General features: G+C 44.7%; 2 protein-coding genes across 13 annotated transcripts; one reads left to right on the top strand and one right to left on the bottom strand.

The window, feature by feature from the left end:
• Positions 1-2,070: 2,070 nt before the first annotated feature.
• ckmb (creatine kinase, muscle b) lies at positions 2,071-5,416 on the top strand. The gene is made up of 8 exons (XM_010873709.4): positions 2,071-2,156; positions 3,238-3,447; positions 3,677-3,831; positions 3,970-4,102; positions 4,201-4,372; positions 4,480-4,603; positions 4,776-4,965; positions 5,125-5,416. Exons 2-8 carry the CDS (start codon positions 3,258-3,260, stop codon positions 5,301-5,303), a joined length of 1,143 nt encoding a protein of 380 aa, XP_010872011.1. The 5' UTR covers positions 2,071-2,156; positions 3,238-3,257; the 3' UTR covers positions 5,304-5,416.
• Positions 5,417-5,948: 532 nt separating this feature from the next.
• On the bottom strand, positions 5,949-55,480 carry mark4 (microtubule affinity regulating kinase 4). 12 transcript variants are annotated; one of them, XM_034291545.1, is made up of 18 exons: positions 55,315-55,480; positions 36,070-36,267; positions 34,774-34,827; positions 24,411-24,459; positions 23,509-23,574; positions 20,296-20,366; positions 20,035-20,091; positions 19,474-19,710; positions 18,827-18,946; positions 18,608-18,707; positions 17,301-17,410; positions 16,740-16,923; positions 16,286-16,512; positions 14,750-14,856; positions 12,977-13,246; positions 11,603-11,685; positions 10,205-10,241; positions 5,949-8,452 (listed from the first exon to the last, which is right to left on the bottom strand). In XM_034291545.1, exons 1-18 carry the CDS (start codon positions 55,399-55,401, stop codon positions 8,119-8,121), a joined length of 2,391 nt encoding a protein of 796 aa, XP_034147436.1. In that variant the 5' UTR covers positions 55,402-55,480; the 3' UTR covers positions 5,949-8,118. The 12 variants fall into 12 exon arrangements, with proteins under 12 accessions (XP_034147436.1, XP_028975259.2, XP_034147439.1 ...); XM_029119426.2 differs by lacking the exon at positions 55,315-55,480 and adding an exon at positions 53,375-54,321; XM_034291555.1 differs by having other exon boundaries at positions 8,288-8,452; positions 11,607-11,685; positions 55,315-55,479.
• Between the last annotated feature and the right edge of the window lie 2,566 nt (positions 55,481-58,046).

Consider the following 58,046-nt stretch of genomic DNA (forward strand, 5'->3'; position numbering starts at 1 on the left):
GAATGCGATGATCAGAATCAACATTATTCCCAAATGAGATATATACAATCAATCAGCAACACCTTTATTCCCGAATGAGATATACACAATTAATCAGAATCACATTTATTCCTGAATAAGATGTACACAATTAATCAGAATCACATTTATTCCTGAATAAGATGTACACAATTAATCAGAATCACATTTATTCCTGAATAAGATATACACAATTAATCAGAATCACATTTATTCCCTAATGACCTTTACACTGGCACCAAAGAACCATAGAATGGACGTATTGCACATGTGGGTGGTGAGTTTGTAAGGTTTACGGATATGTTGATTTACTTTCACATATCAGTACATCAAGACGCTGTATAGTGTTGGAGGCAATGTGGTCAGTCTCCATTGACAAACGGCCGATTACTTAGGGTCACAGCAAATTGGAGAAAGAAATGGGGGGGGGGGATTTCTTTTAGCTCCTGACCTGTCCTGACCACTCGCCTGCTGTAGGAGAGTCTTTAGAACGGAGGCGGCCAGGTTCGGAGGGGTCTCTGATCTTCCTCGTCATGTAGGAACTTTGCAGGGTGGTCTGGAGGAAGCGGAGCACGGTCGCACTGCAGCAGCCAGTCCCTGGGAGCATCGATAAGCACTGAGCTCGGCTCCTTTCAGCTGCCCCCTACTTTGCATAAAGGGAGGGATGTGTAGACGTCATCATACACAGACAATCCATTTGTCTCGGAAGTCCTGCAAGGCCTTGTGGGTAAGCACAAGGGGCATGCAATGACACGACTGTGCCCATTTCCTGGGCCTAAACCACGTTGCCATGTGGGCCTCCCGCTTGAAACGAGACCATCTGCTAAAACGGCCTCTATTCATACAGTAAATTATGTTAAAGGGCTTTCATTTTAGCCATGTTGGCTGTGTCTAACAGTACAACTGATATGTAACAGATCTCAGACACAAGCAACCGGATGTCTCTTATATCCACGCTGAACGTCATCTAACGTAAACATTGACTGGTACCCTTTGACAATTCCCCTTTACATAATGTGTCATGTATTACATTTATATATAAGGCCAAAATGTTAATGACCAGCACAATACCAGTGTTGATATATCATATGGAAGGAGGCTTGTACGAAGGGATTGGACAATCTATTACGGTTACTAATACTCTAATACACGAATGAGGGAAGAAGGGCTATTTGGAAAATGTAAGACTACAAAAAAATATCTGCAAATAATCGTAAAATACTTGCAAAATAATTGATGTTTTAGATTTACGCCTGAAATTTCTGCACATATTTTGTGAATTTTACGCTTTATTGACAGTGAAGAGAATATGAGAAAGATGGAACAGAGTGTGCAGAAGTATTAGTACTGTGTAAAATGTACCCAAAATAGGCCTGTTCATTTCATTGTGCCAGCTTTATGCCGTTGTTGTTGAGCTGGGAGATTCACTGGCATTGCGCGGAACACTGGTTTTCAGCAACATCGTGAAAATTGTGAAATCTTGTGTGAAATCGCATTTAGGCTTGATGAAAAACAACAAAACTCTCTGTAAAAGTGCAAGTGCTCTCCGATCAAGCGGCATTTGATGATCCAAACTTTTAACGCGAATGCTCTATCAAGTAATGACCTCTAACAATGGCTCACCATGTCTTTTGAGGGACAATTAATATTCCTATGACCGATTTAAACTAGAATCAAGGTGGTGGGAAGTCATATTAAAAGTAGTCACAATCAGAGAGTAGTACCGTGATGATGTAGTTATTTTTTCACCTAAGTCTGTCCGTGTGAACACTTATGAAACTGTCCACGGTGTCGATGTCTTTTCTTACGCCCATGTCACTTTACTTCAGTTCCCGGTCCCCCCTCCCACCTCAATGGGCTAATCAGAGGAATGAGGGGGACGGGGCTGTTCGGAGGGGTGGGCACAGCTGTTCAGTCGTCTCGGGTGTTGTGATGCTAGTTCTTGCCTTTTAGAATCTAAACTGGGCATCAGGGGTTGTGGCTGTCCAATCCAATGAGAGAATTCAGAGACAAAACAGCCAATGGGGGTAAAGGTCTGAGTATATAAGCTAGGATCTGACACCTGGCAAAGTTGGGCAACCCTATATTGACTTCTGTGGACTGATCCCGGGAACGTTACCTCTTTTTCTCCTGTGCAGGTAAAACTACTAGCCAGGGAGCCTCTGGAACAGGTTGGGGTGCAACTGAAATCATTATCAAAGCACTCTGTTGCAGCTTCTTTTTGGAATTCTGAAAATATTTCTTAAAGGTTTTTCATTGGACTCGTCGTTAGTTTCTTCCAGTGTTTACTAAAACAGAGGATAAAACTTGTTTTTTTTCCTTCAGAATTTTCTTTTATCAGATCATTCTCGTGTGCATGAACAGATGGGGTTTCGTGTGATTGAAGAACTTTAGCCAGTGTGTATGGAGTTTTCCATACACACTGAGGAGCACTGGTTTGTGAACACCAGTGAACCTTTCAGGTGGTGTAGAGGACTGATAGTCACAGGATAGCTGATGTTGAGATAATGTTTGATTTGTTACCATTGTTGGTAAATTACAGATTTTATTGGGGGAAAAAAACAAAAAAAATGTCTGCAACTGTTTCTCAGGATTTATGTATTTTGAATGTTTTTAATTTGATATTCCTACTAACTGTTGCATCAGGGTCAGCCATAAGCTGAGGTGCACTGAGTGAATCGTGATGATCTGGAACTTTCTGGTACCACAGATTGAAGGACTGGAAGAGGGTGTAGGGTAGATGGGCTGATCTAAAAATACCTTCTGCTGCCAAATGCAAAAAAGCGCAGAGATCACCCCCCCCTGTCACTCTATGTTGAAACATGAGGCAATGGCAGGCTGTGGCCAGGAAACTGTTAGATAATACACTGGGTGCTGGGGTCATGGACACCCATTAGGTCTTGGCTTAGTCTTTTTCTGCTAAATCCTAGGATCCTTAGTCCGACAAACCACGAACTATGGCTTCAGTCGTATGTGTTGTACTATTAGGAAATGGCGAACAAAAGGTGATTTATTTTCATTAAAAAAATATATATATATATATCACATTTATCTTTTACAAACTGTGGTGAAATTATGTTACTTGGTTCGCAATTAGATCTCTAATTATCCTTAAATATTTTTCTTGGGAGGGCTTTCTGATGCGTTTACGTATTTGCCTGATGAGCCTTCACCTGTTCACGCTCACGCCTACTGTTCTTTCTTCCTGTCTTCCTGCAGAACAAAAGAGAGCCGCAATCATGGCGAAGAATGTACACAATGACTACAAGATGAAGTTCTCTGTTGATGAAGAGTACCCAGACCTCTCCCTGCACAACAACCACATGGCCAAGGTTCTGACCAAGGAGATGTACAGCAAGCTGAGGAGCAAGTCTACCCCCTCCGGCTTCACCCTGGACGACTGCATCCAGACCGGTGTGGACAACCCTGGTGAGACCTGGATGCACCACGCGCAGTGTGACCTGTCCGGGCCCTATATGCATGCCCTGAGCAGCCACGTTTTAGGGCCGCACAGTGCAGCTGAAAGCGAGAATATTCAAAGTGAAGTCACCTGAAATCGGCCGTCTCACAAACCACCCGTGTGAGTTGTGAGGCCGTTGCCGGGATGTTTTCTTCGCTGCGGGCAGTGGTCACCACCCATTTCCTTTTGGTTTTGCAGGACATCCCTTCATCATGACTGTCGGATGCGTTGCTGGTGACGAGGAGTCCTACGAAGTCTTTAAGGATCTGTTTGACCCCATCATCTCGGACCGTCATGGAGGCTACAAGCCCACCGACAAACACAAAACCGACCTGAACTTCGAGAATCTGAAGGTAAGTGACCATCCCGCTTCTCCAACTCGCTCCCTTGGTCAGCGTGATCTTCAGGCTGGAGGGGGAGTGTGCTGACAAAGCGTTTGATTGTGCTAAGTGCGCAGTGACGGTATCTTTCCCATTTCCCCGTTCACGCAGGGAGGTGATGATCTTGACCCCGCCTACGTCCTGTCCAGCCGCGTGCGTACCGGCCGCAGCATCAAGGGATACACCCTGCCCCCCCACAACAGCCGCGCCGAGCGCAGGATGGTTGAGAAGCTGTCCATTGAGGGTGAGCATCTGACTACTCAGTGACGTCAGCACCGTAAATAAAGTCCGGGTGTGTCGTCTTGAATAACGACTGTGTCGATTGTGCGTCTCTGCCCTTAGCCTTGGCAACCCTGGACGGTGAGTTCAAGGGAAAGTACTATCCCCTGAACGGCATGACCGATGCCGAGCAGGATCAGCTGATCAACGACCACTTCCTGTTTGACAAGCCCGTCTCCCCCCTGCTGCTGGCCGCCGGCATGGCCCGTGACTGGCCCGACGCGAGAGGAATCTGGTGAGTGGACATGATGCAGCCTGTGGCGAAAGGGTGACGTGTGGACGCGCTGCAGTGCAGCGTCGTAGCGATTGCTCATTCTGAAACCTGCTCCCATCGGTCCGAAGGCACAACGAATCCAAGAGCTTCTTGGTCTGGGTGAACGAGGAGGATCACCTGCGTGTCATCTCCATGGAGAAGGGCGGCAACATGAAGGAGGTCTTCAGGCGCTTCTGCGTCGGTCTGAACAAGGTACCGTACCCGGAGCCGACAGGGCTGACTTGTCCATACCTTGGCGGTTGCTCATCCTATTATTAGTGACTCCATCCGGCTGTTTTACACACCGAAAGGCACACGAGTTGGCCGTCCTCGCCTGAAAACCCCCTCACCCCGAAAGATTCTTGTCCCTTTCTTCCACGTGCAGATTGAGGAGATCTTCAAGAAGCACAACCACGGCTTCATGTGGAACGAGCATCTCGGCTTCGTGCTGACCTGCCCCTCCAACCTGGGAACTGGCCTGCGCGGTGGTGTGCACGTCAAGCTGCCCAAGCTGAGCACACACCCCAAGTTCGAGGAGATCCTGACCAGGCTTCGCCTGCAGAAACGCGGCACAGGTATGCATGAAGTCCTAGATAGCAATAGTCCAAATTATGTTTCACAATAACTCGAGACGACCGGGAAGCCTGAAAGACCACATCATCACCCGACATGTACCTCCTGCAAAAGCCCGCTATTGTGGATGATGAAGTCACCTTTGACCCCTTTGCCTGCAGGTGGTGTGGACACCGCTTCCGTGGGTGGAATCTTCGACATTTCCAACGCCGATCGTCTGGGCTCCTCAGAGGTGCAGCAGGTGCAGCTGGTGGTGGATGGTGTCAAGCTCATGGTGGAGATGGAGAAGAAGCTGGAGAAGGGAGAGTCCATCGACGGCATGATCCCTGCCCAGAAGTAAAGTGGCGCGTGCTTTAGATTTTTTTGTACTATAAAAATGACTAGCTTTGTCGTCATCTGGGCAAGACACTGCCTCCCCGGACCTTTCCTAAAGACACTCAACGGTGCTCCAACTCCAACTTTTTCACAGCTTAATCCTTTATCTTTATCGGCAATGTCATTTTCCTACCATCACTATCTTTCCCATTCTTTCTAACATCCTGGGATCAAACAAGTGCATTTCAGTCTGGTGCCATGGGCCATAGCTGTGTATGCAACTGATCTTAAAACAGTTTTTTGGTTGTAAAAAATTAACTGAGCAAATAAAACAAGCCCCACTTAACAATCAACCTCACTGTCTGTATGGTCTCTACACATCCATCTGTCCACCCACCTATCAGCACCCTCGTATTAATGGATGAAATGAATGGAATGGTTTTAAACACCAACACACGGTCTTCATACATGATTCCAGTCCTTGTACTCCGTTTCATCCATTATGAACCATCCTTCCTTCACCCAGCTTCTAGTAATCCAACACATAAAATCAGCCCTGTAAAGGAAGGCCCTGAAAATACAGTACATTTAAAAAAAAAAAAACTTCATGAAGACAAAAGGTCACATTTGACAACACATCAACAGCCAAAAGCAACATGATAAAGAATGGTTGAGTTTGAAAGGATAGTTTATTTTTGCTTCACACAATTTTCCTCAGAGACATGCAGGAATGCAGGTCAGTCATTTCCATAGTTGCACTCCATTTACTTTATAACAGTAACTGCTTCAAACACACTACTACTTCCTACTCTTTGAGCATGGTCCTAAACCTTAAGCAATATCTATGGGAACTGTTGGGCAAGAGAATTACTATTTTGGGCAAAGTTGCAGAAAAAGCCCTAAATCACAGCTTTCACATTTTAAGACATTTGTGGCCACCTGTTGCAATTTAAATCTTCCATGATTCCTTGCAACAGGTATACTGACATCATAGTAGTGTTAGGGATTACTATGTACTGTTGCTATACACATGTGCAATATATCCTTTAGCTAAAAGGAACCAGGTGGAAAACTGTAGTCTAAAACAACTTGTGGGATTTGTGAGAATTTTGGGCAAACAGTCCAGTTTGGGCAGGCTGGCAGAGATGGCCCGAGGCGTTACAGGTTACGGCATATAACTGAGATGTTACATACTGTCCAAAGTACCTCATATTGGAACAGTGACAGAGGAGCAAACTCTGATGAGCTCATTATTCGCTGTTCATGAATCTCTGAGCCATTTAAAAAAAAGGCCAGACAGACCTTCAGCAAACAAGAAAGGTCAAGGAACACTCTGTGACACCAGCAACACAGTTTGAGCTGAGAAAATTCTAAACTAGAAAAGCACACTGTCCTAACTGGAAATAAGGTTCTGCCAGATCTGCTGCTGTGACCCACAAACATTTGACAAGGCGCATTACTGTAGATTGGTGCAAACCCAAGCAAGTGAGAAACAGTCAAAGCCTAAGTGAATGACCTTCCATCGCCCATCTTAGATCTATCGTGAGCAGCTCAGGTTCAGATATAAAACTGTGTCAGGGTTGATTTCAACAAGGTCACCAAGTGTCACATTCTAAACGACAGCACCCCCGTTCTCACTCTCGTATGTTCATACTGCACACCACGCAACAATACAGAAGTCTGATTGGCTATTAGCTTGGAAGCAGCTACATCACACAAGTTTTGCTGACCGATTGCTTGGTGTTTGAGTTTAGAGATGAGGAGCAGTCTGGACCTCCCAGTGAATCACAGACACAGGGATTACTGGACAGAACTGAATGCAATTCAAAAAGCCACAACTTTGTTGTGTGTGATCAATGATACCTGTTCACGTTTTGGGAAGAAAATTAGTTAATCCAATTCTCATTTTGTAAGCATTACTGGGTGATGTAAAAAAAACAAAAAAAAAAACATCTTCAAATTGTGATTGTGGAACTGTGATCAATATTCACCAACATTATACTAAAAAGCTGACATCAAATCAAGTTTGAAATCCCGGCCCTGTGCATTTACTGTACCATTTAAGAGGAAATACAACTGAAGGTGATATTGCCAAACCAAAAGTGCTACCAGAAGACTGTGTCGGACGCCTGTTTATGACCCGCTGAGATAGGGAAAAATAAAGGGTAAGAGGTTAATATGAGCACTCATTGCGTACTCCACTTTGGACATCGACGTTTGACCGTTCTTTTGTATAACAGAAGTGTATACAAAAAAAAAAGGAAATGTATATTGAAGAGAGTAGCAGAGGTCTCCTGTAAGAAGGGTCTGGCCTTTGTTTTACAGATCCGTTATTTTGTCCATCTCTGCATTTCAGCATGTCTCCTCTATAGGCTGGAATTCTGACTAGCAAGAAGCTGGCCCTTGTTTCTTAAATATGCATTGTCACAAACAACAGTAACAGAGGTAAATCTCCTGCCCATTAAAGTGAAATAAAAATAAAAATCAATATTAAAAACATTTTAAATAGCAGCTGTTAAAAAGTAATGACAACAAATATAGAATAACCATAATGACGCTGATGACAAATACCATCATCTGCAAATATGGTATTAACAGATAACTGCTCCACTCCATAGATTCACATAATATTGAGGTGCTTAAGCAGGGCTCATAGGTCATAGGTCAGCGAGTGGCGGGACTGGGCCGTCCATGTTGGTGTGTCAGCGTGTCCGTGTGGCATTAGAAGCGGGTCTTTGGCGGGGGTGAGGCGAGGTTGGCAGTGGGGGTGGCGGGATCTGCCCTTCTCCTCCCGCCAGTCCGTCCAGTGTAGAACCCCTCGGCCCCACCCCCTGTCGCCCTCAGAGCTCCAGCTCCTTGGACACTTTGGTGGCGATGTCCCGGAAGGCGAGCGGCGCCCCCCACAGGCGCTTGAAGCGCACGCCGCTGGTCTCGGCGGGCCCGGCAGGCAGCTGGCACACCTCGGCCTCGAAGGCCACCCGCGAGCCAGCTGCCCCGTGCGTGCATGAGAGCAGGAAGGGCCCAGCCAGGTGGACCTGGCAGCCACGGCCCTGAGCCGCCTCGCGCAGCGCCAGCACCACCTCCGCCGGGTCCCGCGGGCTCCGCACCTTCACATCCCAGCCGCATCGGGGGGTCCGGGGCTCTGACGCTTTTTGATGCCCAGGTAGATGGCGACTGCAGGGGTAGGGAAGGTGATGCATGGAGGGAGGGGGGGGGGGTGAGGATTGGGGGGCGGGGGGGTGAGGATTGGGGGGTGAGGGGTATGAGGGAAGAACAGGATGCAGGTGGAGTGTGGGTGAGATGATGTATGAATGTGGGTAAGAAGAGGGGGACAAGGAAGAAATAGATTAAAATCATGTAGGGTTAGGGTCAACAGCCCAACTCATTTATAAAATAGCAAAATAATTCCATCCCCCTATTTTTTTGGGTGAAACAGATAAAGCCAATATAGTTCTACTTTTGTATCTCTTTTTCATTTTTTTATTCTTTGTCGTTCTACGTTTTCGTTCAACGCCTTACTTCCATTTTGACAAGGTTTGTTGAAACCTGGACAAATACATTTAATACATTTTGATTGACACCGAGAAGAAATGACAGTACAACAACGTTTTCCTAAATCCTTGCTGAATAGTGGGGGCATCCACAACACACACGTTGCATTGTCATCATCCCGAAAAGGCTGCCACAAGTCAGAGCCTTCTAGAAGAGATTTGTGGAGCACACTTCAGTACACATCAGAAAGCAATGAATTAGAACATCAGTTAGCAACACCTCTGACAAGTCAACAACGATATGTCATCCATTAGATCAGTCTACAGTCGCTCACCACTCAGTGATCTGAACCGTGGTTATTATATTTTCAGATTATAACATTCTGTATGAAGGCGCATGTGGTTCGGATAATTGGGGTCAATGCAATTACAACCACAGTCAATTTGGGAAGGTGAACCAAATTCCATTTCCAATTCAAAATGTTCCTCATCGAAAAGCACTCAAAGAAAATGGAATTTCAATGGAATATTTTAATTGACAAGAATTGAAATGGAATTAGGCCTAACCCTGGATTTTCCAGAGCTCATTAAATGTAGCAGTGCACAAGTGCTTCTTGGGATTTCGTGTCCTGGCGGCTCCAGAATCAGCTTGCGGAGAATCTTACCTTGCTCGGTCACACGCTAGCAAAACCAGCTAGGGAGATGTAGGCATGGGGGGTGGACATAGCACGGACACCATGGGGGGGGGGGACATAGCACGGACACCATGGGGGGGGGGGGGGGGACATAGCACGGACACCATGGGGGGGGGGCATAGCACGGACACCATGGGGGGGGACGGGACATAGCACAGACACCATGGGGGGGGGGAACATAGCATGGACACCATGGGGGGGGGGGGGGGGGACATAGCACGGACACCATGGGGGGGGACATAGCACGGACACCATGGGGGGGGGGGACATAGCACGGACACCATGGGGGGGGGGGGACATAGCACGACCCACCGACCAATATGTGACATTTGAAAACGGCAGCTCTACGGGGCACGTCTACATCATAATAAGTCAATAGTCTCATGAGAACAATTCGGACACACCTGAGGAGCCTAGCCGATAAAACACACAGAAGGATCTTACTGCAGAACAGAACTAGCGAGGCGCTGGCTCGCAGGCATCTAGCACCGGGATCACGTCTATGGTACTATGAGGCTCTGGCGCACTGACTCATGCTCCGAGCTTTACCTGCTGGTTCTAATGAGAGACTGTTTGACCACAGACTTAGCAGCGGAGGCTACAGCAGGACGGAGAGAACAGAAACACCTTTAATGACCTCTGGCCCCCCCCCAGGGGACCTGTGACGCTGCCCAAATGGGGCGGGCGGGCGTGGAGAGGAACAAAACGGCAGAGTGACCCGCGGTATTTGAAACACTCACCTTGTGACCGGAGATCTGCAGACTCTCTCAGGTTCGTCTGTGACCCTCAAGGAGAAGACAAAGGTTCGTGTTAGGAATGAATCAGCCAATAGAATACAGAGAGACGTCCCTTTTTTTTACCTTCCCTTCCTGCTTCAACCCATCCCACAGCAAAGCAACATCAACCATTCGAAGCCACAGTAACAACCACCTTCTGAAATTAATCACAGGAAAAACATATGAAAGAAAATGAAACACACAGGAAGGGTCTATAGGAGGAAGGGCTCTGGCAGGTTTGGGCGGCTCCCAAAAAACACTAGAAAGCGGTTACCGCTTGCATTGTGTGACATAAATTGGAAATTATAATGTGCTCTTTGATGGATGTAAAATGGGTTGCCTCTTTAACCAACACGGTCTTAATAGAACCACATGAATTCCAAACTTCGGACAAAAGGTATTTGAAAGCACATGGCATTAGCCATGACTAACACAAAAGAATAGTCATGATTGGAAATTTCACATTACACATCCATCTATCGCACACCAGGGGGCACTGCTGCAGAAGCACCACAGACAATTTGCCATAACCGCCCCCATTTCAAACGTTGTACTAACCAACCTGGCAACCCAAAACCCATTCCAGCAAGTGGACGGACAGGACTAGACATGTACTACCAGTGAAAACTCTAAGAGGATCGGTGGAGAGATCTGAGCTGTCAAGTGTCAGTGAGAACAAATCCGCCAGTGGGATGCCATATGGGCTGCCAGCTTGAATCAACTCTCTCTCTGTGACTGTGGGAGTGAGTGGGCAGGATGTGGGTGGGGTGGGTGGGCTGAAGGAGTGTCCCGACAGGCCTGTGCCTCTGGCTGGGACTGTGAAGGAGATCCCCTTAAGAGGGGGGATAAAGGGTCTGTTATGCAGTAAATCCTAAGTGCCAGTGATGCTAAAGACGTGTGGCAGCAGCTACTCACCACCGCCCCCCCCCCCCCCCCCCCCCCCCCCCCCCCCCCCCCCCCCCCCCCCCCCCCCCCCCCCCCCCCCCCCCCCCCCCCCCCCCCCCCCCCCCCCCCCCGCCCTCCAGCCGACCCCATCGGCATCGCCGTAGCGACGATATGGGCCGAAGATGTAGGCTAAACCAAAAGAAAACCTGAACAGACTGAAATAAGCTTCATAGTGCTGGGTCTGGAGATGTTTTAACAACGCCATGAACACACTGAGATCATTTAATGACTCACTGTCTTAGGACTGCATAAACAGGCGGTGGACAATGATGTTGACGTATGAGGAGAAGAGCAGTGAAGCCATCAGGGTTAGGTAAACCCAGGAGGTTAAGGCCAACGATGGAGGAATGTGCAGACAGAGCGACCGACAGGCAGGCAGACAGACAAGCAGACAGAAACACGGGAAGAAGAACTTACTAACTGTTTTTGATCCCTGCGGAAGAGTGAGGCCCGAGACGGACTTGTTTGAGTTCTGACGCTTAGAGGGGTCAAGATTGACCCTACGAGGAAGAGAGAAATGAAGAGAAGAGAGACAGAGAAAGAGAGACAAAGACAGAGAGATATGGACATGGGGGGAGGGAAAGAAGGACAAAAGATTGCAGCTGATCGGAGAGGAAAAGCAAAGGTTAACAAGGAAAAGCAAAGAACTTAAAGAAATAGAAATAAAACATGAAGCACTCCAGTCCCCCAAAACACCAGCCAGGACTGAGAAGGAGACAGAGTAATGTAGGAAGAGGAGTGGCTACGTGGGGGGTTGGAAGCTGGTATTTAATAGAGGAGGAAGTAAGGCTGAGAAAAGTCAATGCAGATTAAGGAGAGTGAGAGGAGGGCGGAGACGTTTCAGACCCTCCAGCAGTGAACACACGCGCACGTGCGCACACACACACACACACACACACACCTTACGGAGTCTCTTTGGCTAACACAAATGCCCTTCACACTGAGGGTTCCACTACCTCCCGCATCCCTTTCCAATACCCTAACTGACCTAAATCAGGAAGAGGAACCCCCCAACCCTCGTCCCTGGATGTCTGATTGGTAACACTTTTTCCCAAGGCCCAGCTAACACACCCAACTTCAACACTCAATAAATCATCGTCTTCAGCTTAGAATGACAATTTCATTAAACAGGTGTTAGCTTTATGGCCGGGGGAAAAGCAGGACACCGATCAGACCCCTATGCCCATCACATTCTTATATATTAGAACAAGGTCCCCTAGAATCTGGTCAAATTTAGAGTGCCATTTCATGGTTATATGCCTGATTCAATGTGCATTTTCACTCTTTCGGTTTAAGCCCACTGTCTAAACTAAAGTTGATTGTCTCCATCAGTACACACTCAGCGCCCACACACGAGCAACTAGTTTCCTGCATTACTAACAAAGATCGCTGCTGCTTTCACACCTGAAATAATATTGAGACATAACACCAGCAAAGGCACATACAGTAATTGATGTCTTTGTAAGACCATACAATTTGCTAACTGCTTCAACGGCACTTGCTACAGCTGACGAACAGCGTTGAGTTTTACACTGCAACTGCAAGCGACAGCATCAGAACTAACATGCATTGCAATCCTCCAAATATCAGACTGCCTGTCCCTTTCTGCCATTTAGACTAGAACTGCTAACACACGTTTCTACACAAAGTCTGCCACTTGAAGAGCCGAGGACAACCGGCTCAAGCTAGGAAATGCACGCTGTCAACTAGCCTAGGAGGGGTCACCAGCCGCCGATCGCTACACTGGGCTGTGGCTCGGGGGCGTCGCCACTCCCCTCGCTCTCCTCTTACCTGCGCGTGAGCTTGGAGGTGAGCTTGCTGAACAGGTTGGAGGTGGCGCGGGTACGTGCGTGGGGCAAGGGACTGGCGTCGTGGGACAGTGTGGGGGAGGTGGGGGGGGCGTGGGAGGGAGGCCGCCGGTCCCGGAGCTGGCCCCCGTGGAAGGTGCTACGGATGCTGGAGCCACGGGTGAGACGGGGGCCCGCGGCGGAGGACATCCCAGAGGCCCCCGCGATGCTGTGCGTGGAGGGCGATGCCGGGGGCAGCCGGTGAGACACGGAGCTGAGGAGGCAGAGAAGACGCACCCGTCAACACGACCACCGGACCATCTACAGCGAGGTGACTGGTGGCTAACGACAGGCCATATCAATGTTACAGCGTGTGACAAGAACCACGTCAGCCTCAAGGCTTCGGCAGGGGTTAGTGGAGTGTGACGACATGTGGGCGGTGATCTATCACCGGGATGAGTCACGGGGATGAGTCACGGGGACGATGCCATGATGTGTGTTGGCTTGGAGCAGACAGAGAGAGGCATGACATTTGGAGGGGGGTGGGGTCTGGAAAGGGGATGTGGCGGGGGCTGTGACTGGTAGAAAAACAAGAAGTACAGAAACAGAAATAAGAGACAGGAGTTGAGGAAGGGGCCATGGAGAGAGAGAGAGAGGAAAATGAAGCCACCTGAGGAGTGGGGCTGGCATGTGGAGGTGCCGCCAGACCCACCCAGCACCTCCTCTTTCCACCCCGCTCCCTACGGTTCTCCCTGAATGGCGGCGTTAGCTGGGCTGTCTGAACCTCTGTGGTTGGCCTGGGGCCTCTTTGCTTAACGCTCTAAATAACCAGAGCTCAGACTGACACACGCGCAGTGGAATGGGGCGAACACGTTCGATTCCTCTGCAGCCGTTTCTGAAGCACACCGATTTTACCCAAAAAACCTGTGTATTTCTGTGAAAACCATTTAAGGCATTTCTCTGTACGTGCATTATCATCTGGTTGTGTTGATGAGTGCGTTTTCTTTAGGTTCCGTGTGTGTGTGTGTGTGTGTGTGTGTGTGTGTGTGTGTGTGTGTGTGTGTGTGTGTAGTGGTACTGTGTCTGTGCTCTAGAATGTGGGTGTCCCATCAGGCTATCTAGCATGACATTACATTGACAGGACCCAGGATGCATTTCTGGGTCAAGTTGGCACAGCGCCATCTCCAGCTGCTCCCAGACTACAAGACACACTGGAACCATTGGTCATATGACGACTGTCACTTCCTGGCTGTGAGAAAGGGAAGACGGGAAGGAGAGAGAGAAGGTTGTAACCGGGGCAAGGCAAACTAAGAAATACAGAAGCTCAGGGAGAAACAGAACCAGAAAGAAACAAGACTAGAGGGAGACAGAAGGGAAAGAGAGAGAGAGAGACCAAGAGAGAATGCCAAAATGGAGACGCCAACTGCTGAGCCATGATGCTGTGAAGCAGACAACCATCTGTCAGGCAGCGCCATAGAGAGAGGGATGAGGGGGAGAGAGAGAGGGCAAGAGAGAGGGCAAGGGAGGGAGGGCAAGGGAGAGGGAGAGAGAGAGAGAGGGAGGGAGGGAGATGAACACCCTGCATCAGGCCAACAACGTGTGAGCTCTTTATCTCCTAGTCAGGAGATGTAATGGATGTTCCAGAGACAAACATACCACCGCACTGCAGTAACACACACAGGCTCTGTAGGCCCACGGTGCTGACAGTGAATGGATCCTTCCTATAGGCCTTAGGCAGCATGTTGAAGCCCAGCGAAACCCAAAGCACTCAGCCCACCTGTTCTCCTTCCCGTTCTGCAGCAGGGAGGGTCTGTCGGTGCTGTTCCGCTCCGTGCTGCACACATACGTGTTCCGTCGCGTCATGGCACTGGCGGGGACGTTGTTCTGACAGGGGGGGGGGGAAATGAATGACAAATAACATATTGACTGTGATTCTGCCAAACTCAGAAAGGCCTCCATGTGAAAGTCCTCTGGGCCATTTAGTGAGGTCCAGGCCACCTATCGTTTTGACAACTAGTTGGCTTTACCTCAAAGTGGATAATGTATTAAATAATTGCCCATTCAGCGACTGCTTTAAATGCATAGACATTGACGATGTTCACACCATTACCTACTCGTGTTTGGCAATTTGAAAAACATCGTCATTTTGGAGATTCAATCGAATACCCGACATTCACATATATCTGTATTCTACTGACTTCCTGTCTCTTGCTATGCAATTATATTTCTCTACTTGAGTCAATACCTATTGAATTACTTTTAAACTTAGTTGATTATCTGTGTGCGATTATGGGGCATGAATTCTGATGGGTCCCACACCCCCTGTCCATACCACCTGCTAGTAACTGTGTATGTGACTGTCATAGGACTCTCTGAACAGACCCTTGGACCAGTGGTTGGAACATTTTGTAGGAGAAACCTTTCTTATAATAGTCTGTGTCATGGTTGGCTAGGATCACTGACCGCCTCCTGTGTGACCTGACATAAAAGACTGTTAGCTTTGTAATCATTGGAGAACATGTAAGAACTACGGACGATCAACACCTTGGACTCGTGCTAATAAAGAAAGATAAAGGATAAAAACTGCGGTTTAAATAATGATTTTGTTCATGGACAGAAGCTAACATCTGTAATCCTTATGCAGCGGTCACACCTCACTTAACTGTAATTCTGACCTTTCATATATTTTGATGGCTGTTACTCTCATTAACTTAATTTCTATATTGGTCACTGAAATGTCTGATAAGAACTGCCCACCTCTGTCACAAACCGCAGTCCACTGTCTTCTTAAACAAACTGTCTCTATTCCTTACACACAGTACAGCACTACTGTTCATAAAGCATGCGTTGAACTCCTGCAGTCCTGCTCCGCGGCCACCCCTTGAGCTCTTTAGAGGGTTAATCTCACATTAAGCTCCATGGTCAGGTTTCTCCTGCTACACCCGATGTTACAATACACAGGCCCCTAGCACTGCCCCCCCACAGGAACCCTGGCCTCCCAACGACACGTCGCTCCTGAGCTGAAGCCCTCCCCCAGGAGATGTCAGGCCCAGGCCCACAGGCTTGCTGATACTTCCTGTTAGAAGACGTGTGCTAACTTCCTGGTGTCTGTGTGAGTTTGGCCATGTGAAGGCGTTGCATCAGTCAGCAGCCATCAGATAGCTCCAATTACAGGATGTGGTCTGCTGCCGTGCCGAGCACCAATCTAAGTGTTGTGAGATCTGGCATGCAACCGCAATGTAGTCCGCCCGGAGGGTGGTGGACCAGAGCGTGTGTGTGTGTGTGTGTGTGTGTGTGTGTGAGAGGATCTTACAGTGGTGATGTTGATCTCCTTCCGGCGGTCAGGGATCTCCGACTTGTTCGGGTTGTTGGCGCTGCTGACCATGGGGCTGGAGGGGGGCTGGATGGAACGGCTGCCCACCACGCTGCTGTTGACCTTCCGGGACACCGCACGCACCCCCTCCTCCTTCAGCTCCCCGTCGGCCCCGGCCACGCTGGTGGGGCTGCGCTTGGGGTGGGCGGGCGGCACCGCCGGACCACCTGGGACGGGGAGGGAAGACAGAATGACTTACAGTGGTGACTGTGTATATTAGAACACTTACTGGTCCCCAGTGGGAATCAAACCCACAGCTCCACCAATTGAGCTGTATGAGAGCGGGGGGCAGTCGTGGTGGTCCATTATACAGGAGGGCCCTGGGCCCTGGTAAATGCAGCGAGCCAAGTGTTGTGGGGAATGGGGAGGCACGTCACGGGGGAGGTCCACTCACAGAAATCACTGTGCCTCCTGCGGGGGTGGTAGGTGGAGGCGCTGCGCTGGGCAGTCTTGCTGTGGGAGGCGGAGGTGGAGGTGGCAGAGGACGTGGGGTGTTTACTGGTGCCGTTGGTAACGGTACTGGGCCGTACCCGCGCCAGGCTCAGACTGCTAGCGGACCGAGAATCGCTGCCCTCCACCTGAGACACACATTGTAGAATCAGAACCACGTGTGGCTGGACAGTGTTGTAGCAGACAAGCACACAGAGTGTCAGAGATGCATCCCAGTAACAGGGAGGTAGCAAGAGACACACATTCCTGGTGGGGACAATAGCTTTTTCTTTTTCCTATTTCCTCTATACTCAATCCCATGATCTTAAACATAATCCTAATCCTAACACCAAGCAATAGCCGATCCCTCATTTTACCCTAAACCTAGCCCCAAAGCCGGAAACAGCCTTTTGCTTGTGGGGACTTGCTGAAGAACAGTGTGAGAACGGAAACGTTGGGATTTTAGTATCTTTGTGGAGACTTCTGGTCCCAACATTCACACACACGTTGTCTCGTTGTGTCTCACATCATTTCTGCGTCCCAGTAACAGGTAGGTGGCGGTGACCTCGTTGTATTTCCGAGTGGTCAGAGCGTCTTTGATCTCTTCACGGGTGTAGCCCATCCCCACCATCACCTCTGAGGAGGAGCCGAGACGTAGAAACATTAGTTACATAAACAGGCTGGGGGACCAGAGACAGAGGATGTTACATAAACAGGCTGGGGGACCAGAGACAGGGGATGTTACATAAACAGGCTGGGGGACCGGAGACAGGGGATGTTACATAAACAGGCTGGGGGACCGGAGACAGAGGATGTTACATAAACAGGCTGGGGGACCGGAGACAGAGGATGTTACATAAACAGGCTGGGGGACCGGAGACAGGGGATGTTACATAAACAGGCTGGGGGACCGGAGACAGGGGATGTTACATAAACAGGCTGGGGGACCAGAGACAGAGGATGTTACATAAACAGGCTGGGGGACCAGAGACAGAGGATGTTACATAAACAGGCTGGGGGACCAGAGACAGAGGATGTTACATAAACAGGCTGGGGGACCAGAGACAGAGGATGTTACATAAACAGGCTGGGGGACCAGAGACAGAGGATGTTACATAAACAGGCTGGGGGACCAGAGACAGAGGATGTTACATAAACAGGCTGGGGGACCAGAGACAGAGGATGTTACATAAACAGGCTGGGGGACCAGAGACAGAGGATGTTACATAAACAGGCTGGGGGACCAGAGACAGAGGATGTTACATAAACAGGCTGGGGGACCAGAGACAGAGGATGTTACATAAACAGGCTGGGGGACCAGAGACAGAGGATGTTACATAAACAGGCTGGGGGACCAGAGACAGAGGATGTTACATAAACAGGCTGGGGGACCAGAGACAGGGGATGTTACATAAACAGGCTGGGGGACCAGAGACAGGGGATGTTACATAAACAGGCTGGGGGACCAGAGACAGAGGATGTTACATAAACAGGCTGGGGGACCAGAGACAGGGGATGTTACATAAACAGGCTGGGGGACCAGAGACAGGGGATGTTACATAAACAGGCTGGGGGACCAGAGACAGAGGATGTTACATAAACAGGCTGGGGGACCAGAGACAGAGGATGTTACATAAACAGGCTGGGGGACCAGAGACAGAGGATGTTACATAAACAGGCTGGGGGACCAGAGACAGAGGATGTTACATAAACAGGCTGGGGGACCAGAGACAGGGGATGTTACATAAACAGGCTGGGGGACCAGAGACAGGGGATGTTACATAAACAGGCTGGGGGACCAGAGACAGAGGACGTGATAAACAAGTGTCTCACCAATGCGGCTGGCGTCACTGTGGTCTTCGACAGGCTCCACATGGGGCTTCAGTTCCTCTCCGTCATAACCAGAGTTGATCCACTTGTCCTTCATGATTTGCTGTAGAGGACAAAGTCAGACATTGCACTAACAGAGCGTGTGTTTGTGTGCAATATGTATAATACTGTAGAGGTGTGTCTATTGTCCAGGTGGCTGCCGCTTGCAGTTGCCTTCCTCACCTCCAGGGTGCAGCGTTTAGTCGGGTTGAGCACCAGGAATCTGCGCAGGATGCCCTCGCAGTCAGTGGACATGTAGAAGGGCACACGATACTTCCCCCGCAGAACGCGTTCCCGCAGCTCCTAAAAAAAAATACACATACAACGTTACAAAACACATGCACATAACATTCCGGAACGTTACAAAAACCCATGCATGTAACATTCCGGAAACATTACAAAAACACATGAACATAACATTCCGGAAACATTACAAAAACACATGAACATAACATTCCGGAACGTTACAAAAACACATGCACGTAACATTCCGGAACGTTACAAAAACACATGCGCGTAACATTCCGGAACGTTACAAAAACACATGCGCGTAACATTACGGAACATTACAAAAACATCACAAAGCAAAACCCGATGGACCACAACACATGGCCTCCCTCGCTCTTGATCAGCTTTAGTGTGAAACTACAGAGAATTAGCAAGCAGTGAGGTCACTTAATGTAGCAAATAACCAACAGCTAAACCGGACACACTCTTGACTGAAACATGGTCCCCGTGTGTAGACGCTTCGGGCCTCCGTGGTGCCTTGTAGTGAAGAAAGGGCCATTTTCAAAACAAAGTAAAGGCCACGTAGCTGCGAGGTGCCTTGCCTTGAGGTTCTGCCCGTCGAAGGGCAGAGACCCGCTGACCAGCGTGTACAGGATGACCCCCAGGCTCCAGATGTCCACCTCTGGCCCGTCGTACTTCTTCCCCTGGAACAGCTCCGGGGCGGCGTAGGGAGGAGAGCCACAGAACGTGTCCAGCTTGTTGCCCATGGTGAACTCATTGCTGAAGCCAAAGTCTGCAATCTTGATATTGGAGTCGGCATCCAGTAGGAGATTCTCAGCCTGCAGAGGGAGGTTGAAGAGTGCATCTTTAAGGATCGAGAGCTTGTCCATTTAATGAGTCCATATGCAACATTCACTATGCTACTAGCATAAAATCAACAGAAAACAGTTTATTAAGATATTGCTATGAATATTTGTCTTTACTAAATTGTTGAGAGTGCCTGAGACATTCAAACGTAGGTGCCAGTCAGTCTTTCAGTGTGCACTGACTTGTTCATTGACTCATGTTTGATTTTTTCATGTATTGACATAGCTAATTACATTTCAGTGGGGGGGGGGGGGGGGCATCATTTTGGAAAATGACACGGTTCACAAGTTGCATACCTTAAGGTCCCTGTGAACAATGTTCTTCAGATGACAGTAGTGGACAGCAGAGACAATCTAGATGACCGTTGGGGAGGGGGGGGGGTAGAAAGTGTGTTTTTATAAACAGAAAAGTGTGAGAAAGATAGAGGGAGGGAGGTTCTGACAGAAAAAAGGCAAAACACCAGTGCAAAGAAACTTGACACAAGCTTGTAACACAGGCTGACTCAGCGACATTCACAGTTGTCTTGTTTTGAGTTCACACTGAAGGTAGAACCTTACCTGGCGGAATTTGGCCCGTGCCTCTTTCTCTTTCATTCTCCCATGGGACACAAGGTAGTCAAACACTTCACCTGGAAGAGGGAGGGAGGCAAAGCACACAAAGAACCGTCACAACATCTGGCTGACAAGCAGGGTGGAATGGAGACTTTTTTTTTCTATAGTTAATGTATACGATTGGGCCATTATAACGTTCTGTTTGGATGTTCACATTTATCCCTTTTAAATGTCTCTGAGTTCTCTTCCTGAAAAGAATTCGGTAATGTCAATATGGCTACCTTTTAGATGTAGACAAGTTTACTGCAACGATTGCAGCATGCAGAAATTTTGAAATGTGAGTTTACCACTGTCCATTCAGGTATGTAAGACTAATGTTGGCATCAGTTGGCTATCAAAAAGAATGAATTATTATACTGTTGGGAATTATAATATGTTATAACCATTAATTTAACTAGCTAGACAGCCATCTAAGTATTAGAAACATTAATTGGTTTAGAAATTGTACAGGATAGAAATGGTTATTGTTTTGTTTGAAGTCTCACTGGCATAGCAGTGCAACCTTTGGATTTTTAGTAGCTAACGACAAGCCACCGGCCTAAAGACCGCTACTTTTCTGGGGATGAATGGAACGTGTTATTACTGTACTATGTTGACTTGCATAGTTCAAAACATTGAATATCTGACTTTATTGACCCAGAGATCTGCCAGTGCCTGGATCTACTCTGCTTATAGAGTGACAGCATTGTATCGTTGGCTTGTTTATAACGTACCCCATTGTAATGATGCGTTAGCTAATTATCTATAAGAACCATGTCTGGGCTTGAATGAAGCATGCATTACAACACAATTTGGCCTTAACCAGGATTTTTTGGAAGTAGGTCTGAGGAACAATGATTTCTGCAGATGAACAGCCTGTCCATACAACTGACAACGTAAGAGTAGATTTTTTATTTTTCAACTTTCCCCACCCAGGAATGTCAATGAAGCAAGGTTGTGAAACTGTGATTGGTTCACCCCTGCCAGCATCCTGCACCAGGTCCTCAAAACCACAGCTCACAGAGAGCGTAGTGAGACAAAGCACATCCCACAGAGCGTAGTGAGACAAAACACAGCCCACAGGGCGTAGTGAGACAAAGCACAGCCCACAGAGCGTAGTGAGACAAAGCACAGCCCACAGAGCGTAGTGAGACAAAGCACAGCCCACAGAGCGTAGTGAGACAAAGCACAGCCCACAGAGCGTAGTGAGACAAAGCACAGCCCACAGAGCGTAGTGAGACAAAGCACAGCCCACAGAGCGTAGTGAGACAAAGCACAGCCCACAGAGCGTAGTGAGACAAAGCCAGTACATTATCGTAATGATCACAATGTCTCCTCCTAAAACGAAATGCGTCTGCTTGGCTGCCGTGATTGGGGGAGACGGGGGACAGGGGGAGATAGAGATAGAAAGGCAGAGCATGGGTGAGTGAGAGTGGAGGATGTTGGGAAGTTCAGCGAGTCGTGCTCACATCTGTATGGCTTATTGATGTAACGGACGCTTGGACACGTCTGTATGGCTTATTGATGTAACGGACGCTTGGACACGTCTGTATGGCTTATTGATGTAACGGACGCCTGGACACGTCTGTATGGCTTATTGATGTAACGGACGCCTGGACACGTCTGTATGGCTTATTGATGTAACGGACGCCTGGACACGTCTGTATGGCTTATTGATGTAACGGACGCCTGGACACGTCTGTATGGCTTATTGATGTAACGGACGCCTGGACACGTCTGTATGGCTTATTGATGTAACGGACGCCTGGACACGTCTGTATGGCTTATTGATGTAACGGACGCCTGGACACGTCTGTATGGCTTATTGATGTAACGGACGCCTGGACACGTCTGTATGTCTTATTGATGTAACGGACGCCTGGACACATCTGTATGGCTTATTGATGTAACGGACGCCTGGACACATCTGTATGGCTCATTGATGTAACGGACGCCTGGACACATCTGTATGGCTCATTGATGTAACGGACGCCTGGACACATCTGTATGGCTCATTGATGTAACGGACGCCTGGACACATCTGTATGGCTCATTGATGTAACGGACGCCTGGACACATCTGTATGGCTTATTGATGTAACGGACGCCTGGACACATCTGTATGGCTTATTGATGTAACGGACGCCTGGACACATCTGTATGGCTTATTGATGTAACGGACGCCTGGACACATCTGTATGGCTTATTGATGTAACGGACGCCTGGACACGTCTGTATGGCTTATTGATGTAACGGACGCCTGGACACGTCTGTATGGCTTATTGATGTAACGGACGCCTGGACACGTCTGTATGGCTTATTGATGTAACGGACGCCTGGACACGTCTGTATGGCTTATTGATGTAACGGACGCCTGGACACATCTGTATGGCTTATTGATGTAACGGACGCCTAGACACATCTGTATGGCTTATTGATGTAACGGACGCCTAGACACATCTGTATGGCTTATTGATGTAACGGACGCCTGGACACATCTGTATGTCTTATTGATGTAACGGACGCCTGGACACATCTGTATGGCTTATTGATGTAACGGACGCCTGGACACATCTGTATGGCTTATTGATGTAACGGACGCCTGGACACATCTGTATGTCTCTAACCCGTGGATGTGCAAGGAATAGGTCGTGGTGGTGTGACCAACTGATTGAATGAGTTAATGCTGTGTACGCTAAGAGCTTCAGACTAGACGGCACATCCCCTGGAAAAAATACTGGGACTGAGATCGGGGGTGGGGGGTGGGGGGGGCACGGTTGACTATTAGCTCCTTATTTGGTATAAAACAGAAGGGGGAGGGAAAATGGATCAAACAAGCATTTGGGAATTGAAAAGAGGAAGGAAACTGAAATGAGGAGAAAAAGAGCATGAAAGGAAGACAGAAAGTCATCTGGTGATGTAGTCAGCTCTGAGAGAGAAAAGAGGTGAGGAAGAAGAAAGCTGAGGGAACAGGGTGGGGAGCGATTAGGGGGGAGAGGAAAGAAGGAGCACGGCAAAGGGGGCCAGGGGGGGAGAAATGAGGGAAAGGGTAGAAAGACTGTAGAGGAGAAAGAGGTCAACTAGAGGAAATCTAGGAGGTCAGAGGTCAAACTGTAAGGGGGAAATGGAAAGCACTCGAGAGCGTCTTGAGAGGCTGATTAAGGACAGGTCCTCAACTCACCCCCACTGGCGTATTCCATTATCAGATACAGGGTCTTCTCCGTCTCGATCACCTCAAACAGCTGCACTGTAACACACAAACACAGACACCTTAGTACAGAGGAAACACTATACTAGGACTCCCCCGACACACACACACACACACACACACACACACACACAATATGTAAAGCATGTAAATGGACTGTAAAATAGAGTTGGTGGTCGACAGTACATCTGCATGCCGTGCTAAATGTGACCGTAAGCATTAGGCAGCAGGAGGTCCATCTCTGCAGGTCGAGCTTTTCATTAACACCTGGACAATGTGTGTCCCAAATGGCACCACATTCCCTTTATAGAGCCTGGACACAGCGCTTAACCGTGGTAATATTGGCAATATATCACAAACCCTCAAGATGCCCGAACGCACTTATAAACTGGTTACCAACGTAATTAGAGCAACAAAAAGTTACGGTCTCCGCAACCACAGCTATCAGCCAATCAGCTTTCAGGATTCAAATCACCCGGTTTATAAGAGACCACATTCCCAGAGTGTGACATCACTCTTTATTGCTGTAATTGAATTGCAAACGGGTTTATATGAGCAATAAGGCGCCTTGGCGGTTTGTGGTATATCATCTGTATAAGCGCTGTGTCCTCGGACTAAGAAGAGCTCTCAGCTGTGGTACTGGTCATTCACCAAACTACCTGGTTTATAAGACCCTTTTGGGACAAAGGGTCGGGATGGGCAGGTCCTCAGTGAGACCGGGCAAACTGATGTTCAGATCAGCTCTGTCAGCTGGTTGCTTAGACATTAAGGAGAACACTGCATGGGGTTTCAGGTTGGTTCTGGGGTGGGGCACGCCCTTCAGCACTACACACTGGAAGCTGGGGGGGAGGGGGGAGCATAGCTGAGGCACTTACCGATATTTGGGTGGTTGAGGCCTTTCATGATCCGTACCTCCCTGAACAGCTGGGGGAGGGAAATGAGAAGCAAGTTAACAAGTGTAACCGTTTCATTATTTCAGCTACATTTGGTCCGCCCTTTGATATACACTGCGGGATGTTCAAAGTCCCCGATTCGTACGTGGTTTACGTCAGACACAGGCAGGTTAGCCCGGCCCTGTCACTCGCTCATTCATTCATAATGAAGCTCAGCTGCTCGTCGGAAAATGGACGCGCCTCCCCCCTCTCCACTAGCTAGCTTCCTGCTAATTACAAGGAGGACCACCACTTCAGGGACAGCCTGACTAGACCGAGTCTGACAGAGGGCCTCCTCCACTGGGCAGACCCTCCCTTGCCACCGCCCCCCCCCCCCCCTCATTCGTCACGGGGGGTACTGCCACTTTTAGCTTTACAGCGTAGATGCCGCTGCGGCCGCGTAGCACAGGCATCGCCAGCAGCTGCTGCGTGTGACTTAACACCCCGCGGTTACGACGGTGACTAAGAACCGTAAATAGACTCAGCGGTACTTCCACAACGCCTCACGCGCACCTCTAGTCGACAGCCTCCTATCCCGACATCTGCTATAACCGGGGAGAGAAACTGGGAACGCTGACGGCATACGGTACATTCAATGCCCCGGGGGAGGACGACAGCGTGCTGGGCCGAGTCCTCTACTTGAACTGTGCATGGAGAGGCTGGGGGAAAGGCAGCGGCTGGTTCTGTCCCGGGGAATCGGAGACAGACTGTGTAACGAGGCTCGGGGTTTGTTGGATCTGGGCCGACTTGAACAGAGACAGAAATAGAGGCAGACATTGTATGAGTGAACCTAAGCAAGAGAGGGAAGCAGCGTGAGGGGAAAATGACAGGAAGGATAGAGATAGAAAAAAAAACACATAATGGAAGGAATGTGCTGATGGTTGTTTGAGAAGGCCAGCTTCCTTAGTAGTCCCAGCTCATTCTTCCAAAACAGACAGCGTCACCTAGGGAGCTCCATGTACCACGTCATTCTGGCTTACTGTAGTGGCTTTCAAATTAGATATCTATACACAGTTGTGATGAGAAAAGTTGTTATTATGAGCTATATTGGGTTTTTTCATCAGATAAAGCTCAGCCCTGAGGATGGAGGGAGACGGAGAGAAAATGGAAATGATTAAAATGTGCACGCCTCAGTGAATGTGCAAGCAAGTGACTTAATTCTCAAACAAACATACACAGAGGAGATGGGCTTGTTGGGTGTACAGTGTCCGGGATAAGGGCTGTTGGTGTCGAGTTTCCTGGTTCGTTGGTGTGCAGTGTGTTGATTAAGGTCTTGTTGGTGTGCAGTGTGTTGATTAAGGGCTCGTTGGTGTGCAGTGTGTTGGTTAAGGGCTCGTTGGTGTACAGTGTGTTGGTTAAGGGCTCGTTGGTGTGCAGTGTGTTGGTTAAGGGCTCGTTGGTGTACAGTGTGTTGGTTAAGGGCTCGTTGGTGTACAGTGTGTTGGTTAAGGGCTCGTTGGTTAAGGGCTTGTTGGTGAACAGTGTGTTGGTTAAGGGCGTTGGTTTATTGTGTCTGTCCTGTTTAAGAGTGTTGCAGTTGCAATAAACATCACAATAAATGATGCTGAAGTGGCAACAAACATTACAATCATTATAACCTATTTATATGACGACAATGCCCAGTTTACATTTGTTGTGGACTAATGTTACTCCACTGAGAGTGCCTGGACTAATGTTTTGGTTTAGAGTAAAAATAAGAGACAGCATTTGAAAGAGATTTTTCAGGACCCCAGTTTAAAGGGCAAACATAAGGGATTTCATTCAAGAAAGGCGAAAGCAATGGTTTTTATATCAGTCACACCGTTTCCTGCATAATGCCCGTTGTTACAGTGAAAGATAACTAACGCTAACGTTTGAGTTTATTCATACAGTGATATTTTTGTATAACGACCTAAGTGCTAATGCAACTAGATAGTAGATGGTCGCTAGTAGTAGTAGAAATTCCGTTGACTACCTTTCGCACTTTACTAAACAGGCTAGCTAGCAAACCAACTGAACGTGAATGGTTATCAACACCAGTAGCAAACGTTGACTCTCATGGATAATTAGCTAACGATAGTTGAACGAGATAGCGACTATAACTAACACGTTTTTGTGTTGACAGTTCATTTCAGCTGGCTAGCAAAAACTGGACAACATTATTTTTTGCATGTTACTTCTACCAAGGCTGGTCATACTCAATTTGGTTAATTATTTTATCTATATAAAATGTCAGTTGAGTTCACAAGAAAATCTGCAAGGAGCAACCTGCACTTTATTCTTCAAAATGTAATGCTTAAATGTTGAGGTTTTTTTGTATTTAAAGGTTTTGTGTTGGTGTATCTACTACAGTGAAATGTTTACCATATATGTATATCAGCCCTAAATATCAGTCTTTGGTCTCCTTGATCACTACCAATTGGTATCGGCCCTGAAAATGTAGTCTTTCTGCCTGTTGGAGGCGTAAGCCTAGTTACTGAGGTGATGCTCAGCTTCTCAGTTTTCTCACACAAAATGGTTAATATGAGGACAAATATGTACAAGTTTGGCCTGGAGTAGGAGAAAACCCCAATAAGAAAATAGGTGACAAAGCCTCTCCAGCTTCCAGGTCTTCTGGGGCCCACACTGGGTCATGAAGCTTCTACTCAATACCACAGATCTCCTCTGGTCAGAACAATAGCCTTGTTCTCCCTTTTGTGCTGCAGTACATGAGCTGCATAAACTGGTATAGAGACAAATTTGCACATGAACATTCATGCATTGTGATACAACACCATGTACAAGATAAGGGTTTATTGATGCACTACATGATTTTGTGGCAACCCACAGTGCTATTTTACTTTCCCACGAGAAACATCTAAGGGCTGGTTTAGTGTATTCTGGTAATGTCTAAATGTTTGCATCCACAAACTTACACTGAACAGGTTTATCAAGACCCAGCAATTATACAGGTTATTACAGACTAAAAAAAAGATGACTTTACTGAACACTGTTCATATGAAAAACTCTAGAGCATACCACCCTGCATCCCACTGATGGCCTGCCTCTGAAGATAAGATGCTGGGATGGGAGACCACACACTGCTGGAAGTGGCATTGGAAAGCCAGTAGGGAGCACTCTTCCCGATTTTTAAAGATAAAATCCAAATGCCCCAGGGCAACGAAAGCAACAGTTCCCTGTGTATGGTGCCTTCTTTCAGATGGGTTATAAAACACATTTGCTGACTCTCTGTGGTCACTAAAGACCAATAGGCACTAGAGAAGGGGTGTAGAACCTGGTGTCTGGCCAATTTACCTAATTATGCACTTGGCAAACTAAATAAATAAAAATATATAGATACAAAATAAAGCCAGTAATGTACACAAGTCACCAGAGATATCATGTCAGCTAAAATGACTAACATTTAAAATACTAAAGACATGTTCAGGGAAAAAGACTACACCTTCTTAGAAAACTAGTTCTTGGAAAACAATTTAAAGGTCGACAAATCTGGCTTACTGCTTCTCATGCTATCAATTTTGTCAAAACCAAATTTATTGGATGGCTGTCCTTGGCAGCTGTGCTCCTTTCCCACACACACACACAAAGTCACACAGACATATGTACACAGTAACAGACACACACGTCAGAAAATCAGCTTTGTGTTACATAATAATCCTGTAATGTGGATCAGAGCAACTGGGAGAGCCACACAGAGTTCACAAAAATGACATCCAGGGTAAATAATGATTATAATATTGTCTATATAGCAGCAACAACAAAAACACTACCAGTGTGTTATTACTATTATAAACAATAGCAATAATACATAGACATTAAGGCGTATTATTACATAAACAGACATTCAGCAAACACAAATATACCACATAGAGGATTGTCATATCATTTATGACATGATGCATCTACATGTGTGAGCATAAACTCCAAAGACAGACAGACAGACAGGTCCCTTGAGACGGTCTGTAATTGAAATGTGGGGAATAGAGTGCATCAGCTGTTCACCTAAGCTCTAAAGATAATAATCAGATAAGCTAGCTTCTCTTCAGCCCCATCTTTCCCCTCTACCACAGCCTCATCGCCCTCTCCACCATCATCTCTCCCCCCTCTATCACCTGTCACACCCCCCCTCCCATCTCTCTCTCGCTCATTCACCCATCATATCCCCACCACATGTATGTCAGCTAAAAGTGTCCCCTAAAATGATGGTCATACGAACAAAAAAGGCTGCAGAAAACATGTTTGTGTGGTTTATTTGTGATTTTATGTTACTTATAAAATCATCTGAATCTAACCTAAGTGAAAATGGTTTCCTAGTTATTTTATTAAAAAACATGCACGCCGCAATCACTCGTGGTCCCTTGAAAATGTTATGAAGAAAATCTAATTGATGTATATTCTGATTTAGATTTTACTCCATAATAGCTAACTTCAGAATAAAGCCTCTGTCACCAAACCAAAAATGTAAGCAACTGGAATTGGCTAAATGTAGAATTATGATGAGAACCAGCCTTTATAATCTGATAAGATTGTAGCTTTTGTTTGCAACAAACACTATAGGTGGGTTATGTGTGAAAAAAGACAGACACAGGAAAAGAGCCCCATCGCCACTGTGAAGTGTGTTGGCGGACCTCTGATGTTGTGGGACTGTTATACTTCCAAAGGCCTTGGGACAAATGGACTGGGAGATTATAAGATAAAACCCAAAGTGTCGTCATTGGACCTTCATGTAGGACAACGATCCAAAGCATACCTCCAAATCCATACAATAATGGTTCACTGTCAGATCAAAATGTGCAATGGCCTCCACAGTCCCCTAACCTAAATCCCATTGAAAGCTTGTGGAGTGAGCTGAATAGTAGAGTTCACAAGCGAGGACAAATGACTCTGAAGGATCTGGGGAGTTATTATATCTAGGAATAGTCTCAATGTGTACTACCAACTCATCAGACATTACTGGAGTACAAAAAGTACTAAATGCAGGGATGCCAATGATTGTGGCCTAGTCTCAGTGGTTGGATATTCTGCCACTGTGTATTCCCTGTTAAGACCAAGTTAGAATACCAATTTACTTTTTTGGGATGATTCTTTCAAATATATCACAATTATTTTTTGTTTTCTCTTGGGGCTGTGAAGTCCCTTTGGGTTTGTGAACAGAGCCCCAAAACCAGCAGGCTCCCTAGGTTTATCTCTGTAGGTACGAGAAGGAACACTGTTCAGTTGGATAAAAAAATGTCCCGGATTTAGACAGTTAGTGGGTTCTATCTCGGCATGCATTATTTGGGGTTTCGCGTTGTACTCTGAAAATACTTTTGCAGTATTTGGCACACATGGCCTCAATAGAGTGTTTAACCCATGTCATTAATTATTGGTTGGAAAGTGGACCTAAGACCTCAGAACAATAGAGAGCAATGAGTATTTTAAGCCTGATTCTAATTGGGATGTCAAGTTTTATTTGATTTTAGATGGCATAGGAGGCCCTTTTTGCCTTGTCTCTCAGGCTCTCTCTCTCACTCTCTCTCTCTCTCTCTAGTGCCCATGAAATTCTTCCTGCTCTATCCCCATGGTAATGGCCCTAGGTCACTGGTGAAGTCAACCCAGGTACTAAAGTTAGGCTTCTTATTCTTAAACCCGCCCTTAGGCCAGTGTCCTCTAGCCCACTCCAGGCCTTTCCACCTGCAGCCAGCAGGCCATGGGAACAAGCAGGTCAGCCCAACAACAGCATGCATCTGTGCAGTCCCCCTACCTTCCTGCTAATCTGTCCATGTCAGAGCCTATTTACCACAATAACTGCTGTGAAAACTATTTCATTTAAATAACATGTACATACAATTATCAGCAAGTCTCATTCATATAAATAAAATGTAGTGTGAAACACTCCGTCCTGTGCTCTCAGCCAGTCCATCAACCCACCCCAAAGCCAACACGCTTCTCAACCCAAAGCTACTCTGAGAGACAGCCCAACATGCCAGAAAGAATGAACCTCTGAGCTGTCATCGTTATCATGGGGATCTACACATAACAGCGTACTATGTTTTCGTCCCCTGGTTCTCCATGCCGTTGTGGGTCGTGGTTTTATACAGCCAGTAAGTATTGGACACAAGGCTGTGTTTTTGTCAATGCATCCTCGCTGCACACCTCACTCAGACCAGTTAATCCAGGCCTTGTGCCTGAACTGTAGCCCACTCGCATGCACGCACGCATGCACGCACAGACGCACGCGCTACAGCATGCCTGGTGGGACAGGCCTTATAATAAATCCAATCTTATTCTGTTAAATAGCAGCTGGATCTAGCCACATTTTCACCCATCGTGAAAGAACACCCAGCTGACAATGCTTGTGGTGGAATAACCTAAGTACGCATGACACAGCGTAGTAAATGAGGCGGGGGCCAGCTGACAGTGCTTGTGGTGGAATAACCTAAGTACGCATGACACAGCGTAGTAAATGAGGCGGGGGCCAGCTGACAGTGCTTGTGGTGGAATAACCTAAGTACGCATGACACAGCGTAGTAAATGAGGCGGGGGCCAGCTGACTTTGTGCGTCACGCATCCATGAAATGTCCTAGGGATGTGTACTGCATCGGGGCAGAATGCGGAGCTCCAACAAAGAAGTTAGTGTTTCATTAGGATCCCCATAAGCTATAGTTAGAAACAGGCAACTACTCCTCAGAGGGCGAGGTGTAGATCAAGGGGGCCACCTCAGGGACAGGTGTGTAGTGAGCTTGCCGCTTTTCGATTGGGTTTAAAACAGATCTCTGCAAAACATCGGAGTCACATGCCTATCCAGAACTACAGCAATTCCGCTTGTTGTCCTCAGTAAATAGGCTGCAACCGTAGTCATTAGATCGCAAACAGAAAAGACACCACATTAACCATTGCCAGTGTCCTAAATATGCGTGACGACAACAGCGCGGGAAGCGGTCCTGGCTCCGTGCTACTCAGTGATTGTACGCCATTATCACACTTTACTAAACGTAAAAGGTACCTTCACAGAAAATAGCTCCGGAAAAAAGTAAAATTTAGCTTGATTTTAAGTCTGTTTCCTAAAGAGGTATTTGGGTTTTAAATACATCTTGCAATCAAAAGCGCTATTATAAATAAATGTCACATGTACTGTTACATCAACCAAACCAGATGGCGCAATCCTTGTTTTCATCACTTAAGGACAGTCTTTAAATGGAAATAGTTGTACATGGATGCTTCAAAGTATGTTAAAATGTTTACTTTACACCACCGGTGTCACTACGAGTTCCTTTAAAATATAAAGACGCAACCAATCAGCACGCAGCCTGGCTGCACCCTCTTCCTTTCTCTTGTAACAGACAAAAAAAACATGTTTACACACCAGCACACAAACAGCTCTTTGGTTCTGCTTCGTCTCATTGCTTTCTCAGGATCCCACTACACCCCCCCCCCCCCCCCCTCCCCCCCCGAGTTTGGCTGTCCCCATTGTTTGCCTGTCTGGAATGCTGCCCCTCAAACCCCCCATCCCCACCCCTCTCCCAGTGCTGGATGTTTGCCTCCAAAATCCCTTTCTGTTGGTAAAGTAGCACCAGACTCTTTTGAAGGGGCCCTACATAGACAAGGATAACCCCCTCAACACACACACACACACACACACATACTTGACAATGACAAAGCTTTAAAAAAAATCCAGACCAAATATAGAACATGGGGACACAACAGGGACTAAAGGGTGTGTGGCAAGAAGGGACCCAGAGGTGGTGTGGGGAAAAGAGCCTGAGGTGTGGTGGGAAGGAGACCCAACAGGGAAGTACACGCTCTTTGAACAAGGAGGCGGCTGCTGGAAAAGCACAGTGAGTGTGTGTGTGCGCGCTGATTGGGAACCCCCATGCAGACTGTAATGGGATAAGGGCGACTGGATGGGTTTTGGGTCGGTTGGCCGGGTGTCACGGCCAGATTAAAGACAGATCACCCAAAATACTGCAGCAGGCCGGGAGAGGGTGGAGCCTGGCCCCTTAATTCACCTGCTGCCGCTTTGGCCTGGGACCACGGTCACGTCAGTTGGATACCGTGGGGGTGGGGGGGAGACCAGGAGAGGACAGGTGGCGGGGAGGGAGAGGACGCAGCGTGCGCTACGAGTGTTGCCACACAAACAAGAGACGGACAGGCCGGGAAGGGACACACGAGGGAGGGAGGGAGGGAGGGAGGGAGGAGTGAGAGAGAATCACCTGGTGATCTAGTCAACTGTGTTCTGAATGGGGGAATAATGCTGACAGGACAATTCTCTGCCTGTTGCGCTACTGCAGCAGAATCCACCCAGCAGAGCTCCTCTGCATGCAGACATCAGAAACGGGCAGCGCGGCCCCCCCCCCCCTCCCCTCCCCTCCCCCCCCCTCCCTTCCCGCGTTCATCTGCAGTCCCCACCAGGCAACCACACAACACGGAGCTCAGTGGCAGCCTACTGCCTATGTAGGGGTCCGGTCAGAAGTGATACTTCACACAGAGCCGGAATCAATAGTCGCGTGTCTTCTATTGATCTCCACCATCCTGGGTCAGATCCTTCTGCTGTTGTGCTGACACGGTAGCAACACAACCAGGCTAAAGTTTAGTAAACAGACGAAGAACAAAAAAATAAAAATCACCCCTACGGATTCCAGTTAGAAGATGTCCGCGTTTCGCCTAGCAACAGGGACTCATGAGTGTGATGTCATCTGCATCAATTCTCCCATTCTGAGGTGTGAATGTGTGGCCGCGTTGACAACCCACAGCTGGCTTCCAAGGGGAGCCGTCATCAGTACATATGGATTCACTCAGCACTGATGATGGTAGGGTACTGGGCCGGGCACAAATGGCCCATATAGTGTAGGGAATAGGGCCTGGTTTAGGACACAGACTTGGAAAAAGCCTGGGGGTCTGTGGTCCGACCCGGCTGAGGCCTTCTGTCAAATTGTGGAAAACAGCTTTGTAAAACAAATTGTGCTTCTGGATTAATGACCTGCGGAGCACACCTCAGACAAATAATGGTGAAACCAATACCTCAAAATGGGGAGCAAACACACAAAATTCTATAAATGTCTTTGTCTGAAGTAGGCCCACTACAAAACATAAGACCAGCCAAGCACACTAAACCCTTTACATCAATGCTATGTGACGCATCTATACGTAGGCACAGGCGCTGCCTGCCCATGACCTCGGACCACACCGTTCAGTCACGTGCATTGCTCTTACTTAACCAGACATCCACTTAGATCTACTAAGGTTCCACAAGCGATACCCGCGGTCAGCAGCGGCACAGTTCCACAGATCCTCTCCTGTAGGGCCTAGTTTCAATGTAAGGAACCACCTGACGCCAAGTTGGAAAACCCGGAACTTCCACTTAATGGCCATGACATCACACTTCAAGTGTGCAACAAAGCCATCAAAACATTCCAGGCGCAGTAATCTTCTTAGATCAGAAACAACTCAAAGGTTGGGCCACAGGATCATTGGAACCGCTTTGGCCGTCTCGCGTGCCAAACGTCCGCCAAAGCAAGTCCATGAGAGTTCATTTGCTGGCGCCATTATGCTGACGTTGGTGTAGCCGCTCACTAGCTCTCTAATATCGTTCTCTAGTATTGTACTGTGTCAAGTAGCACACATCGGTTTAAAAAAGATGCAGTCCAGACTTGGCCTATTTTAAGAAATTGTTTTATATTACATGAGATATAAATGAAGCCCGTCATATAAATGCACATGTTTAAAGTAAGAAGACAGACTGGGATGAAGTCAACAATAATAAAACAATTCTAACACACAACCTAACCATTAGGATGTCAGCTGTTAAACAATATTATTGAGTGGTTATGCTGACAGTACAATTTAAAATAAAGTGTTTTATCTGAAACTGTGCAAACACATTGATAAGGGCAAACTCCCACTGATGTTTTTTGGAATCTGTCTTTTAGGTTTTTGTTTTGCGCCTAGATTCACTTCAGTAGGCTTATAGCGGAATTTGCAGGCAAAACAAATAGTTGATTAATAGTAAATTAATTAAAATCTAACTTACACATTTGTCTTCACTTATTATTTGTTTTCTCAAACCACTGGCATGTTACAACGCTTGACAACCAGCTGGCTCTGGGGACACACCCCACACTTTCGTGTGATTGGTTTGTGACAAAGTAGGCTGACCCATTTAGACCAGAGAGGATTCAGCAGATGCTTCCGGAAGAATTCATACCAAAGCACACCCAACATGCTCCTGACCAACAGCTAAACCAATAATTATTTCCATGGAAGTGATGGTACTTCAGAGTGGGGTAGGTATAAATTGGCCTTCAGTCTACAAAACCCAAACAGTTTCTGTGGAACACACATCACTCACCTTCTGTAGACTTGTTGGGTTCAGCTGGGTTTTGTCAATTATCTTTATTGCAACCTGGAAAGGAAATGGAACAACTCGGATCAGTATAGATTTCTAAATAGTGAAAGCAAAAACACAACAAAACACCAAGGCATAAAGGCCACATAAGAGGCTTAACTGTGTGGTTTGTCTCTGAGATAAGGAGTGATACTTTAAGGAGTGACACTTTAAGGATACACTACACACTCCTCTCCACATGATCCTGCTCCTTGTCATTGGGTTTAGCTATTTAATTATGCACTTAAAATGTGGGTGACGGCTTTATGGGCTAACATGTGACATGCTGTATAAGCCTACACAGGATTCCGTAGTTATGAGACTACAAGAAAAACCTGAATCTTGTCCTGTCCAAAATGTATGGATCATATCAAGAACTACAACCGCCAGCCATTCCCTGTGTTCCATACACTTACCACAACAAACCTGCAAAATGGCAATCATTAAAAATATCTTCGGCAATGTGCACTATTCCTACAAGTCATGTATAGCCAAAGCCGCAAGTTGATGTTTGGACAATGGCAGAAGGCAAAATATCTGGAATGGACGGACAAACTGTACCCATCAGCAGTACTGACGTACGTCACACTAACGAACTGACGTGCGTCACACTGGCAAACAGAAGGATGACGTGCACAATTTAACTTCTCCAACTTGTCAGGGCTGTGCTGAGGCACGGCCTCATAGCTCAACTTAAAAACTCACATCGATGTCACGCCTCGCCGAGAATTTTATATTAGCCAATATAGTTTGAATGGACCGCCGGCTCCCAGCGGCAAAATTTGCCATGGGTGCTACAGGTCTTTATGGTGCCTACGTTTTCAGCCCGGTTGGATATATTTTGCAGTTGTTCCGGATGCTAGCTGGCAAGAATGCAAAAAATGTAAATACATCAGGAGGAAAAAAATTTAATTTGAATTTGCCAGAAGTATGTTCAACGCAAAAAAACTGAAATGCATTCTATGCACTACATCAACAGTGCCTCACCCAAAAAGGCATTTGCTTGATTTGTCATGAGTCAGTGATTTGCAATGGCTTCTCACCACTCATTAGCAATGGTCTCCACGGACTTCTCCAAGGTTCCTGTTTAGGTTTTCAATGAGGCTTTCAATGAGGCTACTACAAGCCTAACCCATTCTTAAATCCCCGCTTCTCTAACCAGGTCTAACAAAGCCCATCCACACCCCTAAAGCCCTAGCCTAGCATAGCCTAGCCTCTCGCGTCACCCGTGGCCACCCCCACAGCATAGTCCAGTCTCACCTCTCTGCCAGTCAGGATGTGCCTGGCAAGCTTGACCTTGGCAAAGTTGCCCTTGCCGATGGTCTTGAGAAGACGATAATTGCCAATGTGTGGCTGCTCATCTGAACAGGAAGCGATGGAATTCCGGCATCGCGCTCCGAGTGATCGGCTGGACCAACCAGTGCCTTTCTCTGTACGGCTTGCAGAGAGGGAGGTGTGCTGCGAAAAGAGAGACAGGGATCATTAACAAAATTAAAAGAAAGAAACATTTTCCTTCACATCAACGGTGTCCCATTCTGGGCCAAAGAAGCTTCAAGAACACCAGTGTCTGTGTTGTAAATCACTGGTTGATGGGTTTACATCAAGCTATTGGACTAATGGTAAATACTGTACAGCACCAAGCTAGGTAACAATCAAAATCAGTAAATACGACGCAGTGCCAGCCAGCAGGCTAATACATGAAGTACTATGGGTTAGTGGCGAGTCCTACTGTATGGAAGCATATGAAGGCAGCTAATCTCCTTCCTCCCCACATTGCTGGCATTTTTCACACGCGTGCCGCTCTGAAGTCATAAGAGAGACTGGTGGCACGGGACATCTCTTCATCAATCTGTTCTGGAATGTTTGACACCACACTCCAGCGAGTGGCGAAGCTGCCTTTCGCACGCCAACACAACATGACCGCTCAACATTCTTTCTATAGAAAACTCCAGCCCGCGGGGTTCCTCCCATTTAACGTGTGTTCCAAGTAAACAAAGCATGAATCTTTGACTTCATTTGGCTAAATCAGAGCTGCATTATGGTGAATCAAGGTTAAATAATCAAACATTTCTTTACTTACATTTGTCATTTAGCAGACACTTATCATGAGAAACTAAAAAAGGTGTTAACCATGATTACTGGAACAATGGATGAAGATAATGATTAAGAGACATTCAAATCATTTGAAGACAATTTAAATAATTGAAATTAAATAACTGAATTTAAAATGTATTTTTAACTTCCAAACCTGTATCTTAAGTCTTCTGAAATCCACAAACAATAATCCGCTACACTCCTAGCAAAATACGTTTTGGACCGATGGAGCATATCCCTATTTATGCATTCAACAAACACTCTTACTTGCCACCTGAAAATTGGTTGAACCCAGTGAGAAAGACAGCAAAAGTGGAAATTGGCCACTGTCTCATGAGTAGCCCAAATCACTGCCCAGTGTAATTTAAGGGTGGGATTAATATCTGCTGCCAAATAAAGCCTAGTGTATAACCTTTCAACAGAACAGTGCATAGCAATGGGCAAGCTCCGCCCACCTCTCTGTTCCGCTCTCTTTTTATTCTGTTATGAGCGTGCAAAAGCCATTTAAAACCACTTACTTGCCATTTAAATCTCACTGTATTGGTTACACAACATTTACTATCCCAAGAAAGAGGTCAAATATGTTTACTGATTTCTTAAACAATTTAAATATGTTAATGCCCGTACAATGGTTGATTGTTAGAATAATAATACATGTTCTATTATTGGAATTTAGAAATTCAAGATGTAGAGCATCTTCATTCACTGTCATAACTGGTGCATTTATTTGAATAGAGGAGTACGCCCGTCCAGGGGCACAAGAAGGAAGTAATTAAAGATGTGTAACTAGGAAATCTGAATATGTTTGCAGGTCCAAGTCGTTAGGATTTGAGACGTTGTTTTGCCTAATGACAACCCAGTATAAGCCTGACTGCTGTTCTTTAAGCACCACCCATCCACACACAGACACACACAGACACACACAGACACACACAAATCTACAAATCTACATCAAATCTACAAAGCTTACAACAAGCTTTAATACCAGAACAGCACACCAGGTGAAACCAGGCATTTGGTGCTGCACCAGACATTTCTTACACAGGAGCCATTTCAACCCAACACACCTCCTATTGGGCACTGCCTCTAAACCAGCCTCTATGTCGCCGCCAGCATCCTCACTCCTGTTTGTGAGTCAGCCTCCTTCCCTTCCCGACCGATCAAATGAACTCAGCTCTCCCTCCTCTCCACATCACACCCCATCTGTCTCGTCTCCGCTTCACACCATATCCTACCCACTTGTCTTCCATGTGTACATTTCTCGTATTTTCTGCCAACTTCACAATTCGAGTTTTGGGGCTCCTCATGTTCATCCTTCCAGGAGGGCCTATTCATTATCTTCGTCCGAATGCCACACCAGACTGAATACTGAACAGACTGTGACAACCCTGGAGACACTTGGTGTAGGAGGCGGTTCATCTTGCAACCCCAATAAAACAAAACAAACCTTGAGATAAAAACAATTCTCAGACGAATGGCTGTTTAGAGCGATCTCTTAAAAGCTAACTGTCAATTTTTTTGCGTGGTAGCCACCCAGCAGAGCAGGTTTGCAAATAGGTCATAACACTGAACATCACAACAACATCACAACAACAAAACATGTGACTAACAGTAAGTGTTTTTGTCAACAACATTCAGTGTGTTGCATTAGAACACTGGAGGGCAAATGTCAGAATGCTCAAGTTTGAGATTAGATCTGTTTGCACATTGCCTGCCTGCCAGTGACTTGACTAGCTGCTTAACCAAATGTTTTGTAACTACCGCGCCTAGCCAAGAGTATGTTAGTGACCAATTTGCATGGCTTACCCAAATAAGAAAAGTTCAGAAGTCTGTTAAATAAAAATATACAAATACAGAGCAAAGGGTATAATGCTTTATATAATGTAAAAATATATTAACAAAAAAATATATATCAACTAAGTTTTGCTTTGTAGCGGTTACCGATTAAACATTATGGACATTTCAAAGGAGGACTGGGTGAAGCAAAAAAAATAGGCAAATGTTGATTAATTCTTTCCCAATAATGCTTTCAGATACAAATGACAAATATACTGTCAACAATCTCTCCACCAAAGCATACTATTATTTTATAATGTTAAAATCATGGTCCTGCTTTCAATATGGAAGTACTTCTAAATGTTATCCTAAGTGTTCTAAAAATCAAGGCTACAGTAAACATGTCTTCCCCAGAAAAATTGCATCTCACTGGGTAAAGGAGTGTCATTGTGCAAACAACAGACCTCCATGATGAAACAATTCACCAGGTTAGTCAGAATCCTGTCTGTAGTGTCTGAGATATTGCATGGGTTAGGGAGATTTATTTCCATAAGCATATGTGCCAATTGTCCTCACTGATTCCATGGTGTGGTCAACATGAAAGCTCTTGCATATTGACTTGACAGTGTGTTTTTAAAATACAGTTAGGTCTGGAAATAATTGGACACTGACACACATTTTGTAATTTTGGCTGTTCACCAAAATGTATTCAAGTTAGTTAAATAATGAATATGGCTTTCATTTTGGGGTATTTACATCCATACTGGAGGAAGGGTTTAGGAATTACAGATCTTTAATATGTATCCCCCTCTTTTTCAAGGGACCAAAAGTAATTGGACAATTGACTCAAAAGCTGTTTCATGGACAGGTGTGGGCCATTCCTTCTTTATTTCTTCATCCTTTAAGCAGGTAAAAGGTCTGGAGTTGATTTCAGGTGTGGCATTCACATTTGAAAGCTGTTACTGTGAACCCACAACATGTGGTCAAAGGAGCTCTCAATGCAAGTGAAACACATCCATCAGAAAGAGCAGGAACATTAGGAGCGGCCAAATCAACAGTTTGGTAAAAAAAAAAAAAATAATGAACGCACTGGGAAGCTCTGCAACACAAAAAGGCCTGGATGTCCACGGCAGACACAGTGGTGGATGATCGTAGGATCCTTTCCATGGTAAAGAAAAACCCCTTCACAACATCCAGCCAAGTGAAGAACACTCCAGGAGGTCAACATATCATTATCCAAGTCTACCATAAAGACAAAAGTTCACTGAGGTACAGAGGGTTCACCACAAGGTGCAAACCATTCATAAGCCTCAAGAATAGAATGACTAGATTAGACTGCCAAAAAACATCTAAAAAAGCCAGCCCAGTTCTGGAACAGCATTCTATGGACAGATGAAACTAAGATAAACCTGTACCAGAACGATGGGAAGAAAAAAGTCTGGATAAGGCTGGGAACGGCTCATACTGTACATCATCTGTAAAACACGGTGGAGGCAGTGTGATGGAACCAATCAAGGAGTTTTGTGAAGGATTCTTGACAAATTTTATTCATGATTGTGTTAATTTGTCCAATTACATTTTGAGCCTCCGAAATAAGGGGACGGTGTATGAAAACGCCGGCAATTCCTAAACGTCTGATATTATATTTTTATCAATCCCTTGAATTAAAGCTGAAAGTCTGCACTTCAATTGCATCTCAGGTTATGTCACGTCAAATCCATTGTGGTGGCGTACAGAGACAAAATTATGAGAATTGTGTCAGCATCCAAAATATTTCCAGACCTAAATGAATATGCCTCTAAGGAAAGTAGGGCTATGCAGCAGTACCATTTTCACCTGAGGCGGTTTTACCCATGCACAACCACATGGGTAGGTTTACGAATAGAAATGCATGCTGAATATGCCATCACACAGCCATTGGCATAATTTGCTTTAACTACCAACCAATCATCTCCCACTAGGCTTGGGCAATGTTACAATACCATCAAGAAGTCAGGTTTATTGACAGCAGATATTTTTTAGCAAGTAAGAACAAAACCTGGTCCACCAGAGTCAGGCAAAGCAGTGAGCACATGACAGCAACATACCAAATGGTCAATTCTCCATTTGTCATATCTTAAGTATTTTTCTTCTGTCTCATTGTGTGCTTGTTTAAGCAGTTCTCACACATTCAACTCCAGAGTTCTGGAACAAAGTTGAATGGACAGATGAGTCAAAAGTGGAACATGTTATGGCAGGACCTGAAAAGAGACGCAAAGCAGACACTCTGTTTCATTTAATGTCAAATGTGGTTTGTTGGCCTAGGCATTGCTTAGGCTGCCGTTTTACGATCACCAATTGAAATAATAGATACATTATCTAATGACGTTTATATTTGTAGCTGCTTAAAGCAAATACCTGCAGTCAATGTTTGCAATACAGTAGGAGATAAAGCAGATTTTAATATAATCTGTCAAAAAAAAATTCACGATGAAGTTCATCCAGAACAGTTAAAACTGGTCAGGAGACAAGCATGTTACCACAAACAGAGAACTCCAGATCTAGTGGTGAAACATTCTGTCTCAATCGCTAGTTAGACAAGTAACGGGCAGAAATAATTAGGATACTGGGAATAATGGTGTTAGTTATGAGAAAGGTTTGAGAAGTCAAAACATATGGTGTTGGATAAGTTCTCTTTACAGTATTTCTCAGTGTGCCTGGGCACACTCATGGGCCGCTAGTGTATGTTCATGTGGCTCTTCTGACATTAATTAACTCAACGTCTCTTGTTTGCTTATGCTTATAAATATGCAAAAGAGTTGTCAGCAGCTAACTTCAACCTATAGTAAATAAATTGTTTAGCTGGATTGCATGTCGTTGAAATACATTTTTCTGTTCCTTTGCATTATGGGAAAACAGCTTTGACTGAAAAAGAATTAGTATTATGCTAATTTGACAACTACCCTTTAATCATTTATCATTAGAAAGCATCTATTCATTAAAATAATCAGGTCTACAGACCTTTGACTTCTAGGGTACATATCACAATGACCTCGAATGTCTATGACAAGGATAAACACCAACATTCTGTAAATGAGTTGAGAAAAAAAGATTTTAAACACAGGATTTCACTTTTCTGTTCGGTATATCTGTCTCGAAGAGCAACAGATGTAATACAACAGTAAAAAAGACATATGTCACTTCTGCTGTGTGTTTCTATTGTTTCTTGTTTAGAACAAGTCTCATGACATCAGATTATCTAGTGTTAAAATGTCTAATGTCGAAGACATCCATCTGTCCTGTATATCAGCAATATATTTTAGAGCTCATTTTAGCCAAACAGCAACAAGTATTCTGTGTATAGAGGCTCTAAACGTAACATAAAGCTTTACGTACTGGCAAAAGCCTATCACTGTTCCTCATTACTGCATAGCTGGCTAGCTGTTAACAGTAATGGTTAAGACCAAACTGTATAGTAACACACTTTTAGCAAGCCAACGAATGTTAGTAGACACAAGACCCAAACACAAGGCCACATCTCTGAGGGGACTGTGGTAAATGTACCTCTCTGACTTCCCGTTTACTAGAACGTCTGAGTGAATACACATACAGCAAACTCTGGAGCAAACATTTCCAGTGTCAATAGTGACCATATAAACATAACCAAATTCTGAGTGGTGATTCAGAAAGTTACAATAGCTGCACCGCCATTACACAACTCTTGAGAGAGAGACCTGTAAATAAAGTTATTTTTGTGAGTTTTGAAGGAGTATTTTTGACCACAGTACTGTCTCTCTTACAAAACATTGCCACGTCACAGCGTCTCTGGTACTTGTATGTGTCCCTTTCTGCAGACTAGAAAGACCTTCCCCCTCAGCAGTGGGACAAACAAATTAGGACAAAACTGACTGAGTAAACTCACTCCCATAAACATTTTGGTCACTCCCACCAATGCCAACTTTCAATGGTTGATATTTCAGGCCTCTGTGCGTGCAGTAGCTCAGGGACAAGGCAACGAAGTAGTCAACAACCACAACACCACCAACAACTATACGAACAGAAAGTAAGATTTCTAAGATGACTAATGAAAATGTTGATGCTTGTGAGAACATTAAACCACTCGCTTTACACTATGCCCTCCTTTTGGAAACTATCACCCATTTACTTAGACATTAAACACTGCTCAAAGAAATAGAGAAAACAAATAATTTCAGGCACAAGACTACACCTCTTAAAGATGAAAGCAGTCCCGACTGACTGCCATATCAATGTAGCCTAAAGGAATTCCTGTTTAACATAGCTAAGGTGAGGTCATTCCTGAGATCAGATCTGTATAGCAAACGATAAATGATTAACGCCAGTCCATAAGTGCCAGTGAGCACATGTTAGCATGCTATGGCATCATTCATTCTTGACAGGTTCCATGGCCTTTTATACCATCTGTGTCGATGAGTGAATTCATGTGAACCACCTCAGTCTTGGAATAAGGCCGGACAGAGCGTACAGGGGTCCTGCGTCCATCTTAGCCTCACATCAGATGTAGCGCATAACAAAACAACAGGAGGCATCCTGCTGAAACCGGGCTGTCTGCATGATGGGGCGGGAAGGCGGAGGATGGGTCACAGTTACACACAACATACATCCTGTCTTTGCACAATGTCCTCTATCCCGCCTCTAACACATGACCCTCACTGACTTCCTCTCTGCTCATGACAAGTGTTACACGTAGGCCTGGTCTGTCCATAAAGCCTCACCGCCCTCCACCCTAATAAGAGCCTTATGAAGTTACCAATGACAACATAGTGTTCTCTTAGAAATGCAGATGGCTGACTCTATTAATAAACGCCTGATACGTAGCATACCACCCAAAACACAACACCCATCTAAGAGGGAATAAGCAACAGGAAGTTGTGACCCTAGCCAACGTCATTCGTTTCCTGAAGAACACTGACATGCCAGGTTGTCACCCAACTAAGAGAATGGACCGGCTGTCATGTAAATATAACGTGGTAAAACATTTGTTAACACTTTTATATGAATATGTATAGTACCAGGTCAAAACCAGCTCACTGTTTTGTTTTTTGCTACTGGACTTAAAGACACATTCAAATTTTTTTATATGTTTTGTATTTGACTGGCCTCCATGTCTGAAAGTAATGAGAGTCTGTAGTTTGCCTTTGCATACTGTAGCTGCTCTTGCCTCAATATGGACTACTAATGCACATACATAATTAAGGTCTTCTGTATAACCCTATCCTACCACAAATGATTGGCTCAAATGCATTAACAAGGAAAGAAATTCCACAAATTAACTTTTAACAAGGCACACCTGTTGTCAAACTGTCAAAGCTGTCAATGAGGCAGTGAGGCTACTTTGAAAAATCTACAATATGAAATATTTTGATCTATTGAACACTTGCTTATTATATAATATCATATGTTGTTTTTTAGTTTTGATGTCTTCACTATTATTCTATGACATGGAAAATAGAAATAAAGAAACACCCTTGTAAACTTGAATGTTTTGGAGGATGTGTTTCAATTAAAATCTAACGAAAATTCTGTTAGGATTTAGTAGAAAGTCTATTAGAAATATTACTGGATTGAGTCCTATAAAGATCCTATGAGAAAAGCCCCAAAAAATCCTACAGGATTGCGTTCTTTAAAAATCCAATATGAAAACTCCAACAAGATTCTTACAGACTAGCTCCAAATCACAACAGAAAACTGGATTTTCGGATTTTTAACTAGGATTACATTTGCATGGCTTTAGCTACAGTCATTCCGACAGATCTTTTGTAGAGTCGTGAGGTGACTGAGGTCAGACTATTTCACGTCACGGATCAGGAAAACAGTGTTTTCTTTTGCCAGCCTCAATCTCCTTCAATACCTTGTAGTTCCATAGCAGTTACATTTCAGAAGAATTCCACACAAAACCTGCTTTGCAGTTAATCCCGAACATTAAATGATCTTCTGGCAAATCCAATTGCGTTGTTTGAGGGCAGACTATTTTACAGCAGTGACCTAACATGATCTATTCTTTTGGAGTCCAAGACTGTCTGCTCAGCTACAGCGTGACTCATGAATGAAGTCCCTAGTCACTCCAGTCAGATACCTTCCACTGTAATTTTACCAGAACCATGAGCAACACAGCTGGTTAGCAACTGGGGATGATGGCTCCAAAACACGAGAGAGACAGAAATAGCTGAGAGATTAATCAAAGGTGTGCTTGTTAAACATTTTCTCAGAATTTAACCAAACCTACATAACAAATCGCTAGCACTATTCACGACATCTCACTTAAGTGTCTGACGAGTAGGCCATCTGCTAACCACAAACTGTACAGCAAAAACAGCCTTTTCCGTCATCAATTAATATCAGCGCTCGAAGAGAGCAGAGTTTTCACTACGAGTATTTGTATGGACAGCAGATGATAAAACTGAAAATGTACCATCAATCTGCCTCTAAGGGGGCCTTAATTTACAGGGCTTCTTTAAACACAAGTTAAAAACAAAATGGCTCAACAGTGATAGAGCTTGAAATGTTCCATCTGTCATAAAGTAAAAAAAACGATCATAAACTATCATATGACTATTCTTTGAAAAACCGTAAGAAAAATACCTTACATACCTCAAATAAAATTACATATATTGTGCTCTTACACATTCAAACATAAGTGCACATATGCTTGTTGTAAAACAAAAGAAATAGGTCACCAAAGAGAGCCTGTACACTAGCATGTTCACAAAAGAAATTGGCTCAGAAAGTCAAAGACACTTTAACAGGCAGGTTAATTTTACTACAGTATGCAAAGTGTGAAACCAGATCCTCTGAACAGAACCAAAGATATAATCGCTAACGTCGCCAAATTCTTTTTGTCGAGACATCTGGGTTTAGGTCTCCTGATTATTCAACTGGACGGGAAGCCTAAGACAAGAAAGGATAAAAACAGCAGCTTCTTTTAACTGGCAGTTCTCTTAGTCAGTCACCACTCAGTGCCAGTTGTAGCAACAACCCACAACTGGGGGAACTTATAACCACGAGCGTTGAGGAATTTAAACAGGCAAGTTAGATTCCAAAAGAATCATTAATCATTTCTACATTAGTTAATTGGGCATTCAGATTATATATATTTTTTTTTTATGTGACTGAACATTAACGATTGTTTTTGCGATTTGTCCCATTTATACACCTAATGGCTGCATCTCCCTCGGTTCGACTTTAACCACACCCCTTTGCAATCTGTTAGCAGGATATATGCAATTCAAGGCCAGGGACAAGGTTATCACTAGTAAAACTGGCCTATAACTGCAAGCTTACCATATTGCCTGAAATTCACAATTGCGCTCAGTTTATAATCCCGCACTGGCGTTACATGGAACACACTGCCATTCAAGCGTCTATTTTAAAAGTTAACATTACTGACTGTATAGAACCTTATTCAGTTTCATTCATGATCGAGGCAGAATGGAATAGAGGATTGGATGGTGATGATTAGCAACATAGGAAAAAAAAGGCCCATGGGCAACTTATAGACAGACTGAAGTGGTAAATGGGACCATTTGCCGGGATTAAAAAGCAGATATACAGCTATTGCATCATTAACTGTCCAAGATTAGCCTGAAGAGCGGTTTCCTTCTTTCTCTTGGTTTAGATAGCGATGTCTCCCCGGCTAGTTGGAAGGTTTCCATAACATGCCAGATTCTTCCTCTTTCTCTTTCCCTCTTCCCTTCGTAGCTTTTCAAGATGTCTGTCTAAGACCAACAGACACTGTGTGATGGCCAGGGGAGGATGAGTATGACTGTGCAGTAAACTGGGTAGGCTTCCAATAACCGGCGAGATCCCAGTAAATTACCTCCTGACTTCAGTATATACCATCCTGGTATAGCATCCTGGTTACAGAGCAGACTGGGCACTTTGCACAGAGGAAAGAAGCGGTGCGCTAATCGTCATGAAGCTATTACAGTAAACTGGCTAGACATCAACTGCAGCAGTTCAACACAACTAAATTATACTTTGTTTTACTTGGGCTTTAAAAGAAATCATGTAAATGGTAGTAAATCAACTAATTATCACAATATGGAGGGTCCTTTCTGCAAGCTGAGCTTTGGAAGACATTTACAGTGGAAAGTAAAGGTAGTAATCCAAACAAATGCAACAGCAGAAATTGGGTTTTGGAAACTAGACCAAATGGGCTCAGTTCACGGGATAGACTGGGCCACTGGAGAGTGAGAGTAATTGCACCTCTACCAGATGGTGCTGACAGATACAGAGAAAAGAAGCACACAGAGGATTCCACTGCACAGAGGGATGTGACTACCATATAGAAGACTGCCCTGGCGGCGTTAGTTCCCAGGGACTAGCTGGAGGGTGGATCGGGGGGGCGCGAAACATGAGTGATTATGCAAATCTCAAATCTCGATGACTAATGGGTGCCACCATGTGAGCTGTTGGGTTTATTATTTGAGTTATGTTAATAGGGAATTAATGCCATCGAATAATCAGCATTAGCCTTCCCGACATAATTTATTTTCGCTGGGCCTATACACAGAATGATATCTAATAAGCTTACACAGAGGGGCGTTCAAGTAAGTAGGTTTTATTTCTTACACAAAAGGTACGAAATAAGTGAAACCTCATCGAATGTCTGAACATCCTTAAATCCTCTGGTCACTAGTCCATTTCGAAGTGCAGACCTATCTGTTCTAGCAGCAGAACCAACGTTAATATTCAAAACGTTGGTTCTAACTTTTTACTAAGCAAATAGAGGTCCCAGTTTGTAATTCTGCATTCAAGGCAATGGGTCTACTTTGATTGCATTTTCCCCATTCAACCACGCACACATTCTGAAACCCCACGTCAACATCCACACACACAACCCCAGAAAGACCCAGGGAACCTGACGAGGACAGTGAAACAATCCAGAAACACTTTTGGCAAATTGTCCTACCGGATTTATCTATTTTTTTAACCATATGCTCAGACTACTCTCTTTCCACCTATGTGGGCCAGTACCTGGGGTCTCCAAGGGCCTTGGCTTCTCTGAGCTGCCAACTTGGAGCCAAAGCCAGGTTACTGGTACTTTTCAGCAGGCATTTTGGTGACTGTTAAATAAAACCGACTGATAAAGCAACTGTATATTGTTGATACTGCTATTCACCGGCCCATATCAAAGATTTGTAAAAATGAACCAAAATTACCCACACACTTTGTTTATAATTTATGGCTACTAAAGCATAGTAGTAAAGCCCAGTGGGCAGATCCTAGGAAAGAAAGTGTGCAGAGCAATGCACAACCTAGCACAATCCCACTGGACAATATTGGCCCTTATTACGATAAGTGAATTCTGTTAGGAAACTCCTACTCCCTGATGAGTGCAGGAACTAAAATCACTCTACACTGCTAATAAACATTGTTTTGGCAACATATTCTGCTTTTGTGAACAGAAACTTGTACTGAGATCAGATGTTTAAAGATGACAAAAATCTGTGAAACGTTTTACCAGTTGATTCTCGCTCAATAGGCTTTCATTGACCAATCACTGGGCTTTCTTTGGAAATGGCAACATGACACTTCAGATTTATAAATCCGGAGGGCAATCTGTCTCCACGGGTCTCTGTTCTTACTCTCAGCCATTGATATTGAAACTAAATGTCCCTAGTTTAACATACAGTGCCTCCAAAAGTAGTCAGATCCTGTCATTTTCATTTTGTTTTGTTATAGACTAACTATTGTGATAACAGATTAATCTGTAGATTATTATTGCAATTAATCAGATAAAAACATTATATCAATAACAAAGAGAAAATAATGCATACAGTTTAGCAATAGATTCTATACCCTTGAAAGCCATTACTATAAAACATTTTGACAGAGAGGAATAAGGAAAGGTAAGACATTGCTGAGAATCTTTTAACAGGCAGCTTTAAAATGATAGCTTTTAGCATACTCTGGGGTAACACAAATGACTGACCCACGCTAGAACAGCCCACTATAGACTGAAGTACACAGACAACATCTTTATAATTCAATAAAATGTGTTGGACTGGAGCTGCATTTTGATTAAAGTCTCTATGACACTCAGTTACGATCCACCACAGCTGTAACCTGGTGAATGCTTAGCATGCTACAGTAGACTGTAAACAAATTCCATGCGCAAAAGTGGCCAACACATTTTGTGGTGCAACTGTGAATATTATGTGGATGAATCTCATATCAAAAACAACATTAAAATAAAACTTCTAGTAGTTGAGCAGTCCCACAAGCTAACGCACTGTTCATTATTTACACCCTCGCAGTCATGGCTGGGTACAGTAGGATGCAGCTAACTAGCTAAGACACATCGCTATCATAGCTAAATGAAAACCCAACCTTGGAATGTTTGATTCTGATTCTTCCATGAATAAATGCTTCCTTTTCAAATCTTGTAGTATGGATGAAGTTCTGTTGTAAAATGCAAGTTCAGCCTTGCAGTTGCGTTATACAACCTGGTTGTATCTTTACTTTTTAGAGTAAAATGTTCCCAAATTTTGGACATCTGCCTTTTTTGTTGTTGCTGGGACCACACAAGACCATCCTCAAAATTTGTCACCCCTATTTTAATAGAAGCCTCAAGGCAGGAAATTCTAATAAAGGATTTTTTTGTAATGGGATTACTCAAGTTACTCGATGAATGGTGACAGCCCTAATGAAAAGCATTTGTAGACTATTTGGCGGTGCTGAGAAACCACACTCCATCTTTCAATGTTTCTTTTCGCTGTGTCTCATTTACACCGAACAAATCTTTATAAACGGCAATATCAATTTTAAATTGATTAGCTGTTGCAGCCCTAGTTAAATTAATATTTTTTCTCCAATTAATCTACACCCATAATGACAAAGATCAAAATCCATTTTTTGAATCCATTTGTGCCAATTTATGGAAACAAATAGCTATTTAGAGCCTTTGCCATGATACTCCAAATGAATCTCAAATGCATCCGGTGTCCTTTGATCAACATTCAGATATCTCTAGAACTTGATTGGAGTCCTCCTCTGATCATTTAATTGATCACACATTATTTAGAAAGGCACACAACTATCCATATAATAGTCCCACACTTCACAGTGCATGTCAGAGCAGAAAACATCACGACAGACAAGGATTTCTCCATATCCACATCAGAGAATTGCGACAAGGCGCAGATCTGGAGATGGTTAAAAAAAAAAAAAGGGCTTATGCATTGGAACTTCCCAGGATCACAAAGCGCTCCATCGTTGTGAAATGGAAAAAAAGTTAGGAACCACCAAGACTCTTCCCAGTGCTGGCCGTCCAGCCAAACTATGGGACTATGCAAGAAGGTCTGGGGAGGTAATAAAGATCCCATGTCCACTATCAGAACTTCAGTTTCTCTGAAGAGAAAAACTAGCAATGGAAGATCCTGCCAGGAAAATTATTTACAGCGCTCCATCAATCAGGCCTTCGAGGTAGAATGGCAAGACAGAAGACACCCCTGTGTAAAAGGCATATACAGTAACGTTCCACCTGAAGGACTCAGAGCCGGAGGAAAAAGATTCTTTGGCCTGATGAGTGCTAAATCAAATTAAGCCTGAATGCCGTATGCGACATCTGACAAAAACAAGGCATCGCTCATCACCTGGCTTATCCCTATGGGGAAGTGTGGTGGTGACAGAGTCATGACGCGGGGACTCAGCAGGGACCGGGAGACCGGTCAGGATTGACAGAAGGATGAGTGGGGCAAAACGCAGAAAGGAAAAGGCAGGAAACCTGATCTAGAACACACAGGACACCAGAATTGGGCGAAGATTAATCTTTCAGCACAACAACAGCCCAAAGCAAAGCAAAGACAATGCAGGAGTGGCTTTGGGACAAGTCTGTAAATGTCTTGAGAGGATGGGCCCCATCCAAACTGACAGTTTGAGAGGATCAATGAGAAATAATGGGAGAAACTGCCCAAATCCAGGTGTGCAGTGGTGGTAGGGGCGTGCCCAAGAAGATTAGAAGCTGTGATAGCTGCCAAAGGCACTTCCACAAAGTACAGAATTAATGGTCTGAATAACTTGCGTACATGAGACATCTCTGTTTTTATTTTTAATTGCTACAATTATTATTATTTTTTGCTTAGTCATTGCGGCGGATTGTCTGAAAATGTATGTCTAAACTTTATCAGTGAATTGTATCACACAACAAAATGTGGAGGAGATGGAGGGGTCTGAAAACTTTCCCGAAGCCACTGCATGCTAACCGGTGTTAAGGCAGAAAAGGAACCTTTAAACAGAGAGTCCATGGGGCCTTCTGGGACGTTGCACACACTGCGGAGCGAGCTACATGATAGGTGGAAGAGGCCCAAGCTCAGAGTGGGCTTTGTCATGTTACACCACCACCTTTTCACTCAGCAGAGCTTTTGAACTGCAGGACTGGGAACCAAAAGGCCCCTGGGTTTCCATGGAGAGGGTTCGAACAACAGGAACCTTTCACTCTTGGACTCTAAAAGCAGGTCAAACAGCAGGTCTACACCGTATCGGTCTCAGAAAGGAACACCGACATGGGTTTAGACATGGCTGAGATTGTCATTCGAGGATGGAGTTGCGTAAATACTGTCCCTGTGCAATGTTTGTGCAGAAACTGTCAGTGTCAACAACATTAATATTTTTGTCAGCCTCAATTGTTTCTCAGTTTTGTTTTACATGGAACCTGCTGTATTTAAGTGCTCAGATCATTTCAGTCTGCAGATCACACAAACTATGTAGTCTGGTCTTGGTCTTAGCAGCTGCTGTAGAGTTTTGTCTCTGTACACAGCTTTGAACAACAACTTTGACTTATAGAAATACAGAAAGTTCAACCTTAAATACATTCCCAGGTGTTTCTTTAGGTAACAGCAATAACACAATTTGTAGCCGAGAGAAGTAGCTAGCTAGTTACGCTCACCCAAAAATGTTTTACAATGCAATAGCTGGCTGCCCATAGAATATTAACTTATTTGTAAAGCTAATTCAAAAATATGAAAACACTAAATGCCATTTATAATGTTGTATGTCCTACAGACTTCAATGTGAGGGTGAGCCTATCCAGTAGCTGATGCAATGCTATAGACAAAAAAAAAAAAAAAAAAAACACAGCAGCTGGTATAGTGAACAGTTACATGTCATTGCTGTATGTTACATAGACTTCAGTGCTGTTTTAGGTATATGCTATTAAAAACCTTCCAACCGACAACCAAAGACCCTTCTGATCCTGTTCCCGTCTGGAACAGACCAGACCTACTAAATGAATGTCAAAAATATCTCTATGCTTTTAAACTATTTGGAAAAGCAACTATGCATTGTGTAATGAAATATCTTAATATAGCCCTCCAACCCACAAATCCCTAAAAACCCTACACCCTGGGTAGCCAACTAAACCATCTACAATGGAGTGGAGTGGCAACTGTTGTGGGCGGAAATATACATATTTCAGCATCCAAAGAAAACCCAGTATTTTGACTTGCCACTGTCCCATGTGAATTCCATTGTGCTGTGTAAAGTGCGAGCTAAACTTCGGCTGCTAAAATGTATTGTTTTAGATGACATTTTATGTGACGCCTGGAGCTCCAGTAGTGAATATTCCCTGCTTTGCTTTCTTTGTTTTCAGTGGAGTTGAGTTTAGTCAGCTACAAACTGCCATGCCCTAATACTGTGGATGAGGCTGGGAAACCAGGCCCTACTCTTTACTGATACCTACCCTTCTCAATAATGATTTATCAATTTAATTTTAACGCATTTGTAGTTAATCTGCCATTGAGGGGCATTAGTCTTATGCCACTCCTTCCAGGAAGGACCAAATCTGCATTGATATAGGTTTTTAATGATTATAGCCCGCTGTAGGAGATGGTCAACAAACCAAAGCAACAACAATCAGCAAACGATAGAACACGGGTGTGCGTGGCCTAATACTGTTATCCATGTAAATACATTAACAATCACAGACCTATCCAATGCCCGTACCAAAATGCTGGGTGGATTGTCACACTACTAAAAGTGTCTGGTCATGATCATTGCCAATAACCAGACAAATATCTGTCTAGCCTTAAATGCCAGTCATCCCCCAAGAAGGTCTGTGCAAAACCGGCAAGCTACTTCTCCCTCTAAGCTCTGTTATTCCAGACTGCCACACCACAAATGCTGCGAAGAGCAAACTAGTAAAATGCCACACATCACCTTCATGTTTAATAGGAATTAGAAGATGTACAGAGCTTTTAGATGTCCTCTATTCACATTTCCTTAAAAAAATATATAAAAACCTAAAAACTAAAACCAGTTTCATGTCTGTATGACTGTATACACACCGGCAAGTGCATTTGCAAGGCCACAATTTTTTCACATGGAATTTACATATTTCTACGTTAGTGTAATAAAATGAACATGTTACAGTTATCAGTTATTTGTTTCCAGTCAGGGTATTTTTCAGGCACGGAATGTGCTCTTTAAAAATGTGGTATTAACTGGTTATTCTGACCAAAAAGTGAAGAGTGGAGGAAAGCCTTGGCTTTTTTAACAGCAGTGCATAGCAAATAGGCTACAGTAGATCAGCAGTCAATACAAACGATCTCCCAGCATCCTCCCGGCGTTTTTAAAAGAATTACGCCTATATTTCACCTATATAGACTGATTGCTTTCGGTACGGTAAAACACGTGACTCAACAAGAATATAAACGACTGTAAAAAATTAAATACTTACGAGGTCAGATTTTCGTTCGTTGCTAGGTAGTCCAGCACGAGAAGACATTTTCCCAGAGGTATCCTTTCTATTAGGCTATAGGCCGACGTGGTTTATATGTAGGTTATATTTACAGGATTATATTCTACAGAAGATAACAGTCTACATCGGCCGCTCCACCGCCTAGCCAGTGTTCCAAGGCAGTCGAGGCCTATATCCTACCGGCAACCGCGAGAGCAGTGAAAATTGTAGCCTCAAACAATCCTCATTTTCCTGGTTGAGAAAAAAAAAACACTGACCACTACCTGGATCCAGACAATTGTCTAGGAAATTGAGTGAATAGCCTACTTGGCTATCGACTTAATTCATGTTTGGCTGATTCTTCATATGTAGGAACTCACCAACACAATGCCTCATTTTGGAAATGAAAACCTAAAATAGGTTTATTCACACTATCGAACCAGTATTCTAAAACATTTTTAGAAGCAATTCTTCTGTTGTCCCGTGATGACTGTGGGTGTCAATCCGGAATAGAGCAGTTTGTGAGATCCGATAAAAAAAAAAAATACATAGGTCAGGTAGAGCTGCGCGTACGACCATTGATGGGTGATGCTCGCATAACCAACCACCTCCAAGGAAAAACACTAAACGACGTATTTATCGGCCCAGATTTCATAATTAAGAATTAAACCTTTAAACTGCACACCGACATGACAATTGCGGATACCCGAATGTAGGATACAAGTCGCCCTTTCTCTTTCCCTGCTAGCAGAACGACACTTATGAAAAAGTCGCAATTAATAGCTAGGCCTACTCAACGTTCGAAAAATATATATTTGACTTTCGCAGGTTGCCAATATTACTGAATACGGAAAACGGTATCCCCAAAACTGTATGACAAGAGCAAGAGGGAAGAACAGCAAGATAAATAATAGGCAGGGCCGTGTCCGAGGCTCACACACCCTTCCCCCACGTTCTTAAAGAGACAATCCCCCATTCATTCATTAGCAGAGCAGCACTTACCAGCGTAAGCCACACGTCAAACACGTCGGCAAGCAATATTCTGTGCAATGTCATTTCTTGGACGTTGCACTGGCGCACCCACACGTAAAATGTTTACAGCTCACATACAATAGAAATATCGAGAATTCTGTTGTAAACCGGTGTACTATGTAGAATACCAAACTCCACAGTATCTGTCGATAGTGTAGTGTGTACACACTTTAGTAGCCTACTGTATAACATCATGTAAACCACTATACTTTGATGATTTAGTTTTATTACACAGTCGTATCCCCTTTATAATGTATAGTATTTATCATTGTGTTGCTTACCCTTACAATAAGGGGTGCAGCTCCAGTAACTGCAGTTATGTGGGAAATACTGCAATTACTGCACATTTACTGCAGTTTTAAAACTGCAATCTTTTTTGTAAGGGTGCTATGGAATACTACATCACCAACGTCTGCAAAAACACTAACTTAAGAAAAGATCTGGAGCAGAGGTTAACTTTCAAAAGGGCAAGCCATGATACCAAATGCGCAGGTATAGGCTATATGCTCTAGTTTGTAAACTGGATGCCATTCAAAATATCACTCCAGGCTATTTAAAAAATGACTTAACTTAAGAACATTGAAATGTGTATCCCATTAATTGAAACCGATTGAGATCAAATAGTAATAGTGCAGAATGATGCTGCATGGTTATTTCAATGTAAAACCTGAAGAAGTATTATTTATGCATTGATCTCAGAGGAGAGACCTCAGTCTGAAAACACCCACTTTAACAAAGCAACACACTGCACCTGTAATTATTTTTCCCTCCCCATGTTATTTCTACTGTTGTAAAAACAAACCATCCGCTTTCTGTTTTAACATCGCTATATTATGCATGACTACTTTATATCAAGTTGGAGGGAGATGAACGCAGAAGCAATACTCCAACAGCGACGATAAACTCACCTGTGAAAATCGAACACGAGAGTGTCGGGCCCACGAACACCTCGATCTGTTGTGGCCCCTGGGCCCTTGGTGATTTGAGACAGGCATACTTTGTAAGTTAATTGTACTTTAGTGTTTTTCTGGTTGAAATAGCAGCGTGGGAGCAGAAAGAACGGCGTGTGAAAGTGAGTCACGATTGAGAAACAGTGTGAACCTTTGACAAGTTCCAATGCGTCATTCTGTCTAATCAGCTTCTAGTCCCTAAGCATAATTACGCAGTCATTTGTGACCAAATCATTTGGGAATCGCTTTATGTGGAATTTTCAATACTCCTAATGGGGTATGCGCGGTTGCAGGGTGAGTGTGAGCATCCGCTGCCACTGCTCTTTCCACAGGGTGTACCACAGACGGGGCCCGGACATGATTGTAAGTGATGTGTGCACACAGGGCAGGTCAGGGTGATCGATCAGGGCCAAGCCGCACCAATGCAACCCTGGTTGACTTTGAGGAACTGGACACAAACAGCCTCCAGTCAGCTCCGCTGTTCGGCCGGGCCTCCAGTCAGCTCCGCTGTTCGGGCCGGGCCTCCAGTCAGCTCCGCTGTTCGGGCTGGGCCTCCAGTCAGCTCCGCTGTTCGGCCGGGCCTCCAGTCAGCTCCCCTGTTCGGCCGGGCCTCCAGTCAGCTCCGCTGTTCGGCCGGGCCTCCAGTCAGCTCCGCTGTTCGGGCCGGGCCTCCAGTCAGCTCCGCTGTTCGGGCCGGGCCTCCAGTCAGCTCCGCTGTACGGCCGGGCCTCTGCTGTCCAACTCAAGACTCTTGGCAACGTACTGTATGACGGCAGGTACATATGTAGTGCATCCACATACCTCCACGGGTTAATAGTTTGAGTCCTGTTTTTATGACTCATTAGAGGCCCACTCTTTCCAAAAATGTTGTCTTACAATGTTAGTTGAGTGTTTTGTTTTCACATTAACAGTTTAAGAAACATGTATACTCATGGCAGGCACGTACAGTAGCAGTCAAAGGTTTGGGTAAGTGTGTCCAAACCTTTGACTGGTATTGTATAAATATTTGTAACATGATCAGCTTCAGCTGTAGTCCAAATTCAAAAAGGCTGTTCTATCCTTAGCCTCCGCCACCTCTGGAAGAGAGTTTTAATGTAACTTTTATATATTTATTTTATATATTTCTATGCCAGTCCTAGTCATCTCAATGTTCTAATTACATCTGTTAGTAGGCAGTGCCACTGCAAACCCCGATGCCTCCCACGGCATTAATCTCTAACCCGGCAGAGATTATAAAGTCTTTAGGCACACTGGAGGCCATAGACTGCCCTTAATCAGATGTCCAATCCCGACACGACTAGGTGACCCAAGGACATTGTTGTTCAAAGTAGATTCATTTGAAGAAAAAAAGCGGAGTTCAGTTCAGTGAGTGTAGCGCCAAAATAACGCGTGCCAATGAAATAGGCACGTTTATCCTGTGGAGAAGTAGTCTTTGTTACCACAGCTTTGTTTGTTATCTGAAAATGGCTGCATTTTTTCAAGCCTTATCCTTTAGTTGGTTGTACAGAAGGTGGTGATGCAGCTTTATTCTTGGTTGAACTACAGTTTGCCCTTTAAGCTTACCTGCCTATTTGTATCTAATTGACAGCATCTAATTCACTTCATTTTCTCATCCAGTGTCTATTCTCATTTTCTCAATCATGGTGTCTATATTCTTCCCTACTTTGTGGTCTATTTGTTTGAATTGTGTGAAATTGGCGTCACTGGCATTTCCATGAACTTTGGATGCTTCCAAATATCTTGTGCACTGAGATGCATGTTTGTTATATTTCAGAATGAGAATTATGTTGTGTTAACCTTGATTGTTGGTTGACATTTTTAAATAACATTGTGTTGCTGAGAAGTTGCTATGTCATCCTGTTTTCTGCCTGTGCTGTGTTGCGTTTGTATATTGTACAGCAGAGGGCGACCAAGTAGAGTAGCAACATCACTGCAAAGGTATCATGTAACTGCTGTTATGGCGTCATCTTGTGGGTATCCGTGATTCTGTTTTAATTTACTTGTTAGCCTATCTGGTGGAAGTGGGTATTTTTTTGCATCCTCAATTCCATCTGCAAAACATTATTGAATACATTAGTGAATTAAATAGAAAAACTGGAAATATTTAACTAGCTGAACATTGCTGGATTCTTTCTCTTTTCCTCTCCTTTATTTTCAGAGGATGATGTGTCAATTGTTTTCTATGGGACAATGAATACAAAGGTTCAAACTGATTTCATACATTACCAGTACCAATTATTCATTTATCATATACTTTACTGTTCAAAAGTTTGGGGTCACTTTGAAATGTCCTTGTTTTCCATGAAAACATACATTAAATAAGTTTGAATAGGAAATATAGCTAAATGAATTGGAAATATAGTAATTTTCAAGGTTAGAAAATGATTTTCAATTTAAATACCTGTCTCCTTCAAACTTTCCTTTCATCAAAGAATCCTCCATTTGCAGCAATTACAGCCTTGCAGCCTTTGGCATTCTAGTTGTCAATATGTTGAGGAAATCTGAAGAGATTTCACCCCATGCTTCCTGAAGCCCCTCCCACAGGTTGGATTGCCTTGATGGGCACTTCTTACACACCAAGCTGCTCCCACAAAAGCTCAATAGGGTTGATATCCGGTGCCTGTTCTGGCCACTCCATTATAGACAGAATACCAGCTGACTGCTTTCATAGATAAGTTGGGGTGTCAGGT

The sequence above is a fragment of the Esox lucius genome, chromosome 1 (genome assembly GCF_011004845.1).
Source record: "Esox lucius isolate fEsoLuc1 chromosome 1, fEsoLuc1.pri, whole genome shotgun sequence".
Classification (NCBI taxonomy): domain Eukaryota; kingdom Metazoa; phylum Chordata; class Actinopteri; order Esociformes; family Esocidae; genus Esox; species Esox lucius.

Coding starts and splice junctions, on each gene's coding strand:
- mark4 (XM_034291545.1), bottom strand. CDS start 55,401: ATGCCTGTCTCAAATCACCAAGGGCCCAGGGGCCACAACAGATCGAGG. Junction 18,947..19,473: donor TCGACGGGCAGAACCTCAAG/GCAAGGCACCTC, acceptor ATTTTTTTTTAG/GAGCTGCGGGAACGCGTTCT. Junction 18,708..18,826: donor CTAAACGCTGCACCCTGGAG/GTGAGGAAGGCA, acceptor TGTCCTCTACAG/CAAATCATGAAGGACAAGTG.
- ckmb (XM_010873709.4), top strand. CDS start 3,258: ATGGCGAAGAATGTACACAATGACTACAAGATGAAGTTCTCTGTTGAT. Junction 4,103..4,200: donor TGAGAAGCTGTCCATTGAGG/GTGAGCATCTGA, acceptor CTCTGCCCTTAG/CCTTGGCAACCCTGGACGGT. Junction 4,966..5,124: donor CCTGCAGAAACGCGGCACAG/GTATGCATGAAG, acceptor CTTTGCCTGCAG/GTGGTGTGGACACCGCTTCC.